Source organism: Hibiscus syriacus, unplaced genomic scaffold, assembly GCF_006381635.1.
Source record: "Hibiscus syriacus cultivar Baekdansim isolate YM2019G1 unplaced genomic scaffold, ASM638163v2 tig00110324_pilon, whole genome shotgun sequence".
NCBI classification, from domain to species: domain Eukaryota; kingdom Viridiplantae; phylum Streptophyta; class Magnoliopsida; order Malvales; family Malvaceae; genus Hibiscus; species Hibiscus syriacus.
The window spans coordinates 227,105-299,193 of NW_024062682.1; the positions used below are offsets into that span (position 1 = coordinate 227,105).

At 35.8% G+C, this 72,089-nt stretch overlaps 2 protein-coding genes, 1 long non-coding RNA gene and 5 pseudogenes across 3 annotated transcripts; 4 read left to right on the top strand and 4 right to left on the bottom strand.

Moving 5' to 3' along the window:
* The first annotated feature begins 7,057 nt into the window (after window positions 1–7,057).
* On the top strand, window positions 7,058–10,659 carry LOC120117925 (putative hydrolase C777.06c). Its single transcript, XM_039138089.1, has 10 exons — window positions 7,058–7,345; window positions 7,636–7,771; window positions 8,001–8,128; window positions 8,414–8,561; window positions 8,642–8,747; window positions 9,209–9,267; window positions 9,827–9,862; window positions 9,954–10,063; window positions 10,171–10,238; window positions 10,450–10,659. The coding sequence occupies exons 1-9, from the start codon at window positions 7,119–7,121 to the stop codon at window positions 10,232–10,234; spliced, it is 1,014 nt and encodes a 337-aa protein (XP_038994020.1). The 5' UTR covers window positions 7,058–7,118; the 3' UTR covers window positions 10,235–10,238; window positions 10,450–10,659.
* A 1,470-nt stretch (window positions 10,660–12,129) lies between these two features.
* Window positions 12,130–17,150, top strand: LOC120117926 (annotated as a pseudogene).
* Window positions 17,151–17,292: 142 nt separating this feature from the next.
* On the bottom strand, window positions 17,293–18,622 carry LOC120117944 (annotated as a pseudogene).
* Window positions 18,623–23,349: 4,727 nt separating this feature from the next.
* Window positions 23,350–24,331, top strand: LOC120117936 (annotated as a pseudogene).
* A 1,263-nt stretch (window positions 24,332–25,594) lies between these two features.
* On the bottom strand, window positions 25,595–27,999 carry LOC120117928 (annotated as a pseudogene).
* Window positions 28,000–30,796: 2,797 nt separating this feature from the next.
* Window positions 30,797–34,477, bottom strand: LOC120117929. Its single transcript, XR_005515704.1, has 5 exons — window positions 34,139–34,477; window positions 33,990–34,039; window positions 33,790–33,866; window positions 31,377–31,475; window positions 30,797–31,084 (listed from the first exon to the last, which is right to left on the bottom strand). It is a non-coding gene; the product is annotated as an uncharacterized LOC120117929 (long non-coding RNA).
* Window positions 34,478–35,900: 1,423 nt separating this feature from the next.
* Window positions 35,901–39,196, top strand: LOC120117927 (serine incorporator 3-like). Its single transcript, XM_039138090.1, has 7 exons — window positions 35,901–35,992; window positions 36,314–36,500; window positions 37,104–37,343; window positions 37,526–37,637; window positions 37,720–37,894; window positions 38,156–38,396; window positions 38,704–39,196. The coding sequence occupies exons 2-7, from the start codon at window positions 36,317–36,319 to the stop codon at window positions 38,991–38,993; spliced, it is 1,242 nt and encodes a 413-aa protein (XP_038994021.1). The 5' UTR covers window positions 35,901–35,992; window positions 36,314–36,316; the 3' UTR covers window positions 38,994–39,196.
* Window positions 39,197–63,377: 24,181 nt separating this feature from the next.
* Window positions 63,378–69,458, bottom strand: LOC120117902 (annotated as a pseudogene).
* Between the last annotated feature and the right edge of the window lie 2,631 nt (window positions 69,459–72,089).

Below are 72,089 nucleotides of genomic sequence, written 5' to 3' on the forward strand. Positions count from 1 at the left end.
AGTTTCTCACCTTTAATTGCAAGCCCACGTTTGGAGAAGGAAGAGAATAAATAAGAAAGAAGGAATGAGAGTATTCTGGAACCTAATACTCCACGTGGGTCTCATATATCCCCATAAAATTTTATTTTAATTAAAATTTCCTTACAAATGACCATTTGGTCCCTACCTCCATCTCATATTTACTAACCATACTTTTTAAACTATATAATTATTCTACTTTAATCACCAAATGTTGAAACTTTGCAAATTAATCACTCACCCGACATGGAGGATGTTACATCATAAGTCTTCTCAAGGTCAATGAACGCCATGTGAAGATCTCTAGACTTTTCCCTATATTTCTCCATAAGTCGTCGAAGTAGATGAATCGCCTCCGTGGTAGACCTGCCTGGCATAAAGCCAAATTGGTTTTCCGAAACCCTAGTAACTTGTCTCAACCTAGCCTCTATCACCCTTTCCCATAGATTCATGGTATGGCTGAGTAGTTTAATACCTCTGTAGTTACCACAACGTTGGGGATCTCCTTTATTCTTATAGATTGGTATCACCGTGGACTCTCTCCACTCTTCTGGCATCTTGGCAGTCTCTAAAATAATATTAAAGATATTGGTCAACCACTTAACTCCCTCTTCTCCTAGGGCCAACCACACAGTGATAGGAATTTGATCAGGACCGACAGCTTTGTCCTTTCCCATCTTTCTAAGAGCCATTTTGACTTCCTCAAACCCAATCCTACTTGTAGGGCAGTCATTGGCCGAAGTATGATGGTCGGATGACACATCAACGATACTATCTCTACAGGGAGAGGCACCGCCATTAAATAAGCAAAAGAAGTAACTACCCCAAACCCTCTTAATATTATGATCTTTCGCTATAAGTACACAATTGTTGTCCTTAATAAATCTAATGCTACCTATATCCTTTTTCCTATTCTCCCTAGATTTTGCAAGCCTAAAGATGTCGTTTTGTCCTTCCTTGGTGTCTAATCTCTTGTACATTTCCTCGTATGCCTTATCCTTTGCTTTAGCCACCGTTTTCTTGGCTTCTCGCTTTGCCTCCTTGTATTTTTGTTTAGCTCTCGACCTTTCTTCGTCGTCATTGCATTGTAAAAACTCCTTGAAGCAAGTTTGCTTTGTCTTCACCTTAGTTTGGACTTCGTCGTTCCACCACCACGATTCTTTATGTTCCTTGGCCTTCCCTGTCGATAACCCCAGGGTGTTTTTGCCCACCTCTCTGATGGAATTTGCCATATTTTTCCATAACAAATCTGCATTATTTGAGTTTGTAGTTCCAAAACCTGTATTAGACAAAACCTTACTCCTAAAAGTCATCAGTTGTCGCTCCATGTAACTTCTTCCAAAGGATCCTAGGTTTACCCAGTTTAGCCCTCCTATGAGTGTTCCGCCCGTGCGGTACGCGGAACACCAAAACCAGCAATTTGTGTTGCGATGCACATGCCTCTTCAGGGGACACCTTACAGTCAATGCAAGCCCATCGATCCCGATTTCGAACCAAGATGTAGTCGATTTGGGTACAATGTCCCCCGCTATGAAACGTAATCAAGTTCGCATCTCTCTTATTAAATAATGAGTTAGTGACCACCAAATCGTGAGCAGTAGCAAATTCAAGCAACGTACGCCCCTCATCGTTCCTGCTACCATAACCGAAACCCCCATGAACACCGTCATACCCGTCGGTTGTACTACCTATATGGCCATTGAAGTCTCCCCCTATGAAAACTCTTTGGTCCTCCGGAATGCTCCTAAGTACATCATCTAACTGATCCCAGAAGCAACGTTTCTCCCCCTCCCCTAGGCCAACATCTGGGACGTACACTGAAAGGACATTCACCACTTCCTCTTCTATAATAACCTTAAGCATCATGATCCTATCCCGGTATCTACAAACTTCAACTACATTTTCCTTGAGCCTAGAGGATGACTTGTACCCATTACACTCTCTAGCGCGAGCCCCTTTCCACCTAGTCTCCTGAATACATGCAAAATCTATTTTCCTATTATTAAGTGCGTCGGTCAGCTCCAGTCAATAAGCATCACAGTCGTAGGTAATTTTGCACCTCTGCTCACTTGAACTCTGTCAATTCACCACACGCTTTTTTAATCTATTTGGATTATGAGATTATATAGAGATTGCTGGAAAGTTGCATACATGTTTCCTTATTTTTAGAGATGCATATTTTGTATGATCTGTTTAGGCACCTAAGACTAAGATTTTGTCTATCAAAACCTAAACAAGATTTTCTACTGCTATAGCAGCTTTGTATGATTGGCAAGGGATTGAATCTCACTGCTGCATTGGTTTTGGCCCTTTCTTCACTGCTTTATAATCTCTAAGGAGTTCTAATCCAATAAGTCTTCTGTGTTTTCTTACATGATCCTTTATCTCATCCAATAACTGCTTACCCTTTTACAGTAGAGAGCTGGTGTAGTCCAAAACGTGGACAAATGACAAATCCGGTGGGGTTCAGAAAAAGAAAAAGAGAAGTTTCTTTGTTGCTTCATGCTTCATGCTTCATGCTTCCTCCCTTTCTCGTGTTCGAGTTTGTTTTTCGGATTCTGTTTATGAGAAAAATCTGTGAAATATCGTTCTTGTTTCGATACAATTGAAAAACAGTGCCTCAAAAATGCAAGCCCTTGCAGCACTGAGGCTTGAACAACGTTCTCCGGTACTTTGCATGTATGGGATGTTAAAATTGGTACGATGGCAAAACGCTGGCTTCCTCAGCGTTTTATTTTGGATCAAAATTTTTTTTAGTTAAATAGAAATTATTAATTATTCATCAGTTGATATTTTTTTTAATATAACTCATCTTATGTTTCTAAAGTTGAAAGACATATATTTTCGTCCGAATCTTAATTCTAACTTTCATTTTATGTTTCAGATATTTTAATATTAGATAAATATTAGTACATTTTATTTTATTTATTACAAAACAGGCCTAAACTTTAAAAAATATATCATTCTCGTAATAAATTTCTGAAGTATTTAATTTGAATTAATTAGTGAATAAAGTAGATGGTTGTAATTACACAAAAAGATCATATTTTCGATTAATGTCAGCGTCAAATTAGATTTTCCCTCGACATCAAATTCATAAAAGTTATTATTTATGGTCTCTAAAAATTTATCATTCAATCCCGATCTTATAATTTTTTCTTAATTGGTCCATATATAATAGATAATAAAGTGTAGAAGGAAAATATTTGCAAATGAGAAAATTTGCATTTTCTATTGAAAACGTTAATAATGGGTCTGGTTGAAGCCTTGAGGGTCCGTTTGGTTCACAGAATGTAAGATTACCAGTTTTAAGGATATTTTAGTTCAAAATACCGGTAATCCAATAATACCTAAGTGAATAGAGGTAATGACATTCCCAGTAATATACCCAAAAAAATTCACTATTGATAATAAACATTATCGGGAATGATATTCCCGGCCAACCAAACGGGAAAATGTGAATTCTATCATCATGGGAATCCCATATTCCCCGAACCAAACAGCCCATGAAGATATATTTAGTAAAACATGCTGATTTGATAGATATTTTTAACCCACACGTAAACTAATGAGTAAACTACAGCATTAGTCATCAAATTATTAAGAATATTCTATTTTGGTCATTGATGTTACATTTGTGTTTAAATTTAGTCACCTGTCATCAAATTAGTTTGATCGTGTATTTACTTGTCGATATTTATAAGTTCTCTTAATTTGATCTTAATTGTAAATAGTTTAAATCATTTTAGCCCTCACAATTACAAATTCTATCAGTTTAAAACTTCACATTTTTGCATTTAATCCTCGACAATTACAAATTCTATTAATTCCATTCTAATTCTAAACAACTAAAATAAATTAGCTCTCACATTTTTAAATTCTCTCAATTTGGTCCTAATCTAAATAATTTAATAAAAATAGCCCTCGTGTTTGTAAACTCTATCAATTTGATCCTGCTTGGAATAATTCAACAAGTTTAACCCTTACATTTGTAAATTCAATCAATATTTGACCCTCTACAATTACATATTTAGTCCCAACACTTACAAATTTTATTAATTTCATCCTAACTCTAAATGATTCAACAAATTTAACCCTCATGTTTATAAATATTATCAATTTGGTCATCCATATTTATCCATTAGAGTCCAAGTGAGAGATTGTTAGATCATATGAATATGACATGTATAGTAAGTAAATTGTATGATATTTACTATCATAGAATAGTTGGCACAAATTAAAGTGATCTAATACGATTAAGGTTAACTAGACTTAAATAATTAAATTTAATGTGTACCACGTACGTGTTGTAAATGGTTAAGAAATATTATGAATAAATACTAGGGATGGGCAAAATACCTAAACCCGACGGATTCCGACTCGACCCGACCTTATAGGGGCGGTTTTTTTTGAAATTTCAAGGTTTTGGGCAGGGCCAAGTTTAAGAAAGATTTTTAATATATTTTTATAATGTTAAAATATATTATTTAATATTAAAATTATAATAATTATTATAAAATTTATTATTTTAATTATTTATAAAAATAATAAATAATTATAAATATTATTTTAATTGTTTTAAATATTAATATATTCAGGTTGAGTTGAGGTTGTGATTTTAGTATAAAAATCGAGTTGGATTCGAGGCGGAAGTAAAGTTAAAAATTATCGAGGCGGGTCGGTGATGAGTATAGACAATATATTTTTGGGTCCAGGTGATGAGTTGATTAGAAATTAAGAATAATGTGAAAATTTTATATTAGGGTTATGGTCCCTATATTACACCCGAGTTAATTTTTCAGGCATCTATCTTTTAGAGAAAAAAAGAGCAACCATTTTTAAAATGCATGTATGCTAATTTAAAGATCAAAACACTATATTTAAAATTTCAGCATCAGTATTTAAGATATTCAATTTATATTAATCGATACGTGTTCAATTTTACATATAATTTATTATTATTAATGGTTGGCGTGATAAATATTTCAATTTTATTTTAATTTTTTTTATTAAGCTAAGGTGATTACAAAATATTATATGTTCTAAATACTCTAACTATTTGACAATGAACACTCAATCACCATGTTATAGCCACTGGTACTCGAACCTGTGACCTCTAGGAACAACAACAATTCCTTTAACTACTGGGTAAGTTGGTTTGTGCTTTGGTTCAATCTTAACATACAAGAAATGGTCATGCAATAAATTCTTATTTTTCAAATATTAATAAGATTGCTTTTACATTTGTAAGATGCCTTGTAGCATTACAACAAATTTCTATATATATTAATTAAAATATTAAAAAAATGTTTTGAGTAAAATTATTGATTAAAAATATTACTTAGTTAAATCAATGTTTCGCATTTTTAATATTTATTCATTTATTCTTAATTATGTATCGGTTAATAAGACACGTTTATTGTCAAAATTTTAATTCAATAGTTGACTTTGTTAATATTTTTCAAATTTAACATCAATATCTTCGTAAAATCATACTAGTTTCAGAACCAAATTATTATGATTTCAATAAAAAATGACAAATAATTATACTAACCTCAAACTTTATGGATATATAAGGACTAAAACGTATTTTGACCCAACCTTTCGGATTTTAGTAAGTGAAATTGAATACATTTTTTATCGATCAGTAAAAAGTTCGATACTTCGTATAAAGATTTTGAATTTAAATCCTATATACAATGAAACTGATGTTAAAAGAACTATAATGGATACTTGTAACTTAATTTTCAAACATAAAGATTCTAAATAACTAATAGGATTAGATATATTAAAAAAATAAAATTAGTTTTATTAAACAAAAAAGGTAAGGTACCAGACAAACACAATCTCAAAATGAAATAAAAGGGTAAAAAAAAAACCTTTCATTGAATACATGTTTCATCTTTTACAGATTATAAGTAATGCACTATTATTCAGTAATCAGATATGTCACGAATAAATACAATCAAATTATGAACCTGCTTATAGATAGTAATGTATAGCATAATAGCATAACACGTCAAATGCATCAAACAAGTTAAGGAGACACACCTATAATAGCTAATCAACATCGACTAAGACTTACGCTTCCCATGATCAATTACACTAGGTCCTGCGGAATGGAGACCTAAATCAAGACTACTCTATGAATATGAATGTCAAACATCTAAATGGAAATAATCTATAAAATCACTAAACAAAACTTACTCGTATATCGAGAGGAGCGGGTAGAATCGAGCTGAACAAAACGGGAGTGATCAGAGTCTACTAGAGAGTGATCATAAGATACGAGAGCACATTCAGAAAAGAACACCAAAATGTGAGTCCAAAATATCATATTTAACTTAACATAATTAAGATTTTAAGCGGTAAATGATGTAAAACATGACTTTTAAATCAGAATTTGACAAAACATAATGTCAAAACGGACGCAAGACGTCGACAAGCATAAAAATAAAAGTCTTCAAAAAAAAAGTCAACGGGTCAAAAAATAATTTTAATATATTAGTTTTTTGAGTCATTCACTAGCTTTTTGAATTGGATATTAAGTAGTTCGTTTAACCTCGTTAAGAACTCGAGTAGCTCACAATATATGGTTACACCAAAAAATAATTTTAATATAAATATAGAAATAAAGATATCATTATGATAATATTAATTATAATTTAAAATAAAAATAATATAATAATTTTAAATTGAGTTAGTGTTTAAGTTAACTCGTGACATCAAACTTAATTAAAATTTTAGTTAAATATAATACTAATATAAATTACAGTTTAAAGATAATTTAATAATTTTAAAAGTTGAGGTTTGAATTAACTTGTAATTTAAAATTTATTAAATTTTAATTATTAATATAACTTAATAATAATTTTAATATTTCCAATTTTTTAATAAAGACATCATAGATGTCGTTAGATTTTAACAATTACCGCGTGGCAACAGTACAAGAACCACAGCGTCAACAACAATTCACGGGCTATAGCATCCCTATAAATACTCTATACCTTTCGTAATGTTACCTCCTCGTTCCCTTTACGCCAAAAATTTCTTATTTTTTCTTCTTTTCTTTTCCCTTTCTGAAACTTAAACAAAATTATATGGAAAATCAAAAACCGCTACGGAATGGGAACAATGTTGACGGTGGCTTATTAACCTCCGTCGATGACCTCCGCCGTGAAGGGGATGGATCGGCCTTAATCTTCCTCGGAACCGGCTGCTCCAGCGCCGTCCCTAACGCAATGTGCCTCCTACAGCCATCCGATCCTCCTTGTCACGTTTGCTCTCAATCCCTCTCTATCCCTCCTGAGCGCAACCCTAATTACAGGTTTACTTCCATTCCCCCCTTCCTTTTGCTTAAATTTATGTATGTATGATTATTATTTGGCATACCGTGGTGGTGGATTTTGTTAACTTCTTCAAAAGAGAGCTTTCTCTTATATTTAATATCAATTAAAATTAAAAAGGTCCCCTTTTGTACCGAATTATTATATATATAATATTGCGGATCTGAACTTTTCCAAGCTTTTTTGTGCCTAAGATAAGTTTTTCGGTTTAGTTTCTTAAAAGATATTAGTTTTCCCCCCTTTTTGTTTTGATTTCGATGTTTCCCCCCAGGTGTAATACATCTTTGCTTATAGATTATTGTTCGACAAATGGTATTCATAATTATATTATAATTGATGTTGGGAAGACATTTAAGGAGCAAGTTCTTCGATGGTTTACATTCCACAAGATTCCTCGGATCGATTCGGTGAGTTAAATTTCATTTCTTTCCCACATTTATTGTTTTGGTTTATTTTTGTAGTAAATTATTTGAAAAATGGTTAGGATTTAAATTTGGTTTTATCCGTTTTATTGTTTTATATGATTTATAGCGAGTTAGTTGTATGTATGTAATTGCTTAATGTTTTTTTACTAATATAATATTTTCTGTTTATGATCGAAGTTCCAAGCTAGTACTCATTTCTGTATGCATGCAGATTGTTTTGACTCATGAACATGCTGATGCAGTTCTTGGTTTGGATGATGTACGTGTTGTACAACCTCATAGTCCTACAAACGATATTGATCCCACTGAGGTTTACCTAACTCAATATGCCATGGATAGGTAATACTATGCTCTCCTTTTGATTTCACGGGGTCATTGTTTGTAGCCTACAGATTGCTTGTTGTGCTTATATATCATCAATATATATGTCCTTTGACATGTTTTTTGTGATGCGAGAGGTTAATGAATTAACATGCTTTAAGTAGCTTATTCAAAAGTTTGGTTTTGGATGTTAGAATTGAAGCTTATTTCCCTAGCAAGCTATCAATAGAAGAAAGGATTTGTTTTGGGTTATGATATCTCTAGCAACCTTGAATAATGTTTACTTTGGTTCTCCCTAAACAGCATTGCCACAAAATTTCCTTACTTGGTTCAGAAGAAACTTAGAGACGGTCAAGAAGTACGGAGGGTGGCACAGCTTGACTGGAAGATAATTGAGGAGAGCTGTGACAAGCCATTTGTTGCTTCGGGACTAAAATTTGTTCCTTTGCCAGTTAGTATGCTTTCTTAATATAATATACTGTATCTACCTTAAAATTTATGTCCAAGTGCTTAATCAGACTTTTGATCCAGGTGATGCATGGAGAAGATTATATCTGTTTGGGTTTTCTTTTTGGTGAAAAATCTAAAGTGGCTTATATTTCTGATGTCTCACGTTTTCCTCCAAACACAGAGTATGGTAGGTGTTGCTTTTGCTCCTTTTATTGTTGGTGCACGTGCATTTACACTTTTATGCATATTTCATTCTTATTGATGTTAAATGTGGGAGGAGACTTCTATTTTCTACACGCTATCTTTAGTAGCTTGTCAATGTTAGACTTGTAGGAATGCATGCATTGGATTTTCCTCAATAACTTAACAATTGAATGATCCTTCAAGTATTGTTTTAGTATTTTCTTCCCCGAATGGCTCACAAACAGGATACTTCTTTATGGCTTTACTCAAATTGCAAAAGATAAAATGCTTACGGATCATTGCTTTATGCACTTATTCTGATCCGTTGATGCCTAGTGACTTGGTGAAAAGAAAGAACATGTTTTCTCCCTTCTAAGTTTTTGGCGTTCTAAGTATTTTCTTTATGCATTTACTTTGATCTGTTAATTTCATGAATTGTGTTTGATCGGAATATTATGTTTACAGTTATTTCCAAAACTGGTGGTGGACAATTGGATCTTCTGATATTGGATTGTTTATTCAAGGTATGTTACTTCCTTGGTTCTCCCTTTTCCGTGTTGTTGATTACTGCCTTCAATTGTTGTAGTTTGTGAATCGTCTAGGAACTTAAGGAAATTGAATGACAGAATTTGATCCACGCTGATTCTTCCATAACATATCTGCTTATATGCGAGTGCTGCTCTACCTTAGGTGATTGTTTAATATGTCGAATGGTCAAGTTGGGATTTGTTTTTGGGTTACAAATTGTGGCATATTGAATTGTAAGATTTGAAAAGCTGACATGGGAAAGGTTACTTTAATCTAATTTCTATATATGTAGTAACTCAATTTTCAGCAACTTAAAAAACTACTATTGTCTATTATAGAGGTTTTATGAACATCTATTTACCTTCCCTTGAAGATAATATGGTTTACGTATTTTTCTCTTTAATGATGATGGTTGAGATCTTTATTCCAGTTCACTCCAATGGATTTGAGGTGTAAATTACCGTGCTTTGTCTGTCAATCACTGATTTATGATTGTCATATTATTTATCGTGTACCTTCTCTGACTTAACATGCCTTATGTTTTCTACATACCAGAAAGGATCCCATAACGTCCACTTATGCTTACCTCAGGTTTATTCTAAATGTTCCAATAATTCATCTTCGTATTATTATTTTAATGGTCACAAACCAATCATAACTCACTCGCATGTTTTATTTTCAGACTCTCAAGGCTGTAAAGAGGATATGTCCGAAACGAGCTCTATTAATTGGAATGACTCACGATTTCGATCAAAATGAAGACAAAGAGTTGATTATGGAATTGTCTAAGAGGTAAATTGGATTTCCATCTTCCTTTTACAGAATTTCATGTTAATTGAAATTTACCTGAATTTCTCAGAAACAAAACAATATCCGACATTCTTTTTAACTGTATGTAGTGAAGGAATCGACATCCAAGTCCAACTCGCACACGATGGTCTGAAGGTCCCCATAGACCTATAGTGAGGTGAGCCATGTCCTTTGGAAGCTCATTCATGCTATATATCGTTTATATGTGTGTATATGTTATATGTACATGTACGTGTAGCTTTGAAAGCAATGGATGTAAATGTTCATACATGTACTTGTACATATATGTATGTGTCCTCGGTAGCTCTTTGCTTGTACTTGGATCGTGGACATAATACCAAGTACCCTTTTATCTCTTGTTTATGCAGGTTTACAGTAATGCTGTGATTTCGGGAGAGAAAAGTTCATGGTTTTCCATCCCATCCATCTTTTGATGGGAGAAGAAGAGCAAGTTATTATTAAGTTTAGAGTAAATTCATTTATAAGATTTCGGTAGCTAATTGGTTTCAAGAGTTTTATCATATACATAGTAAACGATGTCGTTCATCATTTTTTTTAGAAGTGTTCCTACTTGTTTTATTAGTAATTTCGTTTTATAGGGATTAAATTTTAATATTTAAAATAGTTCAGAGATTCTTAGCATATCTAAACCTTATATTACTATAATATTTATTTATTTATTCATTTCTAACAATCCACCGATAATCATATATATATATATATATATATATATATATATATATGATTAACACAGGAGAATGGTGTTAAGTAGCTTTACAACCTTATATTCCTTTCAATGTGCTTCTTAGGATTACGGCTAAAAAGGTCCTGCAGTGAACTTAACTTGTGATATGGTGGGATGTCGTCTGAGGGACGGTCTAAATTCTCGGTGAAGTCTGCTTACTGTTTGGCGGGGGCCTCCGGCGGTAGCAAGGAGCCTGTTTGGGGTTTAATACATAAATATTATGGGATGGCGAAAATCAAATATTTTTTATGGTTCATTGGAAAGGATCGTCTTATGACCAATACAGAAGGGGTGAGACGTCACTTTTCTTTTGATAACAAATGGTCGTCGTGCATGGTTACTGTTGAAGATACTCAAAGTGCAGGACTAACGTTGTTGGTTAGTGTGTGTTTGTTTCGGTTTCTTGTCCTTTGTTGTTACACTCTTATTGTCCAATGTACTTTTTTCCTTCTACTAGGTTTAAGAGAGTTTTTAACGAAGTACGTGACAATCCCTTTTCACCCAAAGAAATATTAAAGATAAAAGAATTATTTTTTGAGTTTTTCTTCTAATATTTAACAACATGATAAAAAAGACAAAATAATTTATGTTAACTTAATGACATCGTTATTATTATATGATATTTAGATCAATTAGATAAAAATTAAACTTTAAGAATAATAAAGAACATAGTAAACATTTAAGGACTAAAATAATTATACTTTTAAAGTTAAGGGACTGAAAAGATTCTTCTACCCTTTTAATATATTTGATTTAAATTATTCATACAATAAACATGGTAAATTTGCTTGGATAATGAGATAAAAAAAAGTAATTTTCCCACTTACTATATCTTCAAATTAAAAACACATTGGTCATATCTTTCCCTTAAAAATTAAAGAAACATTATATTTTTGACATCTTTTAAGTGACATTGTAGTAATTATCTTATTTAACATAGAATTCGTAGGGCACACTATGTGAAATTTATTTTTTCACAACATTATAAGGGCAATTTTACCCAATAAACATATTTATATTAAATATATTACACATCAAGTTTAAGCTAATATTTAACACTCAAGCAAATGATATTTGATATTTGATGATTTAATCAGGACATTTTTGAAATTAGGGACAAACATTGAATCTAGAGCATGGTTTAAGGACCTTTTGTGAAATTAACCCAGACTTGAAATAAGATGTTCAAATTAAAACAAAACAAAAACAAAATATTATTATTATTATAGTAATTGGCTGTGTTTTCTTCTTTATTTAGCTTCTGTAAGTAAATCGGTTGCTTGTCTTCTGTCTCTCCTTTAAGCGTGATCAATTCATTCACCTCTAAAATCTCAAACCCTAAATTTAAAAAACCCCAAAATTTCCATTGTAATTTCATATATTTTTAAAAGATTTCATCATTTTTTGGTGAATTTTGAAATTTTTTAATTAATTTCTATTTGGGAGCAATGGCGGTGTTATTGGAAGATATTGTAAAATCTGTGGAGATGTGGTTGAAGCTGATTAAGAAGCCGCAACCTTACGTTGACCCGAATTTGGACCCGGTTTTACTAGTCCCAGGTATTGCCGGGTCGAATTTGACTGCCGTGGATGATCAAAATGGGAAAGAAGAGCGGGTATGGGTTCGGATCCTCGGTGCCGATTATAAGTTCCGGACCAAGCTCTGGTCTCGTTTTGATCCTTCTACCGGTGAATTTTCTTTCTATTTTAATAGTGGAATTGTTGAAGCTTGAAAGTGTTTTTCCTTTTTGATTAAGTATTTTGGGTTTTTTTTTCTTACGTTCATAATCATTGGAATTAGCTATTGCGTGTTGGGATCAATTAGCTAAGATTTTGTTGAAAGAACTTTCCATTGAATTTAAAGTGTGATTTCTTTTTAATGAGAGAAACTTTTTATGTTTTGTTCTGAGATTTTTGGATTGATCATGTAATTGTTGTTTAATTGGTTTTGAAACAGGTAAAACTGTATCCTTAGATCCAAATACAACTATTAAAGTTCCTGATGGAAGATATGGACTTCAAGCTATTGATGTATTGGACCCTGACATGGTATACATGCACGCATGCATACATACATCCATAAATATATGTGTATTATCATGTAATGTATGATCCAAGAAGTTTTATTTGGATGTTAACCTCAAAAAAAATGAAATTTCTGCCCCTTAACTGAAGCTAGATTTCATTTTGGATGGAGTGACAATGAAATAATGATGGGTTTTGATGATCTTTTCGTTTTGATGCAAGATCATCGATCGTGAGTGTGTTGGTTATTTTCACGATATGATTGTTGAAATGATCAAGTGGGGTTTTCAAGAAGGGAAAACGCTTTTCGGGTTTGGTTATGATTTTCGCCAGAGTAACAGGTATAATCATTGATTAACTTGTTAATCGCTTCTCTTCCTAATGTAGTCTGGTGGCCTTTTTGTCTTTGTAATTGAATATTTTTTCCAGTGTGATGATAGTTTTTTCCCCCCTTTTAGGTTGCAAGAAAGAATGGACTGCCTGGCAGCGAAATTGGAGTCGGTGTACAATGCTTCAGGAGGGAAAAAGATAAATATTATTAGCCATTCTATGGGCGGCCTTTTGGTAAAATGTTTCATGGGCCTTCACAGCGATGTAAGGAATCCACTCCCATCTTCTTTTTCGTTATCCTTGTTCTACTTCTCCACTTTTCCCGTATCAATGTATGGTACTATGATTTAGTATTGTATGTCTTCATGATATACTGCCGCTTTTCTTCTGTAGATTTTTCAGAAATATGTGAATAACTGGATTGCAATTGCTGCACCATTCCGGGGTAAGTTGTGTTTGTAACTTGAGTAGAGAACAAGACAATTAATAGTTTCAATTCAAATCAACAATTTCCCCTAGGGAAATTGCGGAATTGTAAAGTATTACCTGACTTGAGCATTTTCAATTTAAACATCGTTCAATTCCGGATTTGGAAACATTATCCATCACAATGTCCACTAAAGAAACCAATAGTTCTGGCAAAAAGCAAGAGAGGATCTAGTAGTTAGACAGTTTGATCTAGTTTCGATTCAAGTCCTTATTGAGATGCAATTTAAATGTTTCCAACAGGTGCACCTGGATATATTGCTTCTACCTTTCTAAATGGAATGTCATTTGTTGACGGGTGGGAACAGAATTTTTTCATTTCAAAGTGGAGCATGCATCAATTGGTATGTGTAGTTACTTTCTAAATTACTCGTCATTTTCAGTATTTCTACTTAGATGCTCATGGAGCATTAACTCTCTATTGGCGTGTCCATCACTTACGAATGTAGAGCCTGTTAAAATGTCTCACCTCTCTCACCTAATCATGCACTCGTACTTTTGATTGGTGGGATTAAATGTTAATGAGTAATCTGAAATGATTATCCTACTCCATGTTGCCTTAGTTTGATGAAAGATTGTGATTACCTTATGCTGTAGACAGCCAGTAGATGCTACATGCGAGTTTATTGAATGCTTGTGTAGATTTTGTTATGCCTATGCTCTTCATTGTTATTTTGAGATCAGTTTGAATTGTTTATTTCTGTGCTGCATCATTCAGCTAATCGAGTGCCCATCGATATATGAGTTAATGGCTTGTCCACATTTCCATTGGCAACATACACCATTTCTTGAGATATGGAGGGAGAAAGAAGGTTGTGATGGAATTCCTCGTACTATTCTAGAATCCTATTGCCCTTGAGATTGCATTGATATTTTTAAGGAAGCTCTTTCTGATAACTCGGTAAGCTATGAACATTGATTGTGCAAGAAGTTATTTGTCTTAGGTGTGAGTCCATTACTAATAAATAAATAAATTGAAAAAGGAAAAGCTTCATTGAGAAGTATCTTAAGATAAAATAAGGAAATTATCTTCAATTATGGGTTCCAAGCAATCATTTGTGTTTTTAATTTCAGGTCGATTATGACGGGGAGAATATTCCACTACCTTTCAATTTGGAGATCTTGAAATGGTTTAAAGAGACACAAAATGTGTTGTCTCATGCTAAGGTTCCTTCTGGAGTTAAATTCTACAATATATATGGGATCAATCTTGAGACACCACACAGCGTTTGGTGATGCCTCTATTCAATTGTTTTGTTTAAATTGCTCGATGATTATTTTCGTTTCAGCTACAAACTTTAGATTATTTGTGTTATTTCTGTACTTTGGGTTCTGATTTTTAATTTTAATAATTTTGCACCTACGGAAGTGAGGAGACACCGGTTACAAATATACATGACTTACGGTTCTTTCAGGTGATTTTTGTTGGTGCTGTTATTCTAAAGAATTGTAAATCAGCCCAAATATACAAGACTTAATGATTTGATTACTGAATTTCTTTTGTATATCAGCCCAAGTATGTATATGTTGATGGTGATGGAACAGTTCCAACCGAATCAGCTAAGGCTAGCCTACTCCCGTTTTCTTACGTAGTTATTCCGGTATTTACCATATTAATTGAAATACAATTAACTGCGGAAAAAGTCTCATATTTAAAACGTTAGAATTCTTGCAATTTATGTATCAAGTAATCCATGTAATCTATGTGGTTATTCGAGTCACGAAGAATGTTCGAGCGGCCATAGTCTTTAGATTTCAGTTAACCTCGTCCTTTGATAAGCAAGTTTATTCAGAATATCAGTTTTGACTGATAAATGTGCATTGTAATTTTTTTGTATTGTGTGATTGAAACTGCAACGTCTCTAACTCGTATTTGTTCTTGTTACTTCTAGGCAGATGGACTACAAGCCGAAGCTAGAGTTGCAGTCCCTGGTGAGCACCAGGGAATTCTTTGCGAACTGCATGTATTCCGAATCCTCAAACAGAGGTTGAGGGCAGGTGACCCGGATCCTTTCTACAACCCAATAAATGATTACGTTATTCTGCCGACGGCATTCAAAATGGAAAGTCACCGTGAGAAAGGCTTACAAGTTACTTCACTCAAAGAGGAATGGGAAATCATTTCTAAAGATGAAGATGATCCCGACTGCGTGGCTAGTACAAAACCAGTCGTCAGCTCGATTTCTGTTTCACAAGGGGGAAATAAGCAATCCTCGAGGTCCGAAGCAACCATCTTCGTTCATCCACAAAACGAGGGTAAGCAACATGTTGAGCTAAATGCCGTAAGTGTATCCGTTGATTAATGGAAATCGGACTCCATGAAAGGAAAGTAAAGCTTTTCATCTGTCCTCTGTAACTATTAGGGAAGGCAAACGGGTACAGTTTCGTGGATTCCGCACCGCATCAACTCCAATTGGGGCGGGGATGGGTATAATTTTAGCGGGTAGTGGGCGGGTGTGGATTTAGAAAGTGGTACCCGTCGCGGGTGGTGGGCGGGTAATGGGTTTGAGACATTACCTGCCCCGCATCCGCCCGCCCCACATCTGCCCGCCCAACTAAATATCCATTAAATTTTGGACCATTATGAATTTAGGTGTAATTTTAGAGACTAATTTATAAATTCTAATATTGTATAAGATATAACATGTAATTTATCCAACTCTCCAACAATAGCAAATGATATTTGGGCATTCCTGTCTCCACTGTCCCATCAAAATCTGCATTCAGTATAGGTGGAAGAGTAATTGGTCCTTATAGTAGCCGACTACTTCCGGAGACGATTGAAGCATTAATGTATGCTCAAAATTGGCTTTGGGCCGATATTAAAGGTAATATTATTATTTAGTTTATATTAGTTGTCAAATTGTATCTTATTAAAGTTTAGTTACTAACTTATATTAGTTTTACTTTCTATTATATATGTAGGTAGTAGTGAATTTAAATTAGAGCGCTCTCAGTTGGAGGAAATAGAGAATGATGATTGTAATACTGGAGTATTATATGTCACAAATATTGCCTGAAATTTTAGAATGTTGTGCCAAAGAACAAAAACATTATGTGTTTGTCATTTATGTTTATAGACTTTAATTATGTCCTTTATTATGGTGTTTTATGTATTTTAAGATCTATATTAACACTTAACTTAGATAATCCTTGGATTATTTTATTATGTTTCTTAATGGACATGATTTTGTATGTTTGTTGTTTATGTATAACTTAAGTTTGCTGTCAAGCGGGTCTAGACGGGTACGTCGCTAGTGGGTATGAGGATGGATTTGAGAATGTACCCGCGTGGGCGGGTGTGGATTTGAAAATTTGTACCCATCATGGGTGGTGGGCGGGTGGTGGATTGAAAAATATTAGGTGGGTATAGGGATGGGAGAGGGTATCCGCACCCGACCCGCCCTCTTGCCATCCCTAGTAACTATGTATATTATTGCGTTTCATGACCTTGAACTCAAGCGTGGTTTCTTTCAATGGTGTAAACTGTTGAGTACATTTATAAGCAGTGTATTATTATCATCATCGTCCTCGTAATAAATTTATTGTCACTAGATCAAACATCAAAATTAAACGACCTGTAAAATTATGAAGGTTTGTATTCGATACTCTGTTAACGACCTGATTAACTTAGCTTTCTGGGCTGAATGGCAACTCCTTTAACAACAAGCCCTCTCTTCCATTCGCCGGCATCATATTCATGGATGTAGATTTCCATTTCTCCACCATTCTCGAACGAAGCTTCGAATTCTCCGATTGGGCCTTTGATCTATTTCCCTATCGGCTTGTTCATCAATGTCTCCTTGCGTTCGATTTTTTGTTCACTGGCACTTCCCATCCATATGCTTCTTCTCTCAACATGACAATGAAGACAACCTGGTACATTGTCCCTGGTGAGAGCTTTGATACATTGAATTTTCCAACCAATTCTACCCAGCAAACTCGTACAAGCTCAGCAACTTCAATGACAACATCAGTGCAATAAATTAACCAAGGTTAATGTTACTAGGGTTCGAGGTGAGTGTTCAATTCGGGTATGTTTAATTATGGGTTTAATTGCACGAGACGTCCCCAAACTGTGAATATATCAAGTACGGATTCTTCACGAAAAATGAAAAATCGAAATACGAATGGATCGATCGACCTGGCCACTTCCGCTTGATGTGTCCAGTGCCAGAAACGGCTGTCTTCACCCCAAGTGATGGAGAGATCTCTCGCAAACAACATGAAGCAGTTTTTGTTTTTCTTATCCGCCCAGTACTTCTGCAACGATAACGGATGCCATCAAAATATCGAATATCATTAGTTCGTTCGAATGGTTCATTTAAATTATTAAATTTTATATAAAAAACACTAGAATTCATTTTTCCGACATTGATTTTTGTGTGTGTGATAGACCGGAATCATTAACGGTATTAACTATTTCTACCGGCTAAGGACATTATGAAAGTCGAGAAACATAATTATGTTAATTTAAAATATAGCGATAAAATCTTGAACTCGACCATATAATTAAGAGGTACTCAAACCATAATTATAAAAGTAGAGGCGGGGGCAAACTTTGCTAATTTAAAGTACAGAGATTAAATCATAAACTCGATCATCGTTGAGGGACCATAACCATAATTTGGCTTAACATCTTTTAACATGAATGAAGTACTTGCCTTTCTCTTTTGGTTCAAGACCCTGGAATGAAGCTGGTGGAGCACATTATCCATGCCGGACATACGGACAGACGAGTCGGCATCTTTCAAGATGGCTTCGTAGTTATACGGAAGTTGTATTTTCTCGGTTTTCTTCGATGATTTCGGATCAATGACAGGCTTAGGGTCGGTTGTTTTCTCCGTTAACGGCCGAACCGGGATGTTATTTTCCCGGTTCTTTGGCTCGACGCTATTGAGTTCGAGTTTCGGTTCCAAGTCTTGTGACTGTGAAGCTCCCATCTTTATTTAGTGTTATCCTCCTTCCGGGGAGTAGTGTATTTAGAGTATGAAAGAAAGAATGTGTATTCCTACACAAGATAATTCGAACTCTGGTGTAAGTATATTAGTGCAAATAAAATATATAAAAGTTCCAAGTTTTATATGTATTTGAGGGAAATTTATTTTAATTTATTTTATTTATAATGTCATGATTCAAATTTATAACACTACGTTAAACAAGTTACGCGAGGAATCGAAAGTAAGAGGGTCTTTTATTCTTTATAAGGGCATCAATGTATTGAAAACTATATATATATGCGACTTTAAAGGAGATTACCAGCTAGGGATGGCAAACGGGCGGGTCGGGTGCGGATACCCCTTCCCCCATCCCCATCCCCATACCCACCTACTATTTTTCAATCCACCACCCCCCCACCATCCAGATGGGTACAAATTTTCAATCCACACCCGCCCACGCAGGTACATTTCAATCCATCCCCACACCCACTACCCACTAGCGACATACCCATCTAGACCTGCCTGACAACAAACTAATGAGATGTTGGAGTTGGTTCGCAGACAGTTCATGATGGGGTAGCAGTGCATGCTTCAATTTGTCAGAGGAGTGGCTCTACGAATGTTATGGAGACATATTGTAGGGAGCATGTAGTCGCAGAGCTGGATTGTTGTGTTGCTTTCGATGTTAATGCTCATAGTGTGCCTAATATGGGTTTTGAGGGGCTAAAGAACATGGAAACTGCTGCTTTTGATGTTAATGCTTATAGTACGACTAATTTGTGTTTGGATGGGCAGCATGGGCTAAAGAACATGGAAAGTGACGTGGTTATTGAATTATGGGTTTAATCAAAGAGTCGAATATTTCCCTAATTAAATACCAGATTAAAGACTAAATATCCTTAATATTTAGTTAAATTATATGTTATATATTATATAATATTAAAATTTATAAATTAGTCTCTAAAATTACACCTAAATTCATAATGGTCCAAAATTTAATAGATATTAGCTGGCGGGCGGATGTGGGGCGGGCGGATGCAGGGTGGGTAATGTCTCAAACCCATTACCCGCCCAACACCCACGATGGGTACCACTTTATAAATCCACACCCGCCCACTATCCGCTAAAATTATACCCATCCCCGCTCCTATTAGAGCGGATGCGGTGCGGAATCCACGAAACTGTACCCGTTTGCCATCCCTATTACCAGCATCTTATGGCTATTTCACGATAACGCAAGACAAAAAAAAATCGGATGCTTTTGCCGACGGTTTTGCTTTTTTATATTTTTTTCGTGTGAATTACAAATAGAAATGTAAACGAGTTAAGTCGAGATCGAATATTGTTGAACTTGCTTCGAAAAGTTTAAAGTTAAGTTTGATTAGATTCATAAATTCGTGAATTTAAAATTGTCAAATTTGATTTGAACTCGTAATCGAAAAATGAAGTTTGACTCAAAAACTCGCGAATTTAAAATTTTCAAGCTCTACTCGAAATTAAAAATTGAAGTTTGATTCGAGCTAAAAAAATTATAACTTTCAAACATTCTCATACTTGGCTCTATTGAAGCTAAAACTCGAGCTTCTAGTTGTTTGTGAGTTTTTCGAGTCATGTATTAAGTTGCTCGTTTTGACTCGTTAAGAGCTCGAGTCGAGTCGAGTCGAGTCCATTCAATTCGAATGTCTACTGAGCTTTGACCGAGTCAAATTCGAGTAGTAACTCATGATCTGTCTCGTCTCATTTTAAATTCTCATGTCTTTTATTTTCGATAACTCTCAATTCCTTTTAACATTGAACGCTCACATCTTTGACATTCATGATGCTCAAACTCGGATCCTCAAGAAATAAAAACAATTATTTTATCACGAATACCACTTAATTCGTGCCATGTCTTTATGTTAGGGTACTTAAGTGCTTTTAACATGTATATGCTATTGGAATACATGATTTAGTCTTGAATTATATATATTTATTTTCAATATATGAACTTTCATTAACTTATGTTGATATTTGTCATTTTTGTAGTAGCTTATGAAGGGAAAAAAAGAGTCACTAAAAACATGATACATTTCATTGAATGTTGATAAAATATTTGGGTAAAACAAGATGAAGATGAAATAAAAAATTTAAATATTAAAATAAAATATAATTTAAGAATCAAATTATAAATAAACTTTTAAAATTATTAAATTTGGTTCAATTTGTGAAATGTGGATACAGGTTGGGCTATTATTGGTCTATTGTTGGGTTAAGTGGGACAAACAAAATTTCTTTTTCGATTAATAGGGACTGACTTTAAATTAAATATAATATCAAAATTAACTTTTCAACATTATTTTACTTATTTTTTATTTAGAGTATTTTAAATTTTAACATTTCATTTTAAGATAATCACTCTATTATTTTGAATACTTTCCGTCGGCAATAGTAGAAAAGCTGTCGCTAACAAGTTTCTCGCTGCACTAAAGACTGCTTGGCAACTTGGGCGCAGATTTAAGAGTCGAAATGCCAAAATGATAAATTAAACAATCTATAGCTTATATTGTTGTCTTTGGTATGAATCTTCTACATATCTACCGTCCCTTCTTCCACCTTTTCACGAATGAAATGGTATTGAACTCGTATGTGCTTTGTCCTTGAATGAAATGCTGGATTGATGCAAGGCGCTTTGACTGTCACAAAACAGAGAGACATACTCTTGATTGTTCTCAAGCTCCTCCAATAACATCTTCAACTAAATTGCTTCTTTATTGGCTTGTGTAGCTGCTACATATTCTACCTCTATTGTGGATGTAGCCACAACTGATTGCAATTTTGAAACCCAACTTACAGCTCCACCAGCAATTTTGAACACATATCCTTAAGCTGTAAAATAGGAGAAGCAAGAAGAATTTAAAGTGCTACAACTGTGGAAAGAAGGGTCACTTGAAGAAGGATTGTTGGAGAAATAAAAACTCCAATCTACAAGGCAATACTGCAACTATGACACAAGATCCTCTTGAGACATATTCATAATGATGGAGATGACCTCAAGAAGAGAATGGTTCCATCATTATGAACCTGTCTCAGGAGGATCTGTGTATAGTTGCAATGATCATGCCTTAGAGATCGTTGGCGTGAGAACCATCAAATTGAAGATGTATGATGAAACAATAAAAATTGTTCGAGATGTGCGGTATGTGAAAGGCCTGAAGAAAAATTTATTATCCTACGGATTGTTGGATAATAATGCAAGCAAGATTGAAACACGGAAAGGAATTATGAAGGTGTTCCGTGGAGTTCTTGTGGTGCTGAAAGGCGAAAAGATAGCAGCAAACTTGTACATGCTGAAGGGAGAGACTTTGCTAGAAGCAGAAGCTTCTGTTGCCTCATGTAGTTCAGATTCTGCAATGCTATGGCATCAAAAACTTGGACACATGTCAGAACAAGGAATGAAAGTCATTATGGAGCAAAAGCTACTTCCAAGCTTAACAAATGTATCACTTCCTTTGTGTGAGCATTGCATAACAAGTAAGCAACACCGGTTGAAATTCAACAATTGGTATCCGAGCCATATTAGAGTGTGTAATATTTGCTTATTGTCTTTGTGGTTGCCATCAAAAGGTGGATCCTCCAACATAAGAAAGTAAGAAGGTATTACCCATTCTTTGAAGGTTCCAGAGAACTATTCACGATAGTGAAATAGTGGGAGCTATCCGTAATAGAAGCTATGGCAACGAAATTTAATATTGAAAAGTTCAATGGGAGAAATTTCTCATTGTGGAAATTGAAGATGAAGGTCATCCTGAGGAAAGACGGTTGTCTAGCAGCTATCAGTGAAAGGCCAGTAAATTTCACATATGACAACAAATAGATCGAAGTCGAGGAGAAGAAGACAGCTAAGGAGATCTGGGATCATCTCACCAAACTGTGCGAGGTCACATCGCTGCACAATAAAATTTTCATTAAGAGAAAATTGTACACTCTACGTATGTCAGAATCTACTTCAGTGACGGAACACTTAAATACACTGAACACTTTATATTCTCAGCTTACATCCCAAAGCATTCTAGCTTTCTTCCAATACTAGAGAATTTAGAGAGTTGTTTTTAGAGTTGTTTTCTCCTTTTTATCAATAGAGAATTATCATTGTTTTCTCCTTGGCAGATTGATAGAAGTTGTAATTCCTATTTTCTCATAGTGAAATTCTTCTACCGTTGCCCGTGGTTTTTTACCGTATATTATTTAGGGGTTTTCCACGTAAATTTTGTGTCTCTTTTATCTTCATTTTTATTTTCTCATATTCTCAGTTGCGATTTTGCTCTATCCGATAGCCGTCTTCCGCAACATATATGGATCATTTTCTACTCGTATCTGCAAAATTTAATACCTTATTCATAGAACTATAGTTCATTAATTTGGATGAAATCGAATAATTCAAACTCGAATAATTAATATAATTATCTTTAAAAGTAGTATTTAATTCTTCATAAAAATGATATATCTTCGACAAACTCGTTCTTTTAATTTCGAAAGAGATTTCAGACCTCGAAATAAATCCGAAATCACCTCCTAAGCATTGTTTATTGTCTCAACTTACATAAAGTGCCATCCGTGTGTCTCGACAACGTCGCAAAGTCGAAATGTCTTCGAATTGCGAGCCGGAGGGGTACCACTTGAGCTTAGTATCACTATTTAAACCATTGAAATAACTTCAATTGATCATTAAAACCAAAACCCACCTCTGGAAATCTTCAACCCAAATGGGCACTATTACGAACAAGTTTATCATTATGTGTTCGATACTGTTTCGGATTTCAGCCATCGGTTTTGCCCAAAATATTACTGCTTTTTTCATCTTCGAAGATTCACTGGTCGAAGTCGGAAACAACTATTTCATTGACACATTGGCGAAACCGAGATTTCCGAATGGCATCGACTTTCCGAGAGGTACTCCATCCGGACGATACACCAATTCCCGAATAATTACAGACATTATAGGCAATTTTCTTTGAATTCTTATATACCTATCCAACCGTAATATCGGGACAATGCGTCGCTATTGTTATTTTATACTTGATGTTCGTTGCACTAGTTATGCTACTCATTTCTCGGAGATAATATGTTTATCCAAATCGTGACCTTCAAGTTTGGACGGATAACTCGACTCATTCTTTGTTAATTTTGTTGATTTGTTTGAACAGGGGAAGCATTGGGGTTTCAAGATTACACTCCTCCTTTCTTGGCACCTAATAGTACCGGAGGTATGATTTTGAAGGGAGTTAACTATGCCTTCTCTGGAGCTGGAATTCTACAAGCGCACAGATCACTTTTTGTAAGATTAGTCGGAGTTATTTGTTGATGCTCAATACGATCAAATCTGATTTTACCATAAAGTTAATAACTTAAAAATCAATCCAACCCGAGTCTAAATTAACTTGAATTCAAAATGATATGAATTTGAAGTGATCAAAATTTGAAATGATCTTAACTGTAACGAGTAAGCTTGAAAGCTCGAGACATGGATCCAAGTAACATGAACTCAAATCGACCCGGATTTGTATATGTTGCAGGGTTAACGAATTTGGATGGATAAACAAGCGGATTACTTTGGCAAGACTAGGCAAGACATCATATCAAGAATTGGTGCATCAGCGGCTCAAGCATTGCTCATAAATTCACTCTATTTCCTTGCAATTGGGTCCAATGATATCTAATTTGGAGAATATGCAACTCTTGATAAGAAAGGTTTTACAGATGAAGTAGTTTCCAATTTCAAATCCAATATCACAGTAAAATCTTCTCTTAGATTACGATTTTTAATTCCGGTTAAGTTTCACCGTGCAGATCAAAAGGTTCCCTCAGTTCAACAACCAAGTAAACATCTTGATCTCTTCGTGTGAAAACCGGTGAGGGTTTCTCTTTATAAACCCTCACTAACTTTCACTCAACAAAAGAAAAATATCTGATTTCTAACGATCTTCGATCTATGTAAATTGCAGACTTTACAACATGGATGCCAGGAAGTTTGCAGTGCTCGGTGTCTCGAAAGCGGGTTGCATTCCGTTCGAGATAGGCACACATATATGTGCCCAGGATTGTGTTGATCATTAAATAACTTAGTCAAGTTATTAAGCTCAAAAGTAAAGAGCTTGCTAGAAGATCTTCCGAGCAGCCTTACAGGATCGGTATTCATTTATATCGATGGTTATGCAGTGACGGATGATATCACATGGTGAGACTCGTCAATGAGGGATTGGAAATGTTAAATAAGCATCAAATTTTGAATTTTTTTTTTGGCCTGCGTTCCTTTTTCAGGAATTGAGAACATAGATTATGCTTGTTGCGAAGTGATCGGGAGACATGGTGGTCTGATTCCATGCACAGAGATGTCTCGAGTTTGTTCTGACCGGACAAAGTATCTTTTTTGGGATCCATTCCATCCGACGGAATCAGCAATTTTAATCGCAACAAAGTATATGCTGGATGGCGGTCCTGAGTATGTTTCACCCGTCAATATCAATCAACTTACCAACTCCTGATGGCGTTTTATCGTTTGGTACTCCGTCGGTGTATAAAATAAGCCTATATATTTCATCATTCGAATAAATTTAAAAAAAAAATGAAAGAAATAATTGAGCATCTTTTAGTGTGCATTCGAACATCTTAGAAATGGCCATGAAAACAGACCAGGTCGGAATTACCAGTAAACCGGTGATTGTGATATTTCTTGTTGGCACCACTAGAACCGGGACAGAGCCTGGATGAAATTTTAGGAGAGTGGTAACTAAGAGGACCTAAAAAGCAATTTGACTCAAAAAAATTGAAGAACCAAAGCTTAATTTACATAGTTTCAAAACTAAGAGGACCTAACAACAAATTGTAACTAATTAGGTGAGGAGAGTGGTAACTAATTGGACTTTGAACTTATCTCTAGTATTTTGGTACTGTTTTCATATAACCACTTTTCATGCACCATGCATAATCACACATTGTACGATATTAGTAGTTACGAAACGGTTGTCGAATTCACATTCGGGCATATTATGATAATTATACATCAACATTGACATAAGTCATGACACAAAGAAAACTAATCTCCAGCACAACTAACAGATTGCTGTTATCGACATATATCGATCATATATATTAAGGAAAGAGCTTTCGATTGCAGAAAACCTTACATGAGCTACTTCAAAGATACATACTTTTGTTTATGAGCAACACGAAGCGCTTGCTGTCCGTTCTGCAGGTCTATCAGTGAGAACCATTCCAGCAGGGTTTTGTGCTGGCTGCACTCGAGGTAATCTTTTAGCTGTCGGGGGAGGGAGGGGAGAATTAGTCGATCGCTAACTCTTTGAACGGATAATGCTTTTTGAGGGGGAACATAAAACGAAACAACAAATTAAACTTACCTATTTCGTAGAAAATGTCATTGACATTGGATGCAGTCTTTGCAGAAGTTTCCATGAAGAAAAGGCCATTCTCTTGGGCATAAGTGCTTGCTTCCTGAATCATCGAGGAGAATAAGTAAAATGGATGCTTGCATGTACGTAGATGTTAAATTGAAATCGCACCATGAATACATTCGACCCTTTATCATCTCAAAGAGAAAAAGATTAGTTTGAAATGTCAAAAATCCGAAATTACACTAATCCTAGCAGTCGTTCTACCTAACAATGCTAGGAATTACTGATTACTAATAATGATATAATGTATTACGTTTAAAAATTAATATGTGGTACTTTAACTCGGGTTTAAGAGTATGATACAGACTACAGTATGAGTCCATTGCGGTTTATGTTCAGATTTTCTTTCCAAGTTTTCCTAGCAATTTAAGGGTCTTCGTAGAGTTGTATCTCCATAACCATAACCATAGCAGGATAGGTATCAGAAACAGGTAGTTCAAAAAATATGAGAGTTAGAGAAATAGAAACTAATAGCTTGCCTCCGATGCCACCTTCCTTTCATCGAGTAAATCAGCTTTGTTCCCAGCAAGTGCTGTTACCATATTAGGATTGCCTTCAAAGGAAAAGGAAAAAGGATTTCAACATCAAAATCAGAATTCAATTACTCGGGCTAATAAATAAAAAATTCGTATGGATAACTCGATACATAATCGAGAAGAATGTCAACCAAAGAGTAGAAAAAGAAAACGACTACCTTGTGATTGAAGTTCCTGGACCCATTTTTGGCTCTCTCGAATGACATCTGCAAAATAAGAACGCTATTACCATTCTTTCAGATACTAAATATCATTGTGTTGATGCATCAACCAGACAACCCTAATCGAACATTTTATCATAGACGCATCGTTGAAGTTAGATTCAAAGAAAGCTATCGAAGCTAACCAGGTATGATCTTAAATTACAATCTAAGGAAGTTTTTAATTCCTTCATCTCCCTAGAGCAGTAGGCATTTTTGCATTGACATAACCTAATCACAGAGAGAAGACACGGGTTAAACATTATGAACTTACTTGATTCGTTGTATCGTAAACAATGATCGCAGCTGCAGCTCCCCTGTAATACATTGGTGCCAAGCTATGGTACCTCTCTTGGCCGGCGGTGTCCCAAATCTCGAACTTTACAGTTGCATCATTCACCGCCACCGTCTGGGAGAAAAAAGCTGCTCCTATGGTCGACTCCTACATATTATAAATCAATGTCACACCATATATTCCCAACTCAAAAGTCGAATCAATAACGTTCTAACTCAGAGGATCCAACCGCACCAACCTGAAACTCGAGGAATTGCCCTTTAACAAAACGCAAAACAAGACTCGATTTTCCGGCTCCGACATCCCCAAGTAGAACCTGAAGAACAAAACACATATTAACAACTGATACATGCAACAAACACCAGTTCAAAGATCAAACATGGAATTTGATTGGCTCTAAAACCAACCACCAAAATCAAAAGAACATTTTGCAAAACTAAGCAAAAAAATGTATAATAATTCACATAAAAATCAAATATGAAGCACAATCCATCAAGACCCCGATCATAATTCAGCATTTAAAGCCGACCCAAAGCACAAAATTCAATATAACACATAAATAATTCACATAAAAAGCAAACATGAAGCACCATACATCAAGACCCAGATCATAATTCAGCATCTAAAGCCGACCCAAAGCGCAGAAAATTCAAGTAATTAAAAAAAACAAGGGTTTAAAGGATTGTGAGAGATAGAAAACGAACTAATTTAGCATTGCTGTTCTTGTTTCCAGTGGTGGCCATGGGATCTTCTTGTCAATCAGATTTATGTGTTTGCCAAATCAAACAGATCGAAAAAAATCAATAAAATAAATAAAAAATTATGCAGTCAAGGCAAAATGAAACTGAGAACTGTGGATTGGATTGTTGAAGAAGAAAAGAATGAGGGAGACTAATAAAAAAGGAATGTGAAAATGCCAAAGGGTCGTAACAAAAACCAAAGTCTCTTCACGATGACTTTAAAGCGAAGGACCCCAATTTTGATGTTTTATTTTCTTGGGTAAACTATATGTTCGGTACCTAAATTATTACTTTTATTCCGTTTTAATACTTAAAGTTTACTTTTTATTTCATTTTAGTACCTAATATTTATTTTTTATTTCATTTTAATACTTAAATTTTTAACGGCGGGTAAACAAAAAGTAAATTTTAGGTTTGTTTTTGAAAAAAAATTGAATGTTTAGATATTAAAACGGAACAAAAATGATAGTTTAAGTATTAAACATGTATTTTATTCTATTTTCTTCTATGAAATTCTTTTGCGTTTTCTTTTGGTTTAATAATCAAAATGATCCCTGAATTAAACTTATTTTATTTTCTACTTAAATATCTAAGTTATAACTCAATATCTAATCTCTAGTCGAACTACGAGAGACACCTATGGATGAACTGAAAGGTGGAGCGATATTCTTAAATTTTTTAAATTTTTATATAATTTAATTATTTTTATATTTTTATTATAATTTAATTCTAATTAATATAATTTTACCTCTAAAATATTATAATTTATTTATTAACATAAAATATTATGCTCACCTACTTAACAGGGGAGGAATTAGAAATTTATTATAGCATGAGTTCAAATATCTTTAACTTTTTTATAAATACAGTTTTTTTAATTGAGTGGACTTAATTAATTTTTTTATTTTAAAAAATATACACTTTTAATATTAATTAATATAAGAAAAATAATCACAAAGTTACGCCTCTACTCCTTAACCCATATAGAAGGAGACCTTATGTGTGTGTATGGTTGGGGGAATGTGAGATTTCATTCTCCCAATGCGAATCTCACATTCCCCGTTTGGTTGGCCGGGGGTAATATTACATTACCAATAGTAGATTTTTTGGGGTATATTATTGGGAATGTCATTATCTCCCTTTCTTTAGGTATTGTTGGATTACCGGTGTTTTGAACTAAAATGCCCTTAAAAAAATTTCTTTCAAAAATATCCTTATTCTATTATTGAATAATAAAAATTATACGAAGGTTAAATTACAAATTTATTCTTAAACTATTTTAGATTTACAAAAAAACTATAATTAAAATTTTATATGAAGTTTAGGGATTAAAACAAAATTTTACCTTTTCATTAAACCTTTTTATATTTTAAATTTTGTAAAAAAAATTATATAAAATTTATGAATTTAAATTTTTTAAAGAAAAATATATAAATATTTTCTAACTTGTTAAAAAAATAAATATATAATAAGGATAATTTAGTTAAATATACATTCCAATAATCTTTTATTCTTTTAACCAAACATTGTAATCTTACATTCCTTGCTAAACCAACCAAACACAAAATACAACATTCCCAGTAATCCTATTCTCTGGTAATCTTTTATTCCCACTGATAATCTTATATTTCGTGAACCAAACGCACCTCATGGGTAACCGGTCATCATTGGATCATCACAATTATCATTTTGTACGAAGTTCATTTATTATTAATTAAAAATGATGGATTAAATTTTCACGTGATCTTAATTTTACAAAAGAATAATATAAGATCTTGATATTCATCACTTAAACTGTAGCAAGTAGTCAATAATCTTGTTATCAATTTGAACTTGCAAATAATATTTTTTGAATTAATTATTGATATTTGATCTATTAATCGACTAATCTAGATCGTGTATTACAGAGGCGATGACGACCCTCCCAACCCAGTTTGCTCCATTCGCAAACATCAAGGTTCGAACCCCTGACCTTGCTTAATGAATCTAGTACCTCATCTCACTAGACCAACTGATGGTTGGTAACTTACAAATAATATTTTAAATAGAGTATCAAATTATGTTATATTAAAATAAAGAAATTAAATATCAATTTTTACCATAATAAAAGGACTAAAACAATAGTTAGACCATATAAGTCCTTCAACTCGTCATCGTGACCTTTTCCACATGTTGGAAAAAAGGATATTACTTCACCCAGCTAATTCCCTCCATGTCGGCCTTAAAGAATCATCGTCTAATGTCAAAGATGATTGTTCCTGGCGTTATCGCAGAACAGACGTATCATGGCCCTCCCTCTTTTACTCTGCCGTTCGTCCAGCTCGACTCCACGGGGTTTAAGTAGTTGCAGACTGAAGTTTCTTAGCTTTAGCTTCCTTTGTTCACCAAAAAATAAATCATTGTTTAATTAAATTTAATGTTAAACAGGTTTTTTTTCCAATACCAAATTAGCATAAAAAATTATTCCTGCAAATGATAGATTTAATGAAATTTGTTGTTTTTAAACACGAGCTTAGTTACCATTCACAAATACCCATGTATTCATTTTTTTCCTCTTAAAAATATTTTTAAAAATTTTAACTTACTTATTTACATAAAGTACAAAATAAATAATTTCATACCAATTACAAATTAAAAATAAAAGTTTTAGTCAACATTTTCATTTAAAAAACAATTTGATTTTTTTTCAAAAGTTGATGGAATTTCAACAACCCATTAAGTTGTGGCATGCGACTATATATATCATTACATGTTAAAATTGTTAAATTCAAATATCAAATTAGACAAAAAAATATCAAAGGAAAGACAAATTCCGGTACAAATTGTAATTTAAAAAAAGAAGCAGCATAGGTACCAATACCATATTAGAAAAAACTCAAAAAAGTAACAAATTCGGGTACCAATCATTTAATTAACCCTTGGTTTAACAAGCGTACGCCATGGCAGCTGCATTTGATAAACCAAAACCTGAAGTTCAAGGGTTCAATGATTAACCTATCAAGAATCTACGAAATTCGTTTGTAAACATATACTCCGAAGCTCACTCAGATGTTTAGCTCAACGGCAAAATTTAAAATGTCCCAAGGGAAAACCATGACCTTCTGTTGTTTCAGGAGTAACAGAGCTATCGCTTTTTTCTTCCACCCTTCCCGGACTTGGAAGATCCGGAAGTACTCGATGTCGATGGAGCTTCCTGCTTCTTAGTCCTTCCCGGATGTCTAGGTACCAACTCCGCAACTTGGAGCTTCAGCTGTTTGCCTGCAACCACACAAATTATGGAACTACAGCGCATAATTCACTCCAGCGCATAATTCACTCCAGCGCTACTCTTGTTCTTCTTCTCATTTAATTTTAATGAAAAAAATGAGACATATGCAACACTTTTCCCTTCATAATCTAATTTCGCAAAGTCGAAGATGGAAAGTGTTTTCACACCATCAAATAACTCGCGTTTTCTACAGAAAATATGGCGCTTTTGTTTCAAAGAGTTCCATTATTTATTCTCAAACTCAAAACTGGCTGTATAAGTACGTTAAAAGACGACACTTACTTAAGGAATGGCTGGATTGCTTAAAGTCCCATCCTCCTTTTTCAATTGAACCCTCACTCCCCCTCTTTGCATGAAATCACGAGGATATGCCTTGTCAATCTGTACAAATCAACTTTAACTCGGTTGTATAACAAATATAAAGAATTAGTTTGTTCAAAAAGCAGGTAGAGTAAAAATTTGACAAATCATTCAACAAGTGTGAGATGAATAGGTTATTTGGCATTTTCGTTCAAAAGCCCCAAGTTCCAAGATGTTCCGCAAATGATTTTAACATCCTTGTCATAGGATGCCAAAATCATTTAGCTAATAAATAGCTCTAAAGGTAGCAAGACGCTGAGGTTTGAGGAGCAACCTTCTTGTCAGGTAAATCGGTGGCAGGGGAAACAAAGTTTACAAAAGGCACGGACAATAAAAGTGAATACTAATTGTATAACTAAAGATAGGTTTCGGAAACAGTGCACATGCAAAGGGAGAAATCAACAATGGATAAGGTAAAACACTGTATGTGTAGACCCACACTCTAGGAATAGACCCTTGAATGATGAACGGAGCAGTGCACGAAAAACCCAAAAACCATACTTGTGGCATTCAGAGACCATAAGAGTTTTACATCCTCAAAGGAGGCAATATACAATGGTGGTGACAACCTCGGTTAATTTTTGATTCACCCAAGGAAATAGTATCTGTTAGAATTTGATGATAGAAAGTCCTAAATGTCCATTTATTGGTAGATTCACGGGGTAGTACAGAAGGAAGCAATGATAGAAAGCAACAAGAGTAAGACATATCTTCATTTATTTCGATTGTTACAGAAGGAAAAACACATATAATTGTTGCTATCCACAACAGATTTCAACCATTGCTAATGGAACTATTTAGCAGGTTACTTGAAACCTCAGGTTCTAATCAGGAAAAAAAGTTCATATTAGATTTCAACAAAACCTTCTACTTGGAAACTGATACAAGCTCTAAAGGTGTGGGGGCAATTCTCTCTCAAGATGGCAGACCTGTGGTTTACTAAAGTAGAGATTTGGGACCAAAGCATGTTGATTTGTCTATATATGAGAAGGAGTATTTAGCCATACTCATGGCTGTGACAAAATGGACGCACTACCTAGAAGGAAGACCTTTTGTTATAAAAATAGATCATGAATCCTTGAAACATCTACTGGAACAAAAATTGACTACTACAATACAGAAAAAACAGGTTACAAAACTTCTTGGGTTGGATTATTTAATTCAGTACAGAAAAGGAAAACACAACAAGGTGGCTGATGCTTTATCCATGAAGCATGAGGAAGGAGTTGAGCTAAACCAGTTGAGTGCTACTATGGTAATTCCAGCTTGGGTACAAGAAGCAGAGCTAAGTTATGAAGGAGATTAAATAGCTAAGGATGTCATTACTACATTGGCAGTGTCAGAGAATGCTATAGAGGATCAGACTTTTTCTAAAAGCATACTGAGATACAAAGGACGGGTGTACATAGGTGACCATGGAAACCTTAGACAACAACTTTTTCAAACACTGCATGATACTCCACAAGGGGATCATTATGGGGTTACTGCTACCTGTCACAGGATGCAGTTATACTTCTATTAGAAAGGGATGAAAAAGATGGTGCAATAGTATGTGCAACAATGTGAGATTTGCTATAGAATTAAAGATGAGCATGTGTGTTTTTTTTACAATGTGAGATTTGCTAGAGAATTAAAGATGATCATGTGTTGAAACCCAGGTTATTACAACCCCTGCCAATACCTCAACAAGCTTGGGAATTTATAACCATGGATTTTGTGGAGGGTTTGCCTTAATTCACAAAGGTACAATTGCATTTTAGTAATTATTGATAAATTCACTAAATATGCACATTTTGTGCCCCTAGTACACCCCTTTACAGCTGCTGAGGTTGCCAAGGCTTACTTAGATCAAGTATACAAGCTACATGCACAGCCTAAGATTGCTCTTTTTGATAAAGATCGAATCTTTACTAGTGTGTTTTGGAAGGAACTACAAAAATTGTTGGGCACTACAACCATTTTTACCACTGCATACCATCCTGAGACTAATGGTCAGACAGAGAGACTCAATCAGTGTTTAGAACAATCTAAGGGAACTGTGTTTTGCTAGACCAACTACCTGGGTGAAATAGTTGTCCCAAGCAGAATGGCGGTACAATACCAGTTTCCACACTTCTTTGGGAACTACCCCATTTACGGTATTGTCTGGCTACATGCCTCCAACCATGACCTAGGTCACAGAATAAAGGGTGGCAGATGTGCAGAAGCTCATGCAAGAGAGGGATCACCTAAATAACATTCTACAAGATCAACTCACTAAAGTACGACAAAGAATGAAGCATTTTGCAGATAGAATATAAGTGATCGAGAATTCCAAGAGGGAGATGAAGTTTACCTTAAATTGCAACCTTATAGACAGACTTCAGTTGCTCTGAGAAAGAACCTTAAACTCTCAGCAAGGTATTATGGTCCCTGTAAGGTTTTGAAGAAAATTAGGTCAGTTGCTTACCACCTGCAACTATTAGCACACTCCCAAATACATCCAGTATTTCATGTGCGTATGCTCAAGAAGAAGATTGGAGAAAAAGCAATTACCTCCAAGGATCCTTCGGAAGTGAATGCTGATGGACAAATCCGAGTGTATCCTGCCATGGTTTTGGATAAACGAATAATAATAAAAAAGAAAATCAAGCTACAACTCAACTGTTAATTCAATGGTCTATCTTGGGTTCAGAGAATGCTACCTAGGAAGACTTTTCGGTTCTGAAATCACAATTTCCTAATTTCGATCCCTGGGGACAAGCATCTACTGTAGAAGTGGGTATCGTAACGACCTAGGAGGAGGAACTAGGTTTTGTAGAAGGGGAAGTGGGGAAAGAGCTAGGGATTACTGAGGAGAAATTGGGAATTGAAATAAAAAAAAAAGGGGAAATGAAGTTACATGATGGGAACGTGGAAGAGGAATTAGGGTTTGTAGAGGGGAATTGGGGAAAGAGCTAGGGATTGCTGAGAAAAAATTGGGAATTAAAGCTGAGAAGGGAGAAATGAAGTTAGCTGGTGAGAACGTGGAAGCCCAACTGGAGTCAAAATACTTGAGTGATAAAATGGAGTGGATCGAAGAAAAAGGAAGTGGGTCATCAGCTCTTATGACCCAATATGAAGGCAGTGCATCATCAATTCATGGACATGCTCCAGCCAAGTGAAGCCCCACGAACGGTTAATGGAATCTGCTACAAGGACGCATAGTTGGCAAACAAATAAATTAAATTAGCACATGGAAAATCAAATATATATATGAATGTGTACCGTGCACAAGTTCCTTATGAATGAAAATATCAGAATTATCTTCTTTTACCTTCAAATTCCCTCTATTTTCTTAAATCCTTTCTTTTATTACGAGCTCAGTCCTGACATGTTTTAAAATAGGTTGTCCCATAATAAAACTACTCATAGATTTATCATGATACGAACACAATAAAGTAAAAGAAATACACTACACATTGTCACAAAAGTTTTGTAAGTTATATTTTAATTATTAAAGTTATTAATAAATTAATATATTATGAGAATTGATGACGTTGATGATGAATTAGACTATATATATATATATTATTAAATATCAAGTTAATAATTTAGTTATTAGAGATCAATATGGATATTTAATTTTCTATACATCATCAACAAGAAGGGAATCAATCACTAGTAACAATTAGGGATCGGCCTGGGTAGTGGTTATGGGTTAAGTGCATCTCCATTCTTTTGGAAAAGTGATTAAATTTAGTTTAATATGTTAAGGAAAAAAGAAAAAAAAATTACAATTTTTGCATACACATTATTTTTAAGAAAAGAAAATTAAAATTTTGGACCATCATTCTTAAATTTCTAGATCCGCCATTGGGCATGGGTCGAGTTGGGTCTGATTTTTAGTCCACCCGACCTGACCCGAGAACAAGAAATCCTCCACCCAAGATCTGACCCGACCCGACCAAAACAAGATTTCATCCGACCCAAACCCTACCCGAAATAATAAAAAATATATTATTTTTATTCAATAAAAACATGGACATAATTAAAAAAAATAATATATAGAGGGGTATTATTGTGATTATTTATAAATATATAAGGTAAAATTATATATTTTTTTTCGGGTTGGGTCAGGTCGAGTATTTTTTACCCTAAACCCGAACTGACCTGAACAACACATTTAAAAAATCTGACTCGACCTGAACCCTATTTTTCTTTAAAAAAAAATCAATCGGGTCGGGTCGAAATCCGTCGGGTTTGGGTTCATGCCCATTCCTAGTAACAATTTTGTGGATTATAGACAATGTTAGTGACAAAAATAACTTATGAAACATTAGATCAAAATATAAAATAAATGAATATTTAGTGATATCGAGTGTAGTTTATCCAAGAAATACAAATTATATCCACACCATTCATTAAAAGGACGAACGCGGACGAACGGCTTCGATCAGTAAACTACAAGATCTCTAACGTAGAATCAACCGCACAAAATTAAAGCTTTTTAGGGTCCTTTCCCCTATATTCCTTCCGATCATCATCTTTGCTTAATTTTATCTCTCTCGATTTCTCAGGTAAGAAAAGAATAATTAAATTAAATGTTTTATTTTTCAGAATTCAATTATAATTTATTTAATATTTAGATAATCGGAATCTTTTATATGTTGTAATTGTCGGTTGGTTGATTGATTGTTGTCGTGGTTGAAGAGGGTGCTGGGTGCTTTATTTTTTTTTGTTCACAGTTCGAAAACAGGGTTATCCCGTTCGAATCTTCAACAATTTGGGTTTTTTTTCTTTCAATCGGAATTTATTAATTTGTTTATTGTTCAAGTAAAATGATTCTTTGATTTGTTGTAATTGTTGGTTGATTGATTGATTGTTGTTTGTGGTCGAAGAGGATGTGGGCTGCTTCATGCCTTGCTTCGTGTTGTGCTGCGTGCGCCTGCGATGCGTGCCGCACGGTGGTTTCAGGGATTAGCCGGAGATCGGCGAGGATCGCCTATTGTGGACTTTTTGCCCTTTCTCTGATTCTTTCGTGGATCCTTCGTGAGGTTGCTGCGCCGCTGATGGAGAAGCTCCCTTGTAATTTTCGTTAAAACTCTGCCTCTCTTAATTCGGTTATTGCTAAATTATGCGAGTCACGTAGTTAGTTTGTTTTTAGATTTCAATAGGAAAAACAATTGTTGATGTTGAATCGAGTAAATGATGACGCTAAATAGTTAGTAGTATAATAGCATTAGCATATGCAATGTGCAAGGAGGATGGGTTATTTAGGATTTGTTTTTGTGGTAATTTGTCTCACAAGCGTCGTTTTACTCTGAGCTAAGTGCCTTGTACATGTCGCATTAATGTATTATGTCTTTTAGGGAATCTGAAGAATGCTAATACTTCGATTTGATTATGGAATTTATCACCATTCACCATGTCTTTGGATATGATTTATCGGATTAAATCTGTGTTTCGGATTAATGACAAGCTTGTTCTTTTACACATTTTCCCTCGAGTGATAATTGGTTCTAGTACCGTATTTCGCTTCTATCATGCTGCCCCATTTTTGGTTGTCTTTAGTTATTGATATGTGCCTCCATGTTTCATGTATAGAATGCTTAAAAGCAAGCTTGCTGGCTGCATCTTGCATATACTCATTTTGCTGATTTTGTTAATATGCCATTGTTATTTGTGCAGGGATAAATCATTTTCATAAAACACCGGACAGGGAATGGTTTGAAACGGACGCGGTGCTGAGGGTTAGCTTGGGAAATTTTATGTTTTTCACTATCCTGTCAGTTTCTATGGTTGGAGTGAAAACTCAGAGGGATCCTCGTGATGCTGTGCACCATGGTGGATGGATGATGAAAATTATTTGTTGGTTCATTTTAGTGATTTTAATGTTTTTCGTTCCAAATGAGATTATCAGCTTCTATGGTAAGCTACATTCTGATGGATCATTCTACAAGATTAAGAATATTATCCTTGTCTAAATGTTTTACAGGCTATAGGAGATAATGTTCTTAGAGACCATTTGCAAATATGATTAGTGGAGATAATAATTTGGCTAAAATTGATTATAGTCAACTTAAACTGACACTTAAATTTTGCTTTTGCAGAGTCAGTATCAAAGTTTGGTGCAGGACTGTTCCTTTTGGTTCAGGTTGTGCTTTTGCTTGACTTTGTTCATGGATGGAATGACAAATGGGTCGGATACGATGAACAGTTCTGGTTAGTTTTGTTTTTCTGACATTTTAATGGGTTCACTTCTTTTTATTGTTCAGATCAACTGATATCCTTGCCTTTTCTCTAGGTATGTTGCTCTGTTAGTTGTTTCACTTGTCTGTTATTTGGCAACATTTGGCTTCTCGGGACTTCTCTTCCACTGGTTCACTCCATCCGGACATGATTGTGGACTCAATACCTTCTTTATCGTTATGACCTTGATTCTTGTTGTTCTGTTTGCCATAGTTGCTCTGCATCCTGCTGTAAGTCTCTACTTTTGGGTCTTCATAATTATTTTATCCCATCAATATCAATTTTATCCCATATTTATTACCTTGGCTCGAGTCGATGGCGCTGTTAGATATATTATACTGTTCCATGATTGATAAACTGTATACCTTTTCAAACATGCATTTGTAGTGCAACTTTATCACCGTACCATATTTCATGCCGTTTATACAAGTATGTTGATGCACATAGTCATTCCCAATGTGTATATCTTGTTGAATTCTTATGTTTAACAGGTTGGCGGTAGCATTTTGCCAGCTTCAGTCATATCATTGTACTGCATGTACCTATGCTACAGTGGACTTGCAAGCGAGCCAAGAGATTACGAATGCAATGGTCTTCACAATCACGCTAAAGCAATTTCTACCGGCTCCCTGACCCTTGGTCTAGTTACCACTGTCCTGTCGGTTGTCTATTCTGCTGTTCGTGCTGGGTCTTCCACGACTCTGCTCTCCCCACCAAGTTCACCACGTGCAGGTACCATGGACAACATTTCTCGATCCTTATACCATTGAAATAAGCTTTCACGATGTTCTTTTCTTAGAACTTAAGCAAGTTTTGTTTACAAACTTCATTTATTTTTGTATTGAGAATAGGGGTAGGTATTTCGAAAGTCCATCAACCGTGTTTGGTTTTACATATATTTTGAGAATTCGGGGTTCACTTCTCCCTCTTTCCTCCGTACCTCACCGCATTTTAGGATCTTTTCGAGGGGTGGAAAAGATACCAAAAACAAATTATATATTAAGAGAGTACTTTAACATTCTGCTTTGAATGGTTGAAGGTGCTGGAAAGCCTTTGCTTCCAATGGACAAAGTAGACGAACACGAAGAACAGGGGAAAAACAAGCCAGTCTCGTATTCGTATGCCTTCTTCCACATAATCTTTTCTCTAGCAAGTATGTACTCGGCAATGCTCTTAACTGGATGGTCAACCTCGGTTGGGGAAAGTGGCAAGTTAGTCGACGTAGGCTGGCCATCTGTGTTGGTTCGGGTTATAACTGGGTGGGTAACTGCAGGTCTCTATATCTGGTCACTCCTTGCTCCTATTCTGTTCCCAGAGAGGGAATTCTAGTTCTTGGCCATTGTTATTGCAATAAATTTAGTTATATGTGTGTGTGTGATTTGACAAATCGGATTAAAAAAACATTTATCTGTGTCAAAAGTGGGAATCAGTAAATGTACTCTTTTTATGTGTGTTTGATCAGTGATGGGGTTGAATATACCCTCACTGAAATCCTAAGAACCCTTTGTTGATGCTATTATACCATAATGTAATTATAAGGTTGAAGTAAATGTGTTTAATTTTAACCCCTTCATCTTTGATTGTGTAATTTCACACAACTTAGTAGGATTTATTGATTTAAAATATGAATAAATAAATATTTGAGTCGTTATAGTATAACAATTACTCGATTTTTTTTCTCTTATTGCGACTGTTCTTACTACATTCATGTATTTTTATTAAAAAAAATCCATACTATTAATTGAGGGATTGGTAATTAAATCTTAATTCGGTTGATACGTTTTACAACGTATTTTTTAAATTTTTTGAGACGATTTTAAATTATAATTTTCTGTAAGCGTTAAAATGTAATTGGCAGTTGGCACTATGTTCGTGACTTTGTCTTCTAATTTTATAATTTTAAGAGAGATTATGATAGAACTTTGGAAGGACCCCTTGGTGAGCGGAAGTGGGAGGAGTTACGCGCTTCCTTACCTGACTCCGACTCTGACTCCGTACTGTTACGACTTGCTGCCATGAAACCGCCATTACTACAAGGAGGAGAGGACCGACCAGGGTAGATATGGAAAAGGATTAGGCAGTTTTCTATTTCGTGTGCTTACAAATGTCGAATGGAAATGACTGAAACTACCGAAAATCAATTCTGGGACGTACTTTGGAAATTCCAGGGGCTCCCGAGCGTGCCATTTCTCCTCTGGCTAATTTGTAAGGGTCATCTTATGACTAATGAAGAACGAATAAGACATATGATAGAAGATACAAGCTGTTCCTGTTGTGGCACGATGCATGAGTCTTCATCCCATGTTTATCGAGAGTGTATGGCGACTCCGGCTAGTTGGAATGAACTCGTCAAACCGCGACTGCTTGATGTTTTCCTTAGCAGGAATATAGTTGATTGGATTCAAGTAAATCTTCAACGACCTGGTTTTTTCCCTTTAGTTTCGGACGAATGAGACTTGCTTTTTGGTTCCATTCTATGGAGCATTTGGATGCGAAGGAACCAAATGATCTTTGCACCGGAAACCTTGAAGACTGATAGCGTCATACAACATAGTTGCCGATTACTAATGGAGGCTGGCCAAGCTCGAAATTTAATACTGTCGGCAAGGAGTGGACGAGATAGGATAAGTTGTGAGATTTGATGGGAACCTCTGCCGCCAGGATGGTGTAAGGTTAATACGGATGATGCACATAAAACGACTTCTGCCTTACAGTCTGTGGTGGGATTATACATGATGAGACTGGCATGTCGATTGGTGGGTTCACGAAAGCCATAGGAGTGTGTTCGGTGCTTGATGCGGAGCTTTGGGATATGCTGGAAGGTCTTTATTTGGCATTGGATTTAGGAATGAGACTTGTCGTTCTCGAGATGGATAGCAAGAATGCATGGATGTTACTTAAACAAGGTACGAACATGGAATTGGCTTCCCCTTTGGTTCCACACATAGTAAACGTTATTCGATGAGATTAACAGTTGTAGTTTGTGCACATGGCTCGTGAATAAAATATGGTCGCAAATAGTATGGCAAAACTTACATGAACTTTATTGTTTGAACTTCGAACTTTTAGTTCTCTCCCGATGAAAGTTATGACGTTTTCACAAATATGTAATTTTCCCTGGTGATTCTCCCTTTTGGCTCGCATTCTTGAAATCTTTGGGGTTTATTCTGGCCATTCGGTAAATAAACAGATTTATTTTTCTCCTAATAAGCCTATTGATTCGAGGCATACCATCAACGATTCCTTGGGATTTAGCCTTGTTAATGAAATGAGTATTTATTTGGGTACTCCTGTGCGACAACGGGGAAGAAATTTCAAGCTGTATACTACGCTCTTGGACAGGCTGCGCTCGAAACTCTTCAACTGATCTGCCTCTACTCTCTCTCGCAGGGCGTATCACCCTTGCGAAGGCATTTTTATCGGCTATTCCAACCTATTTCATGAAGTCGTGTTTACTTCCGAAACATGTTTGTGACAATATTGAGCAACTCATTCGGCATTTTATTTAGAAATCTAGTGATAATGAAAAAGCTTTCTCCTTAATCAATTGGAATACCGTTTGTCAACCTTATAAGCATGGCGGATTTGGACTATGAAATCAATCGTTCCATAACATAGCTCTAATTTGGAAAATTTCCAATGCCTTGATTAATAATCCGGAAGCTCTTTGGATAAAGGTCCTGCGTGAAAAGTATTCAGTTTCAGATTTGGTTCTTGCTTCCATACACAGGTCTTCTTGCTCCCTACTTTGGAGATCTCTTTCTAAGACTTGGCCTCTCTTTCTTTCGAATCTCTCTTGGTCTATTGGAAATGGTGAGTCCATACGTTTCTAATCTGATCCTTGGATGCCGAATCTTGGTCCCCTCCACCTCTGGAAAGATCGGCAGCCATTGATACTGATGATGCGTTTGTTTCAGATTTTTCTGATTGTAATGGGAATTGGAATTGGCAGGTTTTGGAACCCCTTTTAGACGATACTTCCATCTCCCATTTAAAAAACATTTCAGCCCCTAGCTCCGCTCTTGGTTACGATCGTTGCCTTTGGAAAAATAATTCCCAGGGTGTTTTCACGGTTAGCAGCGCCTATGCTGCTCAGGCAAGCAGCCAATGGACCGCTCCTCACCCCATTTGGATGCTTATTCGAAAGCTTTGTGTTCCTGAAAGGCTCCGAATCTTTATCTAGTTGGTTGCGCATGATCGTATTCTCTAGAATGTCAACAGGCGCAAACGTGGTATTGCCACGATCCCTTCTGCAGTTCTTGCAGCTCTTCGGAAGAAACTTCCGTCCACATTCTCCGTGATTGCACCGAGATTAAACCGTTGAGGGCCGCCTTGGCACATTTTTCGGGTGTCTTTGAATTTTTTTACCTTGCATCTACAGGATTGGATAATGGCCAATTTATCTTCTAGTTCATCCCGTCATTATATGAGTGCCTATATTCCTTGGAGTTCTATCTTCGCTTCGCTCATTTGGCATATATGGAAGCGCCGAAATGACTGGATTTTCAACCACAAATTCCACTCCATCGACATTGTGCTCCACCGAAGTCTCAACTGGGCAGCGGTTTACTCTTCAAATCCTGTTGCAATTCAAAGCATCTTTGGTCCCAACAACGTTGCTGAAATATGCTGGGAGCCTCCATCAATGGGAACCGACTGCCTTAATACTGATGGGTCGGTTGATCATGCTAACCGAGGTTCGGCTGGTGGTGTGATACGGGATCATCTTGGTAACTTCATCGTGGGTTTTAACAGGATCTTGGGCATCACCACAGTGATTCAATCCGAACTTTGGGGGATATTGGAAGGCTTAAATTTAGCTTGAGAACGAGGATTTCGCCAATTACTCCTTCAGACTGATAGCTCTGATGCTTTTGAGATGATAACATCCGCCTCTCCTACCAGTCTGATTGCTCTTGTTCGGGAGATCTATGATCTACTTAATCGAAGCTGGCAAGCTGATTTTAAGCTGATTCGTAGAGAAGATAATATGGTTGCAGATTCTTTGGCGAAGTTTGTGTAGATGCTTAATTTGTCTGGGTAGTTAAGAAACCAGAAAAAACTAAAAAAAATGGTTATTGGGAGTTAAAAAGCAAAGTGGAGGTGAGGGTCGGTTGTTTGAGGCATTAACCACTCATCATAGCAAAAGGGGGGATGATCAGTTGGAGAACGTGGGAACCACTCATCAACTTGTAAAAGGAAAAAAGATTAACCACCAGAAAGAGGGGGGAGGAAAAGAAAAAAAAGAAAAAGAAAAGAAGAGAGACCTTTCACACCAGGGAGAGGGAGGCAACCAGAACAAGAGAAAACAGAGACCATTAAAAAACCAACGAAAAAACCAAAAAAGGGAGACGAAAAAAGGAGAGAGCCGAGAGATATCAACATTGAACTGAGAAAACAGAAGCAGAAAAGAGGTCTCCATTCGTGCTTTACAGGACATAACTGAGAAATTGTAAACAAAGCAAGGAAAGCTTTCTATTTGTTTTTGGTAATCAGAAAAAGACCAATCAAGAAGGTTATTCTTTACCCTCTTTTTCATCTATTTCACAACATGCTCTTTCTATTTTCAAAATAAATATAAGAGGGATTTACCTTGTTTTGTTAGAACGCCGTCGGTATTAAGGTTATTCGTACTGTTGCTGTAGTTGGGCGAAATTTCTGTGATTTACTTGAATCTTTGTCCATTACTTATTTAGGTTAGTTCTCATCTATTGGGTTTTAAATATGTAAAAAACAGAAATAAAAGGGTTAATTCCTTACCTTGCTGGGTTGGGTTTTCGTCGGATTAATGGAGCTTCGGTCTTGTGTGAGATGAGTGACTCCATGAGAGGGAGAGAGTTTTGATCGAGAGATGAGAATTGAGGAAGAATATAAATTACAAGGGGAGTTGTTTCTATTTGGTCTGATCGATGGCCATCATCAAATAAGTGAGGCAGTGGCGTTGGGAGGCAACCATGGAGATTCATGGCTGCGTGATGTGAGAGGAGAAAGGTTATACGGCCAAAGGGTAAATTAAAGGGTTGTCTAGGTTTAGTTAGGTTTTTTATAATGTTATTTGGGTTAATTATTTTTTTTAGTCACTAAGTTTCTTGGTAAAATCAGGTTTCCAGTCCCCAAATTTTCAGCTTGTTTTACACTTTAGTCACTTTTAGGACTGCTTTAGAATTTCACATTTTGTGTTTGTCCTAATTTCGCTATTTTTCAGTTTTAGTTTTAGTTATAATTTTCAGTTATTCACGTGTAGACCCTTTATTATTGATGTGATTATATTTAGGTCCTTGGTTTATTTTTGATTTGCAAGCTGAATTTTACATTTATTTAAATTTAGTCACTTTTTAATATGTACATATATATTTTAATTTATGGTTTAACATGTTATGATTTTGTTCTTATATTTAGGTCACATGTATACATAATATGTTAATATGCATGGTTTATGATTTTTTAATTAAAATATGTGTATATGATTTTTTGTATGTCATGATGTATGATATTTTTAATTTTGTTTAATTAATTTTGACATAACATTTTTTTTCTGCACAATTTGCATGATAGCTTCACTTGCATAACTCGACATATTCATAATTGGATTAAGGGTAATATACTTTTAATTTAAAATTGTTTCAAGAGGGCTGTCATAACTGATTTGAAGTCCGCTTCTAATGATTTTAAATTAAAAGTGTATCCCGAAAGTGAAACCAAAAAAATTGATTCGTCACCTAAAATTTGGGAACGAGAGAAAAAGAAATGTTCGTTTATTTAAATATATCGAGAAAGGGTTGTTATATCTTTAAGATCTGATCTCGATATTTGTAAATAATCGAACATTCTTTATCTTTCTAAAATGACTTGGTAATTTTAATTTAATTTGTTTGAGTGTTTTTGAATGTTTTAAATTTACATTTTTACTTTATGGGATCAAGAATCAAAATAAACTCGAATTTATAAAGTTCATTGCAAAGACGTTAATTAATCGACTAGGTACCGATTTAGGGCGTTGTGGGGGTGCTAATCCTTCCCTACACGTAACCGACTCCCGAACTCGGATTTTGGTAACGCAGACCTCAATTTGTTGTTTTAATTAAAATAAATTTTTATTTAAAATGACAACGCATTTTTGGGTGTCCAATCACACCCTAATCAAAGATTGGTGGCGACTCTTCGAACCTTATTTGTCGATCGTAAAGGAAATTCAAATTTTTCGAAACGAGAGGTCTTTTAAATCGCATATGTTTTTAAAATGAAAAGAGACAATTAAGAATTAATGTGGTTTTCAAAATCTCACCTTTTTTCACCCGTCAAGAAAAAATCGTTTCGACAGCTTGGCGACTCCACTGGGGACTTTTTTAGTGAGTCAATCCGATAGTCGATTAATTAATTGTCTTTGCAATTGAAAATTACAAATTCATTTTAATTTGATTTTTGATCCATTGTTTGGTTTTTAATAATTTTTTGTTTGTTTGTATTTTGATTTTTTTTAATTCGATCAACAATTAAATAGTTGTACTAATTTGTTTGTTAATGATTTTAGATTAATTGTGTGAATTTAGGAAATTTTGAGTGTTTTTATTGTTTGTTTTTTCGCTTTTCCTCACACACTGCACAGCTACATTATCATAACATGAGCTAAAACCCCGCTCCGTCCTATTTAAGTAGAAGTGAGAGACTATGCCCTCGTGTGGTTTTCACCTCCGCATGGGATAGTGGATCGCTCCTGGAGCTCACGCCTTATGGTCCTCGTGATGGTAATCACCTCCGCATGGACATAAGGAGGTGTGTTCCCTCGAAATTGAACTCGATCCCCTAAAGCCTGTGATGGGCCAGGATTGAGGGTTCGGCAGCCCAAGGGGGCACCGACAAGGACAATTCGAGAACCTATTACTTTAGAACCTAACCCAACATATAGTGAACGTAGAGCCTGAACTTAGGTTGAACCAAACCCGAACCTTAAGAATCCTGTGAGGAGGGTACACAAGGAAAAGCTTTTTTTGAGTCATTTATTTTCGTTTTTTTTTTTCTTTCCGAATAAATGCATGCGAACTAGATATCATGCGGTTAGGTTTATTTTTTGAATAAGCATGCGAATTAGATATCATGAGGTTAGGATTTCTTTTTTGTGGATAACAAAGCATGGGGGTAGATATCATGTTGGGTAGGATCTGATAAAGCATGATGGGGTAGTCAACATATGTGGGTAGGATTTTTGAATAAATTATTATCCTGACTTAATTGCTTCATGTTTACTAACCGATCTTTTGTTGTTTTTGCCTTGTTTCTTTTCTGTTTTGCATTGCATTGTCCATTACATGGTGTTGATTTGGGGTCGATGTCCATATAGAAGGCTAGTAATATGGAACGAACGGTTCGGAAAGAGGTTGAGGACAATGCAGATGTTCTGAGGTGGTCGGAACAGTCCCAGTTGACCAATGGAGACAGCGTGATGCCTGGATATGTGTCAGAGTTATTTGGTTACACTCACATCAACGTACGTCAGAATGATCTGAGTGAGCTAAGAGAGATATGGGGAAGATGGGAAGCAGCCGATAAGGAGATGTTTTATCAGTTGTACGGCGATATTCCTTGTCTTCTGGATGTTCCTATTGACCGAAATCTGTTTAGAGCATTGGCGCAGTTCTGGAATCCGGCTTATAGCTGTTTCACATTTGGTAGGGTGGACCTGACACCAACAATAGAGGAGTATCAAGCTTTGGTCCATTGTCCGAGGTCCCAAATGGATAGAATATATACCAAGCTGCCAGTCACTCCTTCATTTAAGAAGAAATTACTATTGATGACCGGAATGAGTGAAGATTGGGTAATCAGAAACATTAAGAAGAAGGGAGACAGTGAGTGCATCTCTTGGGCTGCTCTGAAAGAAGTAATTGCTCATCATCCTGATAAAAGAAAGAAGCTTGACTTGTTTGCTTTAGGGATTTATGGGCTTGTTATTTTTCCAAAAGTGCTAGGATATGTAGACGTATCAGTTGTTGACCTGTTTGAAAGATTAGACAAGCACGTGGATCCTGTTCCAGCTATTCTAGCTGAGACGTTTCGGTCTTTGAGTTCTTGTAGGCGCGAGGGAGAAGGACGCTTTATAGGATGTGCGCCTTTGCTGCTAGTGTGGATTCTGAATCATTTTAAACATGTTGAAAGAGCACCAGGACGAGTGTTTCTAGAGGGGTTTTCGCCTTTGAAAGATTTTCTTTCTAAAGAGTGGCCTGAGGGTTTTACTGAAGAAAAATGGATGGTCATCTTCAAGGATATCAGAGATGGAGATATTTTGTGGCGAGCTTCGTGGAATACCTCTTCGGATATACTTTACCGATGTGGAGAGCGAGATTGGGTTCCTTTGTCAGGTATATGGGGTTCTGTTGGGTATGCACCGCTACTAGTTTCCAGACAGTATGGATCGAGGCAGTTCATCCCAGCCACGTGGGACTTGGTAGGATCGGATTTTGCATTCAAAGGAGATCAGTATAAGGTTAAAGTTAAAGGGGTTGCTGAGGCTTGGAAGCAAACTCGTCGTGTGAATCTGTTCACTTATGATCTCGAGTTATCTCAAGAGTACGAGCAGTGGAGAAGCGGTCGAGTAAATGACAATATCCCGATGGTGAATCCTGAAAATATTCAGCCAGTGGAGGAACAGTTGAGAGTGGTGCCATCTCCATTAGAGTTAGCCAAGCGCGATTTCGAAGCAGAACGAAGACAATGGAGAATGACTTTGCAGAAGCTAGAAGATGAAGTGTATCAAAAAGGATTGGAGATTGACATTCAGAAGAGTAGAGCAGATCGAATTGAAAAAGTAGAGAAGCAACTTCGGCTAGACTTTGACGATCTTCGGTCAACTTATCAGCGAATGGTAAAAGCTCAAGTAGGTTCTAGCTCGAGTAAGTCTGTCGAATTGAGGTAAGAGGTGGCGAGCCTCAAAAGAGTAGCCGGAGAGAGTCAAGAAGAGCTCAAGCAAAGCAGGCATCGAGTTAAGATTTTATCGAAGGAAAATGATTCTTTAGAGCAGCGGTTACAAGAGAGTCAAGCCCAGAATGAGAAGTTGAAGGAGAAAATTCCAAGTTTAGAGATTGCATTACGACGGTACCGAAACAAGGAAGGTAGCTCGAGCCAGGGAGAGGTTGAAAGTCTGAAAAAACAAGTGAGTGAGCTTGAAGCCATGGTTCAAGATTTTCAAAGGCAAGCAAGTGAGTTATCGATAGTTCCCTATGAGGGGGATATACAGTGGCGTTTTCGGTGGGAGCGAGCTCAGGCGAGAGTTAAGCAAATAGAGGATTTTATTGCTTGTTACCTAAACCATGCGCGGGGAATAGCTCAGTATTTGGTCATTCTATCTGAGGAAGCTGCTGATGTGACTGAAGAATTGGATCCCGAGGCTGAAGAAAACCAGAAGATCGTGGAGTTGCTAGCACACATACAAGAAATAGGAGAGATGGTGCAGATTTATTTGTGATATATTTCAACTTTGTAATTGAACGTCGTTCTAATATAAAGAGTTGTTCTAAGGAGTCGTTCCAGGATCAACACCCTGCATTTTGCATATGCATTTTTAATACATTTAGTATTTGCATCGCATTTTATTCATTCATAATCATATATTTTATATTCATTAATAAATATCAGCGATAACAAAATGACTCTGTGACAGAGTAATACTGGAAAATCCCAAGTATATCTACAGAACCAGGAAGAAAGTTATGGAAGACAAGCTTGCCCAAATTGAGAAGGCTCAGTCGGAGTTACAAGATAATATCAAGAAAATGCAAGAAGATATGATGAATGCCCAAAAGGAGATGTTTGCCAAGTTTGCGAGTATGTTGGAAGGAAGAAATCCAGAACATGGGAAAAGCCCTATACCAGAAGGTGTAACTGAAGACCCACTTCATCATCCAGGGTTAACCCCAGAACAATCTCAGAATGTTCAAGTGACCCCTGTTCATGTCAGGAAGGTGCACATTAATCCAGTCGGTGCTTCTGTTAACGTACAGGTTGGATCTAGTTCGTATCAGGAAGAACATCAATATCATCAAGTTCTGGACCTTGATGAAGAAGTCAAGAAGGATCAAAACAATCTGCTGGAAGAGAAATTGAAGCAGTTAGAAAGAGAGATCAGAGCCATGAAGGAAGATACCAGTGTCTATGGATTTGACGCAAAGGAGTTAAGTCTAGTTCCCGATCTGGTCTTGCCTCCAAAGTTTAAAGTTCCTGACTTTGAAAAGTTTGATGGTACCAGGTGCCCCTCTGCACATATCACAATGTTTTGTAGGAAGATGACCGAATATATAGGGGACGATCAATTGTTGATACATTGCTTTCAGGAAAGCTTAACTGGCTCGGCAATCCGGTGGTATAACCAGCTGAGTAAAACTAATATTAAATCGTGGAAAGACTTGGCTAAGTCCTTTCTTGAGCAATACAAACATGTGAAGGATGTTAGGCCCAACAGAATGATGTTGCAAGGAATGGAAAAGAAGTCTAACGAGAGTTTTAGACAATATGCTCAAAGATGGAGAGATGTAGCGGTGCAAGTCCACCCGCCATTGGAAGAGGAGGAAACAAATATGCTTTTTGTCAACACTTTAAAGGCTCCTTTTTTCTCGCATCTTATCAGTAATCCTTATCGAAGTTTTGCTGATGTGGTTACAACAGGGGAAATGATTGAAATGGCGATTAAGAGTGGAAAGCTCGAAGGAGGAGAGTCTAGTAAGAGACCACCAACGAGGAAAAAGGAAAACGAAGTCAGTAATGTGAGGCAGTACGATTCTAATAACATTACTGTTTCCCGTCCTCAAGGAGCAGGGTCATCAACGCAAAATGACAATAGACAAGGGGCAAGGAGAGAGAGGCCTCAATTTGATCCAATTCCGATGACTTATAAGGAATTGTTTCAGATTTTGTATGATCGGCATGTGGTTTCGCCGTATCACGTGACTCCAATGCAACCTCCTTTTCCCAAATGGTATGATGCTAGTGCTCAGTGTGAGTACCATGTAGGGAACCCTGGGCATTCCATTGAGAATTGTACTACATTTAAGAAGGTTGTCCAAGCTTTGAGAACGAGGAATGTCATCAACTTTGGTGACAGTGAGCAGCCAAATATAGCTCAGAATCCGTTGCCAAGCCATGCAGGGGCAGGAGTTAACGCGATTACTGAATAGAAGGGAAAGAGAATTGTAAGGAATGTTAGTGAGGTGGTATCACCTATGAGTTGGGTGTGGTGCCAGATGGTCAAGGTAGGATTGTTGAAGCCCAGTTTGATGGGTGAACAGTTTAACAGTGGAGAGGTGTGTCAGTATCATAACAATGAAGGACACAGTATTCAGCAATGTCCTGATTTCTTATCTTTGGTACAAGATATGATGGACAGTAAAGAAATTGAGTTCTTTAGAGAGATTGCTGAAGAAGAGGAAGCGGAAGTTTGCGCTTCAGAAGGATCGTCTAAAGGAGTATACAATGCCAGTTGTCCCCTAATTATTACTCCCAAAAATCGAGTTGCTGAGAAGGTAGCCCCAAAAGTGGTTATTACACCTCCATCTCCATTCCCATATCGGGATAATAAACAAGTGCCTTGGAGATATGATTGCCAGATGGGAGATGTAACAAAGGAGAATGAGGAAGTAGATGAGGTGGGACGCTTTACTAGAAGCGGTAGGTGTTATTCTCTTAATCCACCTAAAGAGTCTGAGAAGAAGGTTGCAGTTGATAAAGGGAAAAAAGTGGATGTGCAGATAGAAGAGGATAAGCCTGTTATTAATGAACCAATAACCGAAACTGAAGCGGTAGAATTTTTGAAGTTTCTGAAACACAGTGAATACAGTGTTGTGGAACAGTTACACAAGTTGTCTGCCCGTATTTCTGTTTTATCATTACTTTTGAGTTCAGAGGCCTATAGGAATGCTCTGTTAAAGGTTTTGAGCCAGACTTTTGTTCCGAAAGAATTGCCCGTTGAAAAGTTGGATCGGTTAGTTTCCAATGTACAAGCTGATAATTTTTTATCTTTTTCTGAGGATGAAATCCCTTATGGGATGATGGGTAGTCAGAAGGCGTTGCACATTACAGTTAAATGTAAAGGGCATGTGTTGTCCCGGGTCTTGGTTGATAATGGTTCAGCTTTGAATGTGATGCCTTTAGTGACTCTAAAGAAGCTTCCATTAGATAGTACACTTATGAGGACCTGTCAAAGTGTGGTTCGAGCTTTCGATGGGACTAAAAGAGAAGTGTTGGGCAAGATTGATGTTCCTCTGAATATTGGTCCAGCAACTTATGAAGTGGAATTTCTCGTAATGGACATTATGCCTACGTACAATTGTTTGTTGGGAAGGCCTTGGATTCATCAGGCCGGTGCAGTTCCGTCCACATTACACCAGAGACTGAAATTTGTGATTGATGGAAGGTTGGTATGTATTCATGCTGAAGAGGACATTATTGCTTCTGTTTCTTCTACTGCTCCGTATATTGAAGTTGATGAGCAAGCCGTCGAGTGTTCTTTCAGATCGTTGGAGTTTGTCAATGCTACGTTTGTGGCCGAAGGCAAGAAGATACCAAAGCCTCGATTGTCAAACTGTACCAAGATGGGGCTTAAATTGACTCTTGGAAGAGGAGCAAAAGTTGGAAAGGGTTTAGGCCGACAGTTGCAAGGACCGATGAATCCCATATGCCCTATTACTAAAAAAGATCGATTTGGTTTGGGATATCAGCCAACTTCGAGGGATAAGATGAGGGGAATTAAGAAGGGCCAAGAAATCAGAAAAGCCAGATTGGCTGGTGAAGACCTTAGCTGGGAACCCATGACCTTCCCGCCGTTGGGTAGTATTTTCATGTCTGGGGGACATATGTTTCAAGGGGATTCAAGGAACACCGAGGTGATAGTTGAGGATGCCTTGGGAGATTTAGGCATTAACGTTATAACTGATGATGAATTTGAGGAAATGAAAGTTATGGGCATTTATCCTGCACCACCGGGCTTCGTGTTGAACAATTGGACCGCAGAAGAACTGCCTGTAGTTTACAAATCTGTTACAGAGTAATGCACTGGAACTTTCTCCCTGTTGTTCATACCCTGGGGCAATAGGTGATTTTATGTAAAGGGTTAAGCTGTTTGTTTTTGCTTTCAATAAAAGATGCATTCTGTTAGTTCCAAATGGCAAACATTTTCCCATTCATTTCATTCATTCATTCTTTGTTGTATATATGTATGTATTTATTTCTTTCTATTTATTTATATGGGAAAAGATCCTCCCATATGTATATATGTATATATATATTCTCTTTCATTATTTTTTCAGGAGCTCAGATATCAATAATATGAATGCTAATGACTCTGACCCGGAGATTGATTTCGAGAAGCCTATATGTCAAGGAGAAATCGAGGATTGTGATGATGAAGAGGGATGTGAATTACCTTCTGAATTGCTGAAAATGGTGGAGAATGAAGATAAGCAGATTTTGCCTCATAAAGAGTCTACTGAGATTTTGAATTTGGGGACAGATGAGGATAAGAGGGAAATAAAGATTGGTACCACTCTGTCAGTTGGAGGTCGACATGATTTGATAGAATTGCTTCGAGAATACAAGAATGTGTTTGCTTGGTCATACGAGGATATGCCGGGTTTAGATACAGAGTTGGTTGTTCACAAACTGCCAATAAAGCCTGAATGTAAACCGGTACAACAAAAACTGAGAAGAATGAGAGATGCTGCTCAAGATTAAAGAGGAAGTGAAAAAACAATTTGATGCCGGGTTTCTTAAAGTGGCCAAATATCCTGAATGGGTAGCTAATATTGTCCCAGTACCGAAGAAGGATGGGAAAGTTCGAATGTGTGTTGACTACAGGGATCTCAACCGAGCTAGTCCAAAAGATAATTTTCCTTTGCCACATATAGACACTCTAGTGGATAATACTGCTGGAAATTCTCTGTTCTCTTTTATGGATGGTTTCTCTGGCTATAATCAAATTAAGATGAACCCTGAAGATATGGAAAAAACGACATTTGTTACCATGTGGGGAACGTTTTGCTATAAAGTAATGCCGTTTGGACTGAAGAATGCAGGGGCAACATATCAAAGGGCCATGGTGACGTTATTTCACGACATGATGCATAAAGAGATAGAAGTTTATGTCGATGATATGATTGTCAAAGCTAAGACAGAGGAAGAACATATTGGGAATTTGAGAAAGCTTTTTAAAAGACTAAGAAGATGTCAGTTAAAACTCAATCCAAATAAATGTACTTTTGGGGTGACATCTGAGAAGTTATTGGGATTCGTAGTAAGCCAAAAAGGAATTGAAATAGACCCAGATAAAGTAAAAGCTATTCAAGACTTGCCACCCCCACGAACACAAAAAGAAGTCAGAGGATTTTTGGGAAGATTGAATTATATAGCTCGGTTTATTTCACAGCTGACAGAAAAGTGTGATCCCATATTCCGCCTTCTTCGCAAGAATAACTCAGGAGAATGGAGTGAGGACTGTCAAAGAGCTTTTGAAGCAGTGAAAAGATATTTGTCGAGCACTCCAATCTTAGCGCCACCCAACTCAGGCAAACCCTTGATTCTTTATTTGTCAGTTTATGAAAATTCAATGGGGTGTGTGCTGGGGCAACATGACCAAACTGAGAAGAAAGAAAGGGCTATTTATTATCTCAGCAAGAAGTTCACTGAATGTGAGACAAGATACTCACCCATTGAAAAGTTGTGTTGCGCTTTAGTATGGGCTACCCGAAGGCTTAGACAATATATGTTGTATCATACTACTTGGCTTTTATCCAAGCTTGATCCTTTGAAATATCTAATGGGTGTGCCTGCATTATCTGGAAGATTAGCTCGTTGGCAGATCTTATTGTCCGAATTTGACATCCAGTATGTAAACCAGACGGCAGTTAAAGGAAGTGCTATAGCGGAATTCATTGCAAGCAGGGCTTCAGAAGAATATGAGTCGTTGAGCTTTGATTTCCCGGATGAAGATTTAATGGCTATTTCGGTAGAAGAAGCAGTTGCATTCACTAGCAAATATTGGAAGTTGAACTTCGATGGTGCTTCGAATGCCTTGGGACATGGAATCGGGGCAATTTTGGTCTCACCAGAGGGAGAGCATTATCCTTTCACCAGTCGGCTTAATTTTGATTGTACTAACAATATGGCCGAGTATGAAGCTTGTGTTCTGGGTCTTAGAGCTGCTGTTGAATGCAAAGTAAAAATGCTCAAGGTGTATGGAGATTCAGCTTTGGTAATATACCAGCTCAGAGGAGAATGGGTGACAAAAGATCCCAAGCTTGTAGAATACCGTAAGTTGGTTATGGAGCTTGTTGAAGAATTTGAAGAAGTAACTTTCAATTACCTCCCCAGAGAAGAGAATCAAATGGCAGATACCTTAGCCACACTGGCAGCAGCGTTTAAGATGAACGAGCATTCAAATATGATGCCCATTGAAATGAAGGCTTATGAGTATCCAGCCCATTGTTTTAATATTGAAGAGGAAGAAGATGGAAACCCCTGGTATTATGATATCTTGCAATATATAAGGTATCAGAGTTATCCAGAACATGCCACTGAGAATGATAAGAGAACCATTAGAAGAATGGCATCAGGGTATGTACTTGATGGTGAGACTCTATACAAGAAAAGTCTGGATCAGGTCTTGTTAAGATGTGTGGATGCGAAAGAGGCCAAATTGATTCTTGAAGAAGTGCATGAGGGAATATGTGGTACCCATGCTAATGGGCATGTTATGGCTAGGCAGATTATGAGATTTGGGTATTATTGGTCAACTATGGAAACAGACTGCATCAATTATGCCCGAAAATGTCACAAATGTCAGATTTATGGAGATAGGATACATACTCCTCCTCATCCGTTGCATGTAATGACAGCTCCGTGGCCATTCTCAATGTGGGGCATGGATGTTATTGGACAAATTTCGCCCAAGGCTTCAAATGGTCATCGCTTCATTCTGGTAGCCATAGATTATTTCACCAAGTGGGTAGAAGCAGCTTCTTACGCAAATGTTACCCAGTCTACAATATGCAAATTTTTGAAGAATGAGATCATTTGTAGATATGGTTTGCTCGAGAGGATTATCTCCGATAATGCGTTGAATTTAAATAATAAGATGATGGACTCGGTCTGTAAACAGTTCAAAATAAAGCATCATAATTCCACTACTTATCGCCCAAAGATGAATGGGGCAGTAGAGGTGGCTAATAAGAACATCAAAAGGCTCATAGAGAAAATGACTGAGACCTATAAGGATTGGCATGAGAAGTTGCCCTTTGCTCTATTTGCTTATCGAACTTCAGTACGGACTTCAACTGGGGTAACTCCGTTCTCTTTGGTTTATGGGATGGAAGCTGTCTTACCTATTGAGGTGGAAATTCCCTCACTTCGGATTTTGTCAGAGGTAAAGCTTGATGAGGCAGAATGGGTCCAAGCTAGGTATGACCAGTTGAATTTGATTGAAGAAAAGAGATTGAAAGCTATTTGTCATGGTCAGATGTACCAAAAACGTATGATACGGGCACATGGTAAGAAAGTTCGCCTTCGAGAATTCCATGAGGGAGATTTGGTGCTTAAAAGGATTTTGCCTATTCAGAAAGATTTCAGAGGAAAATGGATGCCCAATTGGGAAGGACCTTATGTTGTCAAGAAGGCCTTTTCTGGGGGAGCTCTAGTCCTAACTGAAATAGACGGATCAGAATTACCATATCCAGTGAATTCCGACGCTGTTAAGAGATATTTTGCTTAAAGAAGAGATAAAAGAGAAAAGAAGAAAAAAGAAAAAATGATGATGGAAAAAACGAAAAAAAAATGAAAAAAAGAAAAAAAAGAAGAGAAAAAATGAAAAAAAATAAAAAGAGAAAAATGAAAAAAAGAGAAATAAAAGGAGGGTTCAAGACGAAAACCCGAAAAGGGCGTCTTGGAACCAAAGGAGGTCTCAAGTTGAAAACCCGCAAAGGGCGACTTGAGTTGAATTTGAAATTCAGAATTCGCGCATGGTGGAGGTTCTGAATCAATTTTGGAAGTGGAAAGAGCTCCTAATATGGATAGTAACAATGACAGTTGGTGATCAAGGATGAGACAAAAGATTAATGAGTCTCGATGAAAACAACCAGAAGAGAAATTGAATGCATATGAGATTCAATACTGGTTTAGGGCATCCAATGATAGAGATTTGGGGAGTTTAGAAGTAGCTTCATACTCTTAAGCACCACAATTTTGGAAATCCTTCTGACAGAAGCTACACTCGAGATATTCTAACGGCGTGCCAGTTCAAAAGCATTTGCATTATTGATATTTGAAGACGCATACTCTTTTGTTCTTTTACTGTTTCCAGTTAAAAGTTTGCCATTTAGTTGCCTAAAATTCTCTGTATTTTTATAAATAAAGAGATGTCTTTTCTTGATAATTTCCCTTTTGCAAACATCTTATTTTGAAAGGTTAAAACATATGGCTTAACTTGAAGTACATGAGATCATTTTGTATTATTGTGCAAAAGGTTTTGGAAAATGCAGGTATTCTGAAGTTGACAATGGTTTAAACATGTAAGCTTGTGTGGCCATGGGAAAACTAAAATCCTCAAATTCAAAGAAAATCTCAGCCATTAAAAGATGACCCAAGGAGGTTATCATTGATCAAGAAGTTGGTCAGGGATATTGGCGGGTTTCAAGAAAGAAATAAGTCAAGGTACTGTTAAGCCGAGAGATATGGAATTGAGATTGTCAACTGGGGTGAACTGATCAAACGTTCTGTGCCCAAGATGAAGCCGAGTTCCATCGAGATCAAAAGGAGATAGAGTTCCTACAAAGAAGAAAACACATTGAATTGCATAATTGCATACATTTTAGGCATGAGTAGGATCATGGCATTCATAATCGCATGATGGCTTAAATATCTACAGGTTTCCCAGGGATAGTTGAAGATTGAAGATATGAAAGCATCGAGATGAAGATAACTGGTTTGACCTTTGAAGCAAATCATCTATAAGCCTTCACGAAATAGTAGTGAAGCAAATAAGTTCGTTGAAGATTGAGTCCTATACTCTCTGAATGAATAGGGAGCGGACAAGTTCGTTGAAGATTGAGTCCTATACTCTCTGAATGAATAGGGAGCGGACAAGTTCGTTGAAGATTGAGTCCTATACTCTCTGAATGAATAGGGAGCGGACAAGTTCGTTGAAGATTGAGTCCTATACTCTCTGAATGAATAGGGAGCGGACAAGTTCGTTGAAGATTGAGTCATATACTCTCTGAATGAATAGGGAGCGGACAAGTTCGTTGAAGATTGAGTCCTATACTCTCTGAAGGAATAGGGAGCGGACTACTTCGTTGAAGATTGAGTCCTATACTCCCTGAAAGAATAGGGAGCGGACCTGTTTATTGAAGATTTTTCGAGTTCTATACTCTCTGAAGGAAGAGAGAGCGGACCCGTTTTATTAAAGATTGTTCAAGTCTTATACTCTCTGAATGAATAGAGAGCAGACACGTTTTATGAAGATTGTTCGAGTCTTATACTTCCTGAAGGAATAGGGAGCAGGCTCGTCATTTGAAGATTTTTTCAAGTCTTATTTATCCTGACGTAACAGTGAGTGGTTTATTTTTTGAAGTTCTCATGACCAGACAAATTCGATCATCTTTTGATCTTTGCTCTATTCTCGTTACACGACAATGAACAAAGAGGGGCAGCTGTAGATGCTTAATTTGTCTGGGTAGTTAAGAAACCAGAAAAAACTAAAAAAAATGGTTATTGGGAGTTAAAAAGCAAAGTGGAGGTGAGGGTCGGTTGTTTGAGGCATTAACCACTCATCATAGCAAAAGGGGGGGATGATCAGTTGGAGAACGTGGGAAGCACTCATCAACTTGTAAAAGGAAAAAAGATTAACCACCAGAAATAGGGGGAGGAAAAGAAAAAAAAGAAAAAGAAAAGAAGAGAGACCTTTCACACCAGGGAGAGGGAGGCAACCAGAACAAGAGAAAACAGAGACCATTAAAAAACCAACGAAAAAACCAAAAAAGGGAGACGAAAAAAGGAGAGAGCCGAGAGATATCAACATTGAACTGAGAAAACAGAAGCAGAAAAGAGGTCTCCATTCGTGCTTTACAGGACATAACTGAGAAATTGTAAACAAAGCAAGGAAAGCTTTCTATTTGTTTTTGGTAATCAGAAAAAGACCAATCAAGAAGGTTATTCTTTACCCTCTTTTTCATCTATTTCACAACATGCTCTTTCTATTTTCAAAATAAATATAAGAGGGATTTACCTTGTTTTGTTAGAACGCTGTCGGTATTAAGGTTATTCGTACTGTTGCTGTAGTTGGGCGAAATTTCTGTGATTTACTTGAATCTTTGTCCATTACTTATTTAGGTTAGTTCTCATCTATTGGGTTTTAAATATGTAAAAAACAGAAATAAAAGGGTTAGTTCCTTACCTTGTTGGGTTGGGTTTTCGTCGGATTAATGGAGCTTCGGTCTTGTGTGAGATGAGTGACTCCATGAGAGGGAGAGAGTTTTGATCGAGAGATGAGAATTGAGGAAGAATATAAATTACAAGGGGAGTTGTTTCTATTTGGTCTGATCGATGGCCATCATCAAATAAGTGAGGCAGTGGCGTTGGGAGGCAACCATGGAGATTCATGGCTGCGTGATGTGAGAGGAGAAAGGTTATACGGCCAAGGTAAATTAAAGGGTTGTCTAGGTTTAGTTAGGTTTTTTATAATGTTATTTGGGTTAATTATTTTTTTAGTCACTAAGTTTCTTGGTAAAATCAGGTTTCCAGTCCCCAAATTTTTAGCTTGTTTTACACTTTAGTCACTTTTAGGACTGCTTTAGAATTTAACATTTTGTGTTTGTCCTAATTTCGCTATTTTTCAGTTTTAGTTTTAGTTATAATTTTCAGTTATTCACGTGTAGACCCTTTATTATTGATGTGATTATATTTAGGTCCTTGGTTTATTTTTGATTTGCAAGCTGAATTTTACATTTATTTAAATTTAGTCACTTTTTAATATGTACATATATATTTTAATTTATGGTTTAACATGTTATGATTTTGTTCTTATATTTAGGTCACATGTATACATAATATGTTAATATGCATGGTTTATGATTTTTTAATTAAAATATGTGTATATGATTTTTTGTATGTCATGATGTATGATATTTTTAATTTTGTTTAATTAATTTTGACATAACATTTTTTTCTGCACAATTTGCATGATAGCTTCACTTGCATAACTCGACATATTCATAATTGGATTAAGGGTAATATACTTTTAATTTAAAATTGTTTCAAGAGGGCTGTCATAACTGATTTGAAGTCCGCTTCTAATGATTTTAAATTAAAAGTGTATCCCGAAAGTGAAACCAAAAAAATTGATTCGTCACCTAAAATTTGGGAACGAGAGAAAAAGAAATGTTCGTTTATTTAAATATATCGAGAAAGGGTTGTTATATCTTTAAGATCTGGTCTCGATATTTGTAAATAATCGAACATTCTTTATCTTTCTAAAATGACTTGGTAATTTTAATTTAATTTGTTTGAGTGTTTTTGAATGTTTTAAATTTACATTTTTACTTTATGGGATCAAGAATCAAAATAAACTCGAATTTATAAAGTTCATTGCAAAGACGTTAATTAATCGACTAGGTACCGATTTAGGGCGTTGTGGGGGTGCTAATCCTTCCCTACACGTAACCGACTCCCGAACTCGGATTTTGGTAACGCAGACCTCAATTTGTTGTTTTAATTAAAATAAATTTTTATTTAAAATGACAACGCATTTTTGGGTGTCCAATCACACCCTAATCAAAGATTGGTGGCGACTCTTCGAACCTTATTTGTCGATCGTAAAGGAAATTCAAATTTTTCGAAACGAGAGGTCTTTTAAATCGCATATGTTTTTAAAATGAAAAGAGACAATTAAGAATTAATGTGGTTTTCAAAATCTCACCTTTTTTCACCCGTCAAGAAAAAATCGTTTCGACAGTTTGACGACGGCTCCGGTGATGCTATCAAGATATTTGAAGAATGTCCCTCTGATATTCATCCGGTTTTAATTCATGATGTTGAAGGTCCGCCTTACATCCGCTATAGTAATCCTGCCTAAACGTGTTCTTTAGGTTCATTTCCATTAAAAAAAATTGCAACAATTTTAATTTGTTGTTGCACTAACTGAGCGACCTTAGCGATAAATGAATTGTTATTATTGATTTGAGATCCTGAGTTCGAACACCATAAATATTAGGAGTGTGAACTTTCAATATCAAATGGTTGAGAGTTATCTATTGTCTTGTACTTACCCCATACTAATAAAAAAAACACAACATTCTTCTCTTGTTTAACGGTACAATTATAGATCTTATGATAGCTATCATACTAATAAAATTAAAATTCAAGTGTTTTTTAAATTTTTATAATCGGTTACTTTTATCATAAAAAGTAAAATTCAATTTTTGGTAGGCTTAATACAAAAATAAGTGCTCAAACTACTTGAAAAATGTTTTAGTGTCTAAAGAATTTTTCGTTAAAAATATGTACCTAAAATTTTCTATGTTACGATTTTAGGTTCTCGGACGTTAACCGCCGTTAAAAACCCGTCAAAACATGTGGAGAAAAATATTGAATATTAATGTGAGGATTTTAAGGGCTTTATTATTTTAAGAAAATTCATAGGCTTTTTCAGAAATTTATTTAATATTACTTCAAAACAAACAAGAGAAGCATTACTCCTCAATTTGCCAAACCATAGAGGACGACTTCTACATTCTTAATAAACAAAATAGAGGGACCGTCCTTTATGGTCTATAAAAAGAAGGAATAATAGATACTAATACTTTATGAAGTTCTGAATATCCGCCTTCTACTTTTGGTAATTTTTTTAGTTGCATGTCTGCTTGTATCATATATCTATGATTCATACTTGTGCTGTGATGAACAATGTCATGTCTCTCACTGCATCATGCATGCATCTTCACACATGGCCCATGTCTTTCATATCTTATGTATCCATTTTATCTACGAATCCTTTCATCAATCCAACATTCGATTTAGCTCATCACCTACCTTTCTCCTCCTATATCGTACCCTTTTTTCTATCAGCGTCCATTCTGTTGGAATCAAACTTGATTCTTTGACAAGGTTACAACCTTGTAGAAACAAGCACATGGGAAATGAATTGCGGCAATAGCTATCTAAATGAGTCGGCATAGCTTGAAACATGTTGCAACACGTGACAATTAACTTGGCAGCATTTAATTAAGGGATAAGGAAGTCATCCACCACGGCAAGGAAGAATGGTAACAAGTTGAAAGCAGCAAATTAGTGGTAGCGAATAGGCGGTTTATACACCTATATATATATATATATTTGTGTGTAAGTTGCTTCAAAATTCATGTATGTAATACTAATGAATGAGTGAAAGGAAAAAGAATAAGAGAGAGAGAATAAATTCGAGAGATTGAGAAATAGCTTAGCAAAACTATATTAGAGAAAAAGAGTCGAGGTTAGCAAAGTTTGGCTATTGTGGTGTTTGTAAAATAGTCGAAACTAATATCAATGTAACGTCGTTGTATCGTATTTTGCTTAAATTAATAATAGTTTGAGTTATAAAAATTATGTGTTCACTAATGTTTCCAACACTTTCGTCTTCGGATGAAAACAAGTATGTGTTTGAAGAAGTTACTCGAATGGGTTTCAAATATACGGGTTAAGGATGATTGACAGTGGTGACTCAGGTTTGAGAAAAAGGAAGCAAACAACAAAATCAGTAGGATAGTAGGTCTGTTGTATTGATAGATGTGAGATGCATAGACGATGAAGGGAACAATGATGTTTTCGGGTGTCAAGATTCAAGAAGATAAGTGAAAGTGGACGGACACAGAAATTTAGTTTAGGTACGAAATTAAGAAATTATATTAAAATTTGTAGGGATACAGAGTATAAAATTTTATAAATACAAAATTATATAGTTAATAGAAAATAAAAAAAATCTAAAATATAAGGGAATTTAAATTTTTAGGGGGTGCGATCCAATATCTCTCGGTCCATCCTTATGTGGGGACCTATTGACGGATCCACCCTTTGCCTAGGATGAACATATATCCATCCTAAAATCTGTATTTTAATTATTTATTTATTTATTTTATATAAAAATTTTATGTTATTAATACAGTCTGACCACCCTTAAAATTATTTCCAGATACGCTAGTACAAAGAAGTGAGTGGTGAGGTGCTCAGATTTGAATATAATAATATAGAAATGATTTCAGAATCAATAATGAGGCAACTGTGTAGCTTTATTAAACCGAAGAGCAATCTGGTTCATATTTTTTTTACTAAACATTTTGATTTATCATAAAATTCTTCTCACATTTTGATATCTTCAAGACTTTTGATGTCTTATAATAGAATTTAGCCAATTTATTACATTGTTTTATGATTTTTATACTATTTTTTTATATTAGTAGAACAATATAATACAAAATCTAGTTGCAGATTCATACAATTGAAAATGAATTATAAAGAACAAAATTAGGTTAAATAACATAGGTAAAAATATATAAAGTCTTTTAACTTGGTCAACAAGAAATAAAACCTTAGACTTAAGAGGACCAAAACAATACCTATTTAATGGGGGCTCTGGTGCAAGAAAGGCCCCTTGAATGAAACACTAGTGCATATATATATATTAGATCGTAGTATCCAACAACAACCCGACGTAAGCGAGCTAAAAGCTGGCATCTTGGTAGACGGACAATGTATTTCTAGTCTAACAAATCATTCTTCTTTGTTGGGGTCGGATGAAGCAGTTGATGACACGACGCTTCTGTTTTCATACTTTTTGGATGCTGCTGCAGCCGGCATTCTTTGAGGGTTGTTAGTTGGGTGGGTGGCATCTGACCTTGCTCAGATAACTTTCCGATGAGGTCCATCACGGTGGGAATCAACCTGGTGGATAATGAAATAAGACCCGGAGCTGCAAACACAGAGAGAAAAGGTTCTCAATTAGTCATTTAATCACAATGGAAACTGTAAATGCAGTCAGACGAATACTTTTCCATTCCAATACTCCAATGCATCACTTATACTGTAACATTTACGATCTGTGAAATTGAGACCAATGGAATCTTTAATGCGACAACTGTGCTTTAACTGAAGCAAATCCTCTCAGCAACAGGCTTTTATAATTCTAGTTTACGTGTTTTTGAAGTAAACTGTTTCGGCGCATCATGCCATAGGAGTCGTTGGCCTACCAAATGATTTTAGCATGCTCATAAATAAATAAGGGATAAATGGATATTAGTTCAGAACTCACAACTCCATAACGGAATTGACCCGAAACGTCGAGCTGCACCCATAGAGCCTTCACAACCAAGTAACTCACAAAGATAACAGCCAGATAGAAAGGATTTCTGCAATGAAGGATATTGACAAGTAAGCACGAGTGAGCAGACGAGGGTAATGATATTAACAGATAGAGAACAAAATTAGTTCAAAGCTATGAGTGCAACACACACCTCAGAACAGTCATAAATTCATTAAATCCCAAACCAGCAAGGCAACAATTGCCCATGGAGGTGGCAACCAGTTGTTGCTACGTTTGTTGGCTTCCTGAAAGTATAAGAAAACTAACCAGGCATCAGTAAACTCGGGTGACAGGAAACAGGTGCAATGGGAAGGGTGGGAACAAAATCTTCAACATAATTATAATTTTAAAATTCATGCCTGAGCAGAAATGGCCTGAGTAACAGTGTACTCTGTCTCAGTTGTGAATTGCCGCCAGAAAGCCTTGCACTGGACAGGTGTGATCAATGTCCTTGACGGAGGGACCTGTACCAGTTCCGATTAACACATTGAGAGAAAGACAGATTGTTTAAATAATGACGATAAAACATTAGAGAGAAAGACAAAATGTAAATGCCCTACCGTAGCTTTAGCATTATACATTTAGTAGGTGAATGCTACAAATTTGTTATTTATGGTATATGTACCATTGTGGGTTTTCATATTCAGCCAATGTGAGGCAAATATGTATCAATGAATGGTATGCAATGATTGAACAGTTTTTACAGTTAAACTGTATCTCATGAAGGTCCTCGGCAAGAACAAGACTTCACCTTCTCCCAAGTGCTTGTGGCCAGAGGATCAACCATTGTGGTCGCAGCACTACTGTTGGTATCCAACAAGGCAGAAAATAGTATTTTCTCGATATTGTCAACGCCATCTTCCAAACGAATTGCAGCCATAACAGCGAGCAGTTTCAAGCACTGGTAACAGAAAACAAATAAGTTTAGCATGGAGCAGAATGTAGCATAATTCTGAAAATCCAATAACTGATACTAGATAAACATACTTCAGTACGAGCTGTTATAGTTATTGCCCGAATATCTTCGTTCCCAGTCCAAATCCGAGGCATTGAATCAGAATCATGACTGAACAATGTTGTAAACCTGCACTCTTTTTTTTCAGTCAATTCTGGTAATGTACAATGTCTAGCAAACCAACTACCTTGGCTCAAACATTGAAATGTGTTAATTACCTATCCTTCATACGGATCACTACCCTTCCAGCTTCTTCTTTAGATTTGTTTCAACCACTCCTCTGGCATAAGTCTGTAGACTCGTTAGCATCTTGCCTTTAGCATGTTCATCCAATTCAAAACCAGAGAGAGCCTTTGACATTCCACTGACAGCGGATTCAGTTTCACACTGAAGAAGGCTCCTTATTGAGAGCCAGGTCTCGTTATTAGCTCCATCAAAAAGTGATTCAATGGGTCCTGCCAAGGAATCATTCAGCTTTGCCTGCAAAAGAACCATAATTATCCCGATGATTCCAAGTGATGATTTAACCATTCATAAAAATGTGCGGTTGAATGTCACCATGTGTAATTCTTCAAACGTGATGGAATTTCACAACTATAAACCACAGAAATCATCCAAAGTAATTTATTATTTATTTTTCATAGTATATGAGAATAAAAAAAAAAGCACCAAGAGCAATAATCATGGTCTTCAAAAGAATTAAACAAGAAAACTCTGGGTCTTCAAAAGCACCCATGACTAGTTTCTGTACCTGATATGCTGAAGTAAGCTCTGAAAGTTTAGCCGCTTGGGCAGAAGCCACATGTGCCTCGATATCGCGACGTAACTTTTCCCTAAATTTAGAGGAATCCCAGTTTGCTAGTTCAACAACAGCATCTGAAAACAACTTCAAACTCCATAATGAACTAGTGGTCTATAACTTTCTTTATAATGTCAGCTTATAGTAAACGAGAAACATTTTTAGTCAGCCATACCTTCATATCCTTCATCAAACCGAGCCATGTAAGATTCAGTGCAGTTACGAGCAGCCACAGCAAACTTCTCTCCTCCATTCAAAGCCTTCTCAAATGCTTCCTTAAATTTTTCAAGAGTTCCAGACCTTAAATGTCCTAGTACGGTCTGGTGGGCTGGTTGGGCAAGCTAAATCAGAAGAAGAAAAGAAAATGAGATGATAGAATTTAAATGACAACAAAAAATTGACAATACCAGAGTTGAGTGCCATTACTTGGAACAGTTTTTCTTCAAGGTGTTTTCTCTTTGATGATCTGACACCTTCATCAAAAAAAGTGGCTTCTGTATATATCTAAATTCAGAACAAATGAACAAATAAATTAATGTCCCTGATATGGTTGTAAAACACAGATAAATAACTACAGAAAAGTTAAGAATCTTAAATTTGATCATCGGAACTCTTATTGGCCAAGTTATGCCTTATTTTCATCCACGAATTTACTGAAGCAATATGCCATTACCACCATCACGACTTACAAGTCAACAGATTGACAATCAGCTATCACGCCATTCCTACTTATCCTTTAGTGACAGAGTTCTGTACAGTCACTTTGACAGGATAAATCCCTTAAAAGTAAGCGCAGTTCTTCAAACTGCTTATACAGATTCGAACTTATTTGTAACTTGACACTGAAATTTTCTTGAGATCTCATTAATCTTACTCTGATAGGGAAGTGTAGAGAAGTGAATTCAGCTTCTTCCCAAAGCCAGAAACTGGACCAGTCTTTACATCTTCTTCTAACTTACGCCAGCTCTGTTATATGAAGTAATAGGTTGGTTTCAGTTTCTAGAAAAATAGTCAGCTCACATGCACATGGATCTGGGAGTGTCTACATGCAAACATTTAGGATTCACAAACAAATTTGAATGTCCATGTACCTCACTTTCAATGAAAGCAGTGTACTTTTCATGAGCAATTTCTTCGCACGTACTGTGGCGACCATGACCTACAGGCAAATGAAACATGGATAACAGACAAGATTATGAAGTTACAATCAAATAATATCCAAAACTTACCTTATGGGCTGGAAGATCAAGGTCCTTATTCTCCTTAATGACTTGCCAGATCTGCTGTGCACTAAAGAGAACCCTGAAGCAGGTACCACTCCCCTCCTATCTCCAGCAAGCCCCCCCGGTGCAATAGAGTGGAAGAATCGTTGTCTCAAATTAGAAACCTTCAATAGTAATAATAGAATCAGGTAAACTGCCTGTTTGCATGCCAAGTAGTCAAAAGTTTCAGCACTGTCATCCAACAGTGGCGGATCTAGAAATAGTTATGAGGGTAGACACATATAGTTTAACAACACATGAGCAGCATATTTGGCTGGTTGGTCAAGCTGCTCATCTTTGTTCTCCCATATTTCCTTAGGACACGGGTTCTAGAATCACTAGGAGCACTCTGCTCCTTTCCCTAGAATCCCCTTTCCCCTAGATAAGATAGGATTAGATTTATAATTTGTCAAAAAAATACAACTGAAACTTTTATATATGAGGTGGATATAAATAAAATTTTAAGGTGGACGATATCCAACATACAGAAAAAAATATAAACCGTAAATAGAGATCTTTATTTTAGAAATCTCCAGAGAAAAAATAAACTGCACCTGATAACCAGGACAAGTGAGAAAAAAGAAATGCAAAAACATAAATGGGGGAAAAAAAGAGATTATCAAGCTTCAATGAGGCGACGCCCACAAATCTAGATATAAACCTTTTTATTTCCACTTAAACAAAGTTCTAAACAGCCAATAGTGTTAAGTCTCATTTGCATGCTATGCTGAATGTCCATACGGTTTGATTTAGCCACAGACTATGTACCTGCTCCTTAAATAGCTCTTCCTTTTCTTCATAACTATTAAGTTGCCACAGCCTCAACCTGGCCAATATTGAAAAATATTAATCATCAGAAGCAATAGTCAGCCGGAAAGATATAAAGGGATGTTAAACATTTAAAGTACGCTGCATGAAATAACGACCCAATGATTATACATTGAAAAATTCTTTTAATGGGGTTTCCTTAGTCTTCAGGCTTAGGAACCGAGTCCCATATCTGCAGTTCAAGAAACACTGGTCAGAAGAAAGCATAACTGAATACAATGAGGAAAGCAAGGAAGCATAGCTGCATAGGCACCTTATACTACCTTCTGATATCTTCTCTCAGAACAGGTTCTAAATTTTCTAGTGGTGTCTGCAAACATAGAATGTTAAATAACTAATAAAGTAACTTGAATTATAAAATAGCTCTCCAAACACAAGATAGTCCACAATAGAAGAAAGGCACCCACCCTCGTTTTTGTTTGCAGCTTGCTCACGTCCAATATCATGACACCACCTAAATGAAAGTTGCTCAAGTATATTACTTAACACTTGCACATACTATGATGGCAATGGACTTAACCTTACATTACATGTTTATGAGTACTATATCAGAAACCGCCAGTGCAAAAAGTGCACTTTGTTTCTCAAATGCTGTGTCATCCTGGAGTATGGAAAAACAAAAATAATATGTTCAAAAATATCTGTCTTCCTCCCCATTTTTCATAAAACAAAGGAAAATCAATATAACTCAACAAACAAAATAGACACAGAAAATACACTCATTCTTTTTTAATCTGAATTCCAACTAATGATTTGGCTCAGCTTGATCCATCACTCATGATTTCACGTTATAGAGCAGTGAGACCTCTTTTAAGACATTAAAAATTGTTTAGGGTTCTTTTACTAAAAAAAACCGGGCAATATGTGATCGTGATTAGTTCTTCAATTTCACATACAATCTACTAATCCATGCCCCTGAAAATATGCTATTGAATAAATCACCTTTTGCTGACTTTTATGACAGAAAAGAATGAACTTCAGAATTAAAAGCTTAACAAAAATTAAATAATGACTGACCAACCTTTAATTGATTTTACTATGCAGTGAAAAAAATTCATTCAATATTATAACTATTCCTACGACCGACATATTATTAGTATCACCAGCCCATTGAAAATTCCTCAGAATTATTGGAGGACGCATTTTATAAAATTTCCATCAAAGCAAGGGAAAAAGATATTAAGCTAATAAGGAGGGCAAACAGCAGAGTGAAAAATATTTATCAGTTAATAAAACGGTGTAGTTTCAAATTTTAGACCTATAGTTAATAATAGAATGCAAGTTAGCAACAGTACCTCCCCGCGTTCCCTTCCATCAGTACCCTCCAAATCCATTACTAGAGTGCAAGGCTCTATACCAGAGCATTTGCCATCCAAATACCTTTCGTGGTTTGAGACCTAAAAGCAGCATCCCATTAGTTGTTTGAGCCAATTGAAACAAATGCAATGTGTTGTAATTACAAAAAAAAAAAGTAAATTACCTTCCTTTAAATGCATCCATTTCTCTGAAATTGGTGTAAAACAAATTATTTAACAGAGTGCTTTTACCTGTAAAGATCATGGAAAACAAAGTGAACTTTAAATGCCATAAGCAGAACTTACATGTCTACCAAAACTTGATAAAAACACCAAAAGGTTAAAATCACTCATGGTGTGTGCTGTGTGCAACAGAATCAAAATATTGATACAACAAAGATGGATATAAAACAATGAAGTGACTGAACTTCCAACTAATCATGAACTAATTTGTATTCCACAATCCTAATTCAAAATACAACCGATAAATGAAGCAGCTTAGAGCGAATGGACACCTTAGGAACAACGAAAAGCATAATTACAAAGCAGGAAATCATGAAGATATAGCATACCGCTGCTCTGTGGTCCCATAAGGAAACCACTGCATATGACAGGCCGCATTCGGAAAGTCTTACTTCCTTGATAAACTGTTCGAGTCCAGTAACATTGAATGAGCCATCTCCATCAATAAGTTGAGTGGAACAACATTCCGCACCCGTCGCTGAGAAACGAAATGTTCATAGCATGTGTAAATCAATAGATTAAAAGCTTCCACAAAAAACACCAATTCATTGTTAATTTAAAAGGTAATCTCAATAGAAAATTCATATTTATATTCATATTTCGATTTTCTTCCCTTTTTTTCCTTTCCATTTATCTTAGACTGCATCCAAACATACAATGAAAATTAAATCCATCTCCAACAACTCTTCAAAAACCGTAAAATTCAAATTCAGATCCAAATTTCTTTCTTCGTATAAAAGAAATTCGATCCTCCCCCTCCTTGAACTCACGTTACATGCTTTAACGCTCTCATTCTCATCACATTATAAATTAAAACAAGAAACCGCCAAAATTGATTAGCTAACGAAATCAATAAACCCATCACTCAAACATCAAATCAAAAAGGAAAGAAATCATGAGACAATGAGAAAACACTACCCATTGAATCCTGTTTGAAATCGATAGCTCAAAATCTGAGGCGAATCATTTCAATCAAAGGCATATAGGGAGAAATCTGAAACCATCTTAAAGTAGCAATTTGAAATTCCTCATCATCTTCCATTTTTATTTCTTCGTCCTTTAAAAGTGGAGTTGACAGTTGACTGCTCCCGCCTCCTCTAATTAACCATTAAACTTAATTTGGATACTAATAATTGAACTTTTTTTGCCCTGTGATTGTGATTTTCCTCCGGTTTTGAATAGTGACCAATCGTGTAATCTGCGGTATAAATGAGTGAATTGAGCTAAAATCTGATAAATGTTAATTACATCAACCATTTCAAATTATCATCGAATTGTGAATTACTTATTTCAAGAGTTGTATTTGTAAATAACTATTCAACTAAAATAACTAAAATTGGATAAGTAATGTATATGAAAAGATTAAAACTTGAAATTAACTCATAGTTTAAGGATGAAGTTAATTATTGATTTTAGTTCCATAGTGTGACAATAATACTCATAAGAAATATATGAGTTAATTACACTAAAAGTCCTTAAAATATGATCCTCATTCTAAATTGATTTGAACTTTTAAACATTTTAATTCATCTTTAAATTATGACCCTCGTTTTAAATTGAATCCTAATTTTATTAACATTGCAAATCCATCCCCAATATATGACCCTCGTTCTATATTGGTCCCCTAACTTTTGAATGTCCTAACTCCATCCCCAAACTTTTGAATGATTTTTCAGTATGTTATTGTAATGTTAAAAAGTTTGAGGATTAATTTAGGATGAAGGCCATAATCTAGTGATGAATTGAAAATATTCAAAAGCTTAGGAGTCAATTTAGAATGAGAATCATAGTTTAGATAAACCATTAAATTACCAATCATATAAAAATTAAATAAATGTGTAAAATTACTTCAGTTTTACGGTACATTAAATATTTGGATAAACTATATCAGATACCACTGAACTTTGGATGGTGTATCATTTATACCATTAAACTTTTAATTTCTTCAGTTATAGTATTGAACTTTGGTTTTAACTTCAATCATGTCCTTGGGTCATTAAAATTCAAATGATGTGATGATATGGAAAAAACAACATCGTTTAGGTGTGACTATTAATGCCTAAAACGACAACGTTTTAGGAACTAAACTTTAGAAGTGTATTGGTTGTGCCATTAAACTTTTAAATAGTTCCATTTTGGGCATTGTACTCTTTTAGTTGTCGTCAACAACCAATCGTTGTCTGTCATCGGTCGTCTTTAGCGGCAATATCAATATCAAAATGTTCATATTACACATACAATCCTTAAATTATGATCTTCATTTTAAATTGGTTCTTAAACTTTTGAATACTCTAATTCCATCCTTAAATTATGATCCTCGTTCTAAATTAATCCCAAATTTTTTAAAATTCAAACCCATCCTCAATATATGACCCTCATTCTATATTGTTCCCCTAACTTTAAAATGTTCCAAATTCATCCCCAAACTTTTGAATGATTTTGGGTATGTTATTGGAATGTTAAAAAGTCCAAAGGACCAATTTAGAATAAGAGTCATATTTTGGTGATGAATTTGGAATGTCTAAAAAATTTAAGAATCAATTTAGAATGAAAATCACAGTTTGAGGATGACATTAAAATACTCAAAATATATTCATTATAATTGCATTCTCAACTTCGATATAAATACCAAAATGTAATAAAATCACAAAGTTTATTCAAACAAAATAAGAAACCATTAAACGATCTTAATGGTAAAAAAGAGTCTTGTTATTTCTAGAGGTCTCGAGTTTGAACAACTGTCTCTGTATTGTGCATTATTAATAATTGATAAAGATTCTGAACAGATATTACTTTGTAACCATCAATAATTATTTCCCATTTTTTATTTTTATTTAGGGTAAACTACATGTTTATTATCCTAACTATCTCTTTTATTTCATTCTGTTCACCCCAACTATTTTTTAAAAATTATACCTAACATTTAGTTATGGTTTCATTTTGGTCACTCGTCATTAAAAAAATAATAGTGATGCTAATATGTCACCATAAGGTAATGTCACTTCATCATTGAAAAAAAAATGCCATGTTAGCAATTATGTTAGTTTTTAACTGTGGATGGCCAAAATAAAATCAAAGTGTAACGCTAGTTACGATTTAAAAAAGGTTTAAAGGTAACATTTGTCCCTGTAGTAAACTAAATTTATCATTTTCACCCCTATCATATTTTCGTATCAATTTAGCCCTCAATGTTGTTTAATTATGTCATTCTATACCCTACCTCTAACTTAAATCCTAAATTATAAGCCTTAAATTAGGGTTTAGAGTTTATATTTTATAGTTTATGGTTTAGTTATTATAGGGTTATGGTTTGGGTTTAGGGTTTATAATTCAAGATTTTAAGTTAGGAGTAGGGTACAAAATGATGCAATTGAGCAACTTCGAGGGCTAAATTGATGTGAAAATACGATAGGGACGAAAGTGATAAATTGAGTATACTACAAGGGCAAAAGTTACCATTTTATCTTGAAAAAATAATTGAGTAATCAAAATGGAACAAAAGTGATGGTTGAAATACTAAATGTGTAGTTTACCATTTTATTTTTCAAGCATACCTTGGTCCCATCAACCTCAAACACCAAGTACCATGATGTTTTTCTTAGGACCAATCTAAAATCTGGTGCCTAGTTGTAAAGTATAACTGCCCCAAACCCCAACCCCCAAAACTCTTCGGAACTGTTTGG

Excerpts from the sequence above, each read along its gene's own strand:
- LOC120117927 (XM_039138090.1), top strand. The coding sequence starts at position 36,317 with ATGTGGGCTGCTTCATGCCTTGCTTCGTGTTGTGCTGCGTGCGCCTGC. Across the intron at positions 37,638-37,719 it reads GGATACGATGAACAGTTCTG|GTATGTTGCTCTGTTAGTTG; the intron begins GTTAGTTTTGTT and ends CCTTTTCTCTAG. Across the intron at positions 37,895-38,155 it reads TAGTTGCTCTGCATCCTGCT|GTTGGCGGTAGCATTTTGCC; the intron begins GTAAGTCTCTAC and ends TATGTTTAACAG.
- LOC120117925 (XM_039138089.1), top strand. The coding sequence starts at position 7,119 with ATGGAAAATCAAAAACCGCTACGGAATGGGAACAATGTTGACGGTGGC. Across the intron at positions 7,772-8,000 it reads AGATTCCTCGGATCGATTCG|ATTGTTTTGACTCATGAACA; the intron begins GTGAGTTAAATT and ends GTATGCATGCAG. Across the intron at positions 8,129-8,413 it reads ACTCAATATGCCATGGATAG|CATTGCCACAAAATTTCCTT; the intron begins GTAATACTATGC and ends CTCCCTAAACAG.